We start from the raw sequence: 72,089 nt of genomic DNA on the forward strand, positions 1-72,089 counted from the left end.
AGTGGAAATAAAAATCTTTACCATTTCTGTGACTTTTTATGGGGTGTTTTGGGGTCATTTTTAAAGGAGGTGGTTAGAAATTATCAAATACCTAAAAATGTCTGCAAGGTGGTGTATAATGACAACATAAACTAGTTAGTAGCTGTATGTTCTACAGGATGATATTAAATGGTGAACATGGCTCAGGTGAGGAGACTGCTGGACTAATGAGAATTGGGAAAATCACTGTAAGCAAAGCACTATTGTTACAATTTGAAAATCACTTTCTTTCATGTAAAAAAAATAGTGAAAAATTTTGGAAATGCATTGACGGACAGCATGGTTCACAGAAAAACCTCTATGATCATGGGCAGTGGCATGAATATGATAGTGAAGAGTGTCACAGTTAAGCATGAGGTGACGGGGTTTAGTTTTGGTACTTCCTGCTTAGCTTTTCCCAAGAAAAGCCCCTCAATCATGTATGCGACTGTCTAGATGGACACTATACAAATATTCATTAAATAAATCCATTACAAATAAATAGATTGACTCCCATTTTGCTTCTGTTTTTCTGGTTGTCTCAATACTTTGAAATATCCTGATAGTTCCTAATATTCTTTTTGGGTTTGGCATCAAGGACACATAATCTGGACTCTCTTGCAAGGAGAAATAATTTGTGTATGTCTGTGTGTCTTGGTGTAAGGGTGCATTTGGATTCAAATGCATTATTTAAAAGGAGCTAATATTTTAGTCACATAGTGTAGCTATTGTTTTCCTCTCCCCCATCTGAATTCTCTTTCTTATCCTTGATGTATCTGGTATGGCAACCTAGAAGGATGAGTGTTTTGGTGGACAGTCATTGGGTCTGCAGGTAATAACTTGGTGGAAAGAATGAAAGGTGGGGGCCTGGATCTATGGTCAAGGAATCGCAATGCTTAAGCGCCAAGAGAAGATGGCTGATGTCAGTTTCAGACTTTATGCAGAATTCCAGTTCCCACTCCCCGGTTTATCTTTTCTTTTTCAACTGACATAATAGTACTGTGATTGAGATTATATTACAGAGAAATTAAGGGAAAAAGAGTCCATGGAGATATTTGTATAAGGCTTGAATAGGGATGGTCTTAAATAAAAATGTAAAACAAGCAGAAAATGATAAATATGACTGAATATTATGAAAATATCTCTATGCATCCAGTAACTTTTTAAAAAAAAAGAGTAACCTTGAGACATTGTAAGTTATATTAAGTTATATGATGAATCTGCGCAGGTGAACAATCAGAAGTATACCCCCATACAAAAGCAGTAGCAAGCTCAGAAAGGATGATATCAAAACACATATATATGTAAGTATATAAAACAAAAATGTAAAAGCCCATATACATTAAATGATTCAATATTTCAGCTTTAAAATTCATAAAGGATGAAATATTTTTAATATGGGTAAGAATTGTACAATCATCTCTTCATATAATTGATAGAGTTCTCTCACAGATGAAATGACCCCAAAGGTCCTACATTCTAAAATGGCTCCTGTACCTAAAATGGTTACAATTTGGGGAAATGAGCCACTTGGTGGGGGTGGCATGGGTTGGGGAATGAAACCTACTCCCTCTGGAAAAGCAAAACCTAACTTGTTGCTCCACCCTGCTGCCCGCGTGATCTTCCCTTTCCAATCATCTGGTGTCCTGTTGCCTGACCAACAACCTGACCAATTCTCAACTCTCATGATACTCTCCCCACTGCACCGCCCTATATAAACCTCACCCCAGTTAGTCTCGCTCTCTTGCCATTGTTCCAGACAGTTCAGGAGCTCTTTCCCTGAATAAAGCCCTGCCTCAGGTGCTCCTGTTTCAGCTCAATTTCTTGTAATAATACTGGCCAGAACATAATTAAATTCAAATTTGTGGAGAAAAAGAATAGCCTGATATTACAATTTTTAAAAACATGCACATTTAAAAATATTTTTATAATAAATTTCTTATAATAAATCCAGTTCTGGGCAAAATGTTGCATGTGCTCATGGGTAATTTTAATTAAAATTATACCTTTATGGAATTATATTAAGATATATTTGAGAACATTTGTAAGTTCTCAAATACTAGTAAAGGTGGTAAAACTATGAAAAATATATACACTTTCTTCTTACTTTGATTCACATGAAATTAGCAATTAAATGTTAAACTCTCAAAAAGAAAGCACTTTTTTGCTAATAAAAAATTATGCATAAAATATGGGAAATTTTGTAATTTATTTCCAGATACCTTTCTGTGCTTTATAAAAATCATACTGAATATTAATTTCATATTTAAAATAAATTTTTAAGTGGAATATTCTTCAAAACCAAACCCTGAAAAATGTCAAGAAAATCAACATCCTGAGACTTTAGAAATTTCATTGGGATTGATTTATTATTTATCAAAATCACAGAAATCAGGATTTATTTTCCCATAGATAATTTTGAGAGCAAGTAATTTGTTCACAGTTATATATACCTTTTAGTCACCAAACTGGCTCTGAAACATGTTTTTTCTGTAAGTCATAACTGGAAGATATGTGTGTGTTTTATTTTTGTTAAAAAATTTTGATAAACAAAAGTAAGCTGGGACTCTTCTAATTCTGTTAATTTTGCTATTTATTCATCACATCATCATAAAAAATGCTCAGAGCTAAACATTGTTAAAGTATTTGGCATCCATGAATAAGTCACCTTGTAATATGAGATTCAGTAAGTTGAAAGCCATGTCAGAAATAAACATTGGTACAATTTTTTTGGTATCTTATTCCATGGTCAAATTAGGAATTGCATCACATCCAGAACTCTGCTTGGATTTACCATTTCTGTATTCTTAGGGCAGAATTTAACAGTGTTAACTTTTCAGGGAAGTCAGTATAAACTCCATATAATGCAGACTGTTTCTGTAAGAAAATCTGCAGTAAACTAAGTAGGCTACAAAGATGTCATCTATTTTTCTTTCCTTAAAAGCCAAAGGGACATAAAATTGTTTTTCTTTTTTATCAAAGGTAGGATACAGCAGAATCCTAAATTTTATTTAGAGATCATCTGAACAAAACTAGTTCCTCTGGTAGTCCTGTCAACTCTCTAACCAAAAGTTTAATCTCATGAATTTTAAAGTACCAAAACCAAACCTGATTTATGATATTCTCCAATTGACTCTCAGAGATTATTTGATCAAATCACTACCAGCATCAATATTTTAGCTTTAAGCACAATCTATACTGACATTCCAGATTTCTCACATTTTCTGCTTATGTGCTTTAGAGTCTGAATGACTGGTGTAAAAGAGCAACAGTAGGGCAGCACACGAAGAAAATCATTAAATATCTAGAGATCAGGGCTTTAGCTGTGTGATATACTATCAACAATTTTACATTTATATTAGTTTTTCTTCATTTGTAAACTTGTACACATTGTATGTATTTATTAAATCATACCCACTCTATTATACAATGTCCTGAGAGGCAAATTCAGCTGCACATACACTTAAGAACTCTCAATTTCTTCAGCAAACTTTTGCTTGTTTTGAGATTATTGAACTTCTTAGAGTATAATATTTCTCTGATATAAAGGATATGCTTGAGTCATTTGTAGAAAAATGGATGTACCTGAGACTATCATGTTGCATGGAATAAATCAGATACACAAACTTAAATATACATGGATTTTCTTATATGTGAAAGCCCAAGTATAAGTAAGTTTTAGAGGAAAATAAGATAATAGGATCTATTGCCAGAAAAAAAAAAAAAGTGGACCAAGAGACAGATTGTGTGGGAAGTGAGGGTAGAGAAAGAAGATGTAAAATGATTTAAAATATGTTATGTGCATCTACCAACTCTCCAGAAGGAATGAAATTAATATGTACTCCAAAAATATACTAATAAAAATAAAAATTGAAAATGAAATAACAAACTATTTATCCAAATATGCCTTATTTTTTCACTTTGAAACAGCAAAGAAACGAATGAAGAAATAAAATTTTTAAATTCCACAAAACTTCAGTAGGTAGAAATAAATTTTAATCAGTACATCATCACTTTCATAACAACATAACAATGAAGATGTACATTAACCTCTCCTTTCTTTGAATTACTGTTACTTCTGTTTTCTTTAACTGGAATCTTAATATATTCTCATGTAACACTTCATTTTCTAAAAAAAAAGTCATTATCATGGTGATGAAAATAATAAATGATTAATAAATATATGGACACTGGGCCAGGGATTTAGCTCAGTGGTTCTGGCACCAGCCTCGCAAGTCCCAGGTCCCAAGTTCAATCCCCGGTACTGAAAAAAAAAAAAAAATGGAGACTGACCAAGATATTTTCTAAACACCTAGTATGCAACATTTTCTTTAATTTTCCTAATTATCTTTTGAAATGGATATCTCTTTTTAAAACAATTCCTGAAACATAAAGACATAATAAACTTGCCCAGGTTTGTAAGTCAGATTCTAGTTTTTGCCTCTAATCTTGAAATGTTTTCTAGCGCTGTAGAAATTTCAGAATAGGATATGGAATGTAGAATGTTACTACTGAAGAGAGGCTTGTGAATTATCTAATCCAAAATCTTAGTTTGCAAATGTGATATCTGAGTCACATTCAAAAGATCATCCAACAAGTTCCATGATTTTTATGAGTATCGCTTATGTCCATGTCCAGTTCATAAGACCAAAGAGGGTTGATTGTTTTTCCTTGGGTCCTCATGCTAACTTCCATGCTGTGTAGAGAGTCTTTGAATGTCATTGTTGAATAAGAGGCTCAACGCCCCACAGTAACTTCCATTCAGGACTCACTACTCTCCTTTGAGGTCGGGGGCATCTCCTAAACTGAGCTGCCCCTGCCTCCTATTCTGAGGGAAATCTCATTCACAACCCACTTTTAAAAAGTGTCTGTACCGGATTTTTGCTTTGTGTGAAGGAGGTACATATGTTACAAATTATTTTAGAGCCAATGACATTCATTTCATTCTCTTTTACAAATGGCACTGTGTTTGCCAGGTAAACACATAGAACTTGAGGTTAGGAAAACTTGATTTTAAGTTCAAGTATAAAATCTAAACTTCTAGAAGTCATTGAACTTTTCTATGCCTAAATTGCTTTGTGTGAATAATTCACAAAATAAAGTATCATAAGGTTAAAATGAAGGCAAAACTAACAAATTTCTTATAAAAATTATAAGGCTTATTATATTGTAGATGCATATACATATATTAATTTTATTAACCATAATTATTATCAATGACAATTTTATTATTAAATAATTTAATATTTTAATTTGATATGCTTATATTCTTAGTTGATATTGATAAGAATAAACATGAAACAAGCATATGTATTCTATGCTCTTAAGTTGTGCAGTTTAACTAAAATTAATTAGACTGTTGATTTTCTCAAAGTTCTATAAATTCCTTCTTGTGGTAATAAAGTGAACAACAAATTGCCCCATAATTTTTTTAATAATTGCTATGGATAAAAGCTTATACCACTATCAAGCTTTACCTGCTTTCCAACCCCAAATACCCACACAAATTGGGAAAAACCTCGTGCATTCAGCAAAGATGCATTCTGTCTACAGTAAATCCATTATATTGGTATCATTCACAGCAGACACTTTGCTTGTGCTTTAGGGAATAAATCACTTACTTTTGCACCATCTAGAATTTTGAATTGTAGAACTTATAACACACAAGATGACATGTCTTTCCACGTTGTAGAAATAAGTTTTAGAAGGGATGAATATTTATCTTTTTGTCTTTGACGATTGGGACCTTATCCCAAGATAATCCCAACCCCAGTAGAACCTTATGTAGGTAATTATTCTCTTCGCAGTACTGTAGATGAGTGGATTCCTTCTGAATAAATAAAGATGAAGAATACTAAAACGAGCTGAATATAGTGTAGACATCTACAGCATTACAAGTCTCTATCACTGGGAAAATCTTTTATTATACAATAGCATCAAAGCCTTGATTCTACCAATAAGTGGGAAAAATACAGTTTCTTGGTTTCTATAAGTTGAATTTGATGAATTCAAATATTTCCAGATAGTTTGCAGCATTTTGTCATGTGAAAAAATTCCAAAAAATAGCTCCATATTATTGAGAAGACTCCTCCAGAGCACTCCCTGCTTGTTTATTGGAGACTAGAAGGGGCCGATCTTGAATGTCCAGCTGCAGGTGTAAATGCTGATTCTCAAGCAACCAGAACTTTGCCATTTCACAGTTGTCAGGCCTTGAGCTGCTTACTTAATCTAATTTTTGTTAAGTTTTAAATTGTAAGTAATAATAGCCCTCTTAATCAGATTCCTGTGGGGTCTGAGGTAACATACGTCAGTAATGTTTAACCAATGGTATTCAATTAGTGACCGGTAGCTTCCTTAACATTTACACTGGAGCTTTTGGTAGTATCTCCTAATAATTTAAAATGCAGCTCTACATTTTAACTTCATTAAATATCAACAGTGATGTAATACGTACCTTAGGATGCTAAAGGTGGAAAGATTGGAGAATGGCTGAAACAGGACAAAAACTCACTGCAAACAATTGGTCTTTTCCCAATATTTGTTAGAAAAAAATAACTGAAGTCATTTTTGTGAATTCTTATTTAATAGATGGAAGATCAGTGCATTTAGAGAAAAGATCTATCATCTATCCATCAGAAAATCAATGCATGTCAGAAATTAATTGCTGAAAATTTTCAAAGTGAGAGAAGGTTCCCAAATTAGTTTTCTTTTTTTCAGTTTTCACTTTTCACTTAATAGAACCAGGAGTCTAGCAAAAATATAATAGAGCAATTTCCAGTTTGCATTATTTCAAGTTTAATTATTTTTATACAATAGAATATTATTGCATAAAGAAGGATAAACTTGAGACATTTGCAGGGAAATGGATGCACCTTGAGACCATAATGCTAACTGAAAAGATCATAAAGCAAGCTTAAATATTGCATACATTCTCTGATATGAGAAAAACAAATTTTAAATAAAGAGCAAAATAAAATAGGATATTAGAAAATAGGGAAACATTTTTTTTTCAAAAAAGGAAGGGGATGAAGAGACAGAGGTAGTGGAGAAAAAGAGATAAAAAAAATAAAATGCATTAAGTACATGCACCATTTCCCTGCAACAATTATAACCATTATGTACTGCAGATATGTACTAATAAAAAATTTAAAAAGATATATAAAGAAAACAAAAAAGAGAAAATTTCCCTTTCTATGTGGGATGGATACACTTTTTAATTCATTAAGTTTATTGGTATATTTTAGGTATACAATATGATGACTTTCATCATTGGGAATTTTATTTGTACCCTTACATGATATATCTTGGTTCTTATTTTTTTCCCATTCTCCTCCCTCCCTTCAACCCCTCCACCCTTCCCTGTTTACAAAGACTATGTTTCCATTTTTTCCTTTTGTCATATTTTTTTCTTTTCCTTCTTTCCTTTCCCCTACCACTCCCACTTTCCCTACTCCTTGGACCTTTTCTTCCTATCTCACATTATCTATTATACACTTTTAATCTTTAAGGGCACTATTGTGTTTCACAAAGCAATGTTTGCAAGGACAACAATAAGAGAGTTTTGATCATTTGTGGCAAGCAATAAGTTGGCTGAAAAGACAATGGACAACACATAGAAAGAACAAGGATTTAGCAAACCAAGTGGGAAAACTGTCAAGAACCATAGGAAACCAAACAGGAGCAAGGATTTCAACACAGGAAGAGTTTTCTTCATATTCAACAATATTATTGCTAATAATTGGTCATTTTTGGTAGCCAGGAATGGACTTTCTCATTGTGCAAGAGGAGAGCACACACCCACATCTTCAATTTCAGGGACTTAAAACAGGAAACACCTATGGGGCCAAAGGGCACAGTGCATTCTCTGTTCCCAATGTATGAGGCCACTATTGTGCAGGTTAAGGAAATGTTGTTCTTTTTCTTAGAAAAGCTTCTAACAAAACCAGCATGAGCTGTTTTCCTAGGTCTCTCAGCCATGGGTCAATCAGGACATGTTCAAAAGAGACTTTGTTTACCCCCAGACAGCTTTCCTTACAAAACAGGCTCAAAGTGAGCCTCGGCGCCTGTCATGCTTCAGTGGTTATCTATAAGTAATCAAACTCCTGTGTCCTTTTTCATGTGTGTGGGTGTTGTGTCTCACTGGACTTAGACCTGTCAGTAACCATGACACAGTGAACCTGCTTCATAAAGGAACAGATTGAAATTGAAAGATAAAAGGGTGCTGAGAACAGATGTATGGAAAAAGCAGGCATGAGGTGCCAGCTGTCCTCAGTGGAATCACACAGAAAGCCCTGAGTCAGCCCTGTGGTTTTGTCACACGATGCGGAGGAGGTTTTGTCAACCAGAGAACATCACCAAGACTTGGGTCTGGGTCATAATGGGAGTCACTTATAGAGGCAGACATGTGAGCCCAAATATCTGTCATTGGTTTTTTAATCCCATGCAACTCCACCCCATATTTCTAAATTTCTCATTACTATTCTGGATGTAGTCTCTTAGAGCACAGCCTCTGGAACCCAGCAGGTAGCCACCAATCTGTATGGTGCCTTCTCTGCCTTTCTCCCAGGAAGAAAACAAAGCAAACTTACAGAATCATTTCATTATCGTTTGCCTGCTGCAAAGATTGTTCAGCACATTGCCTCTAAATTTTTAAGTGCCAGACTTCTAAGGAACAAGACTACCTATTATTCTCATGGCTCATGAAAGAATACAGCTGTCCACAGTATTAATGCTCTAAGTAATAAGATCAATCAAATCTGTAGGCCATATGTACCTGGTTTCTCTGGATCCATTGATTTGAAATGAGGGGAGCATGTTGATAGATGGCTAAAATGGAATCACATTTTTCTTCTATCCCCCCAGTAAAAAACAAAGAAACAAAAAAATATTGCAACATATTGATAAGGTGCTTCTAATTTTAGAGATTATGTTCATCTTGTAAATGATTATGATTTTGATTCACTCAGTAGATCCTCTTCAGAGTTAATACCTTTAATTCAAAAACATTCAACTATGTACATCCCAAAACTATACATTTAATAAATCTATTTTTAAATGTTTTTGAACATTATAAATATGATGACTTTAGGGTAAGTCACTATACTGTTAGTGATTTACCATAGTATTGTGTTTTTTCAGTCTCTAATATATATATACATATATACATGCATCCATATACACACACAAGCATATACAGACATGTCTATACTTTCCTGCACTCTCTCAGAATCTGTAGTATTCATTTACCTAAGTGCATAATAGCTTAATTGTCCCTTGACTTCTATCACTACTAATAGTTCTGTTAAAATTTCTTTCCCTGTCACCTATTGCTTATGTAGAAGACTTTACCCAGGTACATCTCCAGATGTGGTATCCATTAGACATAAGGTACACAGATTTTAACATTAAAATATAAGGAATTTTTGCTAACACTTTTTCCATAGGAACATTTAAACTTTTTTGCCAATGTAGTGAGGGGTCAAGTTGTTAAACCTTATTGTATCTGAAACAATTTTTGTGTGTAATATTAAGTATGAATTTAACTTTTTACAGGAATATTTTGGTTTGTTTTCAAATCTTCTCCATGTATCTTCAACAATATCCTATGATATATTAATATTTCAATTAAGAGTGGAGTGATACTGATAAATAAATAGCGTTTTAGTGATATGTACTTTAAAATTATGAGAAAGATAATACTTCTCACTGTCAACAATTGCCAAGGATGTAACAGTCACTGAGGTTGTGGGAAACAGAGATAAACAAAATCAAAATATAAAAAAATTATAAGGAATAGTAACAAAATACACTAATTAAAATGTAAAATTATTTAAGGAAAATTGCAAGGAATACACTAATGAAAAAATGTAAAATGATAAATTATGAGAACTGATAAGGACTCAAAATTTTTTGAGATCTGTGAATACATTTCTAGACTCTATTGCAATCATTAATAAATGTTAAATTTTCTTCATTAAAGAGCTTTTTTTAAAGACAACATCAATGTACTCTAGTATTGTGTTTCTTCACCAAAGTTTTGGCTCTTTTTTGTTCTGGGTTATTCTTCCAAAACCTCACAACAAGTCTATCACTATAATAGAGAGTATTTTTTAAATTTTAGTTAGAATTATGTTGCATTTTCAGAATGATTTTATGTAAATTATATAGTTATGAGAAAAAAAACATACTGTCATTGTGCATTTATATCTTTTAATAATAGTTTACAATTTTCTCCATAAAAGTATGGGGTTTCAGTTGTTAGATCTATTTTCCCAATGATGTTGTTTCTATATGCTTTCCTTTAAATTGTTCTTTGTATACAGGCAAAGTGGTGGTAAATGTCTATAATTCCAGCCCTCCAGGAGGATAAGGCAGGAAGATTAGGAGTTTAGCCCAGCTTGAACAGTTTAGTGACTTATCAAGACATTGTGTCAAATAAACAAACAAACAAAAAACTGGGGACTGTGATTTAGCTCAGCATGAAGTTCTTGGGTTCCTGAATTCAATCCACAGTACCACAAATACTTCCCCACCAAAAGTTACCTGAGTTAACTGTAATTATTTTCTGCAGCAATGACAAATGCCACTCATTTTCTCATTTTGATGCTCTATTTAATATCCTAGTCTTTTAGTAATTACATATATAATATAATATATAATATAATATACATTCTCATTTTTCTGGCTACTGTCTCCAGTGAATTGTGACTCTGTTGCTTAGGTTTGGTGACATTTCAGGTAAATTTAAAGAGAATACCACTGAACTGCTGCTTATCAGCCTTGATCATAAGATGTAAATTTATTGGGAACCCACTTTCACGTCCCCCTTCTGTCTCTCTTAAAACAGAAGCTTTCTTTCTCTCAATAAATTTTTCCTACTCTTAAAAAACTGTAAATTTATTTTTTCTTAACTAAGATTTTGGTTTAACCACTAAATAAAATATATCTAGCTTGCCTTGAGCCATTAGTTACAAAAAGAAAGGCAAATTAAAAAATCTGTTTGCTGTAATAAATCTTTTTGAACAAAAATACAAGGAACTCAGTGATAGACCTTTGACCATTAAATTGCACAAAAACATTAAAGGTGGCTCTCCACTATTTTTGAAAGCATTATCATTACACCTTTTTTCAACTGCAAATTTCTAGTGTTAATGTTGCTACTTCTGAGAGACATTTACCAAAGTTAATACCCAATGGGTCTTGTTAACAATAATAATTAGCATGTTTGTTTTTTTTTTAATTTGAACTCAGATAATATAGAGAACAAGTATTATTGAAGGAATAAGAATAATAAACAATGATTATCCTGAGGGAAATGAATTGATGAACCTATGGTGAAGAAATTCTGCCGTCTCTGGAATTTTTTGTAGTTAGTGTAATGAATTCCTTTGAAAATTATGTATTCCTTTCTGCATTGAGGAAAATATAGGTTCCTAATCAGAATGTTTTCTATGTAATTTATTATTGACCCTCAAGAGAAATCAATTAACTAGAGACATTTAATGAATCAGAACATTGTTTATTGTTATATAAAAAGTCCACAAAATGTCTTAGCAACAGATGACTATAAAAAGTATATATTTTCAAACATTCTTAATTTGTAATTAATTACATATGTTTGTTTTAGCAGCATAAAGTTTATTAGAGAATAATATTAGCATTGTTACATAAATGATATTCATAAAACAGTTTGTCTGTAAAGGGATCTATTCATTTTTAAAATTGACACTAAAACATTACAAACATTTTAAAATATAGTCAAGACATTGTACTCATTTTTAAATGTTTCTTTCCTCAATTATTTTTGAATGAAGGGTTACAAAATTTTTTCCATTTGCCAGGCCAATAATGATAAAACTATTTGTTCTAAAATATTTTATTAGCACAATATTTTTTTAGTTACAATGAGTAACTAGAAATTGTAAATCCCATTATACTATTAATATGTCTTCTAAATAAAAATAAATAGATAATAATTCTGGGCTTCAATGTATCTTTGATCTCAAAGTTCTCTTTTTTATTTTACCAATGGAGACTGCAACAATTTCATGCAATAAAACTATGTATGTGTAAAATACCTAAACACAAGCAAAAATAGACTGTTTAATATGTAATTCAAATGCTATCAGAAGCTTAATTCAAATAAAAAGTGTTTGTTCAAAGTTCTTTATATACAAAGAATTGTACTAGAATAAGTGCCATGAAAATATAAAAAGATAGCCCACATCTCATAACCTGAATGTCCTCTGAAAGATTTCTCAGTTGTGCCCAGTCAAGAGTATAATTTTCAGGACTAGAGTTTATCCTTTCTGAATCTTTCAGGAAAGTCATTATCTACACTATTTCATAAGGTAACCAGAAGAAAAAACTACAAATAAATAAGGAAAAGCAAAGAAAATGTTGCACAGACATGCAAACCTCTTCAGAGATATCACCAAGTTAAATAATAAGGTATTGAATTTTTAAAAAGAGCAAAGATATTGAAGATAAAGTTTTCAGTAATAAAGACATAACAGAGAAACTAGAGACATTTATAGCTAAATGGATGCATATTGAGCCCTTAATCTTAAGTGAAATAAATAGGACACACATATGTAAATACTTAATAGTTTCTCTAGTGCAAGAAACTGAGAGTGTAAATAAGGATTAAAATGATTAATTGATAATTTAAAATAGGAAGAAATGGCCCAAAGGAGTAGGGGAAGTGGGAGGGGAAGGGGAAAGGAAAGAAGGGAAAGGAAAAATTACGAGAAAAGGAAAATATGAAAACAAAATCTATATAAATTGGGAAGGGTGGAGGGGGTGAAGGCCGCACAGGTAATGGGGAAAAAATAAGAACCTATATACATCATGTACAGGCACAAGCATCCAATGACAAATGTAAACATATTGTATACCTAAAATGTACCAACAAAAGAATTTAAGCAAAAAAATGACATAACAGAGAAGGTAGGAGCCTTATCCACTGTCTTGTCTCCACCCAAAGAAATGGGTCCTTGTTCTTTTTTTAGGAAAATATTTGTAACTAATAACATGTCCTTTTCCTCCTTATTATTCCACAGGGTAATAAAATACCACTGGACAGGTATGAGTGTCAGAAAATGAATATCCCCTTCCTTGTTTGTTATGGGTACTGACCCTTTACCCTATTTCTAATAGAGTCATTACTCTGTGTGTGTGTGTGTGTGTGTGTGTGTGCACGTGCATGCAAACGTGCACACACATGCATACGGTCTTTTCATTGGATGACAAAAGTGAAGTCAGAGGCCACAGTCTGCACTAGAATCAGATATTTTGGGAACTGGTGATCAATATTGTTCAGAACAAGAATCTCTGGAACACAGGGAAGATTAAAGCCTCTGATGCAAAACTATGTGGGGAGAAGCAAAAGCCACCAATTCCTTGCAACCAAGAAAGAACTTCCAGGATACATGACAAAAAATGCTCTGTTCAGATATGCTAGTTATTTGAAAGAGGTAGATGATCCTGGGAATAGAAAACAATATAGAGTTCTCTTAACTTCAAAGCCTTTAAAGTTTAGAGCCAATGTATCTATATAATTTAAAAGTCTCATCCAATAGGCAAGCCTGTATTATTTTTAGTAAATATACATAGATGATAATTAGACAGATAGATGATAGGTAGATAGATGCACGGATGCATGGATAGATAGATAGATTATTATTTCTTCAGGTTCAAAAATTACACACTAACACATCTTAAAAATAAAATAAATCTCCAATGAATTAAAAGAGTTCTTTAGAGAAATATATATATTAAATACATATATATATATATATATATATAGTCTGTATACCACATAGATTTTGATCAATGAACATTAAGGCAAAATACTTGGTTTTATTTTTACAGACTTAATGCTGTAGCATATCCAGCTTATCTTCAGTGGTGACATACTTGTACAACGTTGCATACAAATGTCTAACTGATGACCTTCAGGGACATACCAGACACCATCACCAACAACAACAAAACAAATTTATATTTCTCCTTGTGATGTAATTTTGTGGAGCCAGTTCTTGGATGCTGCCTTATAAAAGAGGGCAATCAAAATCTTTTCATTTTTTACTCCTGAGTTCTCCACCACTTTGGTCCAAATTGGAGAGGATAGTTAGGGAACAAAGGAGTCTGAACTCAGCCCCTCTGTGCTTACAGACAGGGTTGTGCAAGATGAGACATGGGGGCCATTGACATAGAATTTTATCCATAACAATTGTAAAAAAGACAAGAGTGTATTCAGGTCAAGGTTCATGGTTAAGGGAGACAATGGGCCAGTTTCCAAGAGAAAAATCAAGCACTGTGTCTTAGTTACTTCTTTCATTGCTGAGACAAAATACTGATTCTCAAAGTTAAAGGGGGAAAGGTTTATTTGGTTCACAGTTCATAGAGGTTTCAGTCCATAATTGGCTGGGCCTGAGGCAGGGTGCCAGAGGGGCAACAGTTCATGGTGGACAGACAGCAAAGCAACAAGACAGGGCATTAGCTTTAGATAATAAGATGATAAGGTGGTCTATAGGTAACCTTGTAGATTGGGAGGAATGAATGGGCCTTACATAAAAAATTTTGCTGCAGTCTTGGGGCCACCTATGGAGAGCAGGGTGGCTATAACTAGAATTCCCAGGTTGGCAGTGTTAACCCTTTTATTGCCACTGCAGATAAGTTCTCAGGTAGGTCTTTCAGTGGAGGGACTGGCTCATTCCCACTAACTTAATCTCTTCAATACCTGGGAATGAGGGTGCTGGAAGACCTGGGCATGTACTGACTCTGTCATTTGGGTAGTCTCTGTGGAGGTCCAGATTCCTTATATCTCAAGACTGTGATTTTAGAGGCTGTCTGGCCAGTTTCTGTGAGATGTATTCACTCTGAGCAGATCTGAAGGGGACGGCACACAGGATCTAAGACTTCGGTGAAACCCAAGATTCAGACTTCCTCCCACTACAGAACCCCAGGCATTGTTGCCTGACACTATATTCAAACCAAACACTATTTCATGCTATCCATTCACTCTATTCAGAATCTCCCAGCCCAGAGTCAGGCCTTCCATGAGCCTGGAGCTGGGGACTTTCTCCCGATCCGGTCCTGTTAAATTTTCCATGGCCCTACACTAACTACTAGGGCTGGTGTCTGCTTCTTCCCTGACTACGGTTGTAGTTCCATCTTGGACTTATAGAGAAGGTAGGAGTCCCCTCCACCTAAAGAGACAGAGACACTTAAAATGGCCTCCTACTCTCATTCTGCTCTACTCCATTTCCTGCTTGCTCCAACTGTGGCTTCCAAGATGGCTTCCCAGTAAGACATTATCTACATCTGGACAGATAAGATGGGACTTTTCATTACTGTCTCTCTTCATGTGGCTGTGCTGTACTGAGATCTCCATTCTGCTTATGCTGTATCTCTGTCCAGGAGCACAGTTAGTGCTCTTGAGGAAATGTTAGTTTTTCTCTTTACAGTTACAGTGCAGAGCAGTTCCCCTCCCTCACTGAGGCAGATTTATCAGTGCCAGAGTGTGTTGCTTCAGTTAATTTAGTTATCTTTCTAGATAACAAGATTTCAGGGTTTCTGTGGCTAGCTGGAGAACCTGCTAGCTCTCTCAAGATACAGCCCTATGATTTTCTATGGTACCCCTGTGTCCCCACAAAGCCTCTTGCTTTGGATAAATATTTCCAAGGAACTCCTGAATGCAAGCTATATCCAGCCCACAGTCATCAGAAATTTGGTATTGCTATTTTGATTTTTTTTGTCTGCGTTCTATTTTTCTTTTTGGCTGTGAAAATTTACATTATTATTTTTTTTGTACCGGGGATCTACTGAGCTAAATCCCAGGCCAACAATTTACATTCTTTTGTTTTGTTTTGTTTTGTTTTGTTTTAACAATTTACATTCTTAATTGCAATACACAAGGGGTCTTTTTCTCTACATCCTCATCGACACTTTGTGTCATTTTATAAAAGATGATATTCCCATGTATTAGATGATGTGGCTCCATTATTTCCCTGAAGATTCTTAATGTTGAATGTTTTTTCATGTAACTGTCAGCCATTTATGTCTTCCTGGAAGAAATATAACTTACATTCTTTATTACTTATAATAGGGCTATTATTATTTTTACTGTAGAGTTGTCATATATATATATATATATATATATAGAGAGAGAGAGAGAGAGAGAGAGAGAGAGAGAGAAAGTGTCTATTCATAAAATCATGCAGAGATAGATGGCGTTGACACCACTGGCCAAGGCAGCTGAGTAAGAAGTGGAATTCCAAGGAGAGATGTTCTGCTAAGATAGAGTGGTGACATCCTCATATACTGTATCCTCTCTTATTTCATCTTCATAAACCACATGGATATGCAAGCTGTTAAACAAGTGAGAAGTATAGCCCAATATTAAAGACATAAATTGGAAAGAAAGAAAAAATGAATCTTTAATGGCTCTCAGTCCCCATAATCAGATTATGCTGCACACGAAAATCACAAGGAGCAAGGTGAATAGTAAAAGATTTGAGGAGTAAAATAACATGATTCAATTACCACAAAGAAAGTTATTGGATTTTAAATAAGAGAGAGGTGAATGATGAACATGGATAGTAATGATGGGAAGAGTGCTGCTCCCTAAATGCAGAGAGGATGAGGAGGAAGCAGGGAGGAGGAGTGGCCAGGAGGCTGGGTGCTCAGACCTCACCCAGAGACAGAAATCACAGAGAAGCCTTGAGCCACTCACAGAAACCCTGATTAATTCTGAAGCTGTCACTTACGGACCAGACATCGAACTTAACAAGGCAACATGTCAGTGAAGCCAAGATGCCCTAGCAAAGGTCTGTTTCCTACAATGCATTGTGGCTGACTAAAAGGTAAAGAACAGAACATGTTTTGCTTTGTCTTGTTTTGTTTTGCTGTAGGAGTATGTTATACATCAATAACATCATATTCCACCTTCAAATCATATTTAAATCTAACTTTTTACCATGAACAATAAAATCATAAATCAGTTTCCTTCTTGTGTCCTGCCATACACATAATTCTTCTAATTTGTTATGTATTTTATCCTACATATAATTTAAACATCACAATGAATTATTATTACATTGCTTTATACAGTCCTTACTTTGAGGAAATTTAAAAAATGAGTTAAAAGTCAGATTTCTGTTTCCATCTATTCACTCATTCAAGTGCTTTTTCTTACTTAGCTGAAATCCAAATTTCTCTCTGATATCATTGTCCATCTGTTCTAAGAAGTTTCCCTTAACATTTCTTGTTGTGCATTTGTGCTGGTAATAATTATGTCACCATTATTAGTTTGAAAGTGTTTTATATTGCTTCAGCATTTCAGATGTGTTTTTACTGATTTAAGAAATGTGTAGTAAAAGCAAAGAATAGCTAAATTTGTCACTTTAATAACATAAATAAAAATTGACCTAAGACCTTATTCTTTCTAAAAGAGGGCACATACAGTGATTTCTCCATAATATATAAAAGGTAAGAAGTACTTCTTATACCCTGCTTATTGTACTGTAGTGCATTTTTTTCTGATGGATGAAAAACTTTAAATGAAAATACTTTCTCACACTCAAATTCAGTGTTCCCCTGCCAGGTGCTTCACACTTGTCAGGATATGTACACAATAATAATTAAACCATGGTAATAAAATTTTGATCTTACCAAACAGTAATCAATTTATTTCTTAAAAATGTTGTACTCTTTAGTCATCGTGGAATATGTCACAAATTTTCTGATCAAGTATTAAACACATAGCAGAGAACAAACCATATAAATCCTCTTTGGGGGAAGTTCCGAAGGGTAAATGATTGGGCTGAGCTGAGAAGCCTAAAATCTTATATTTGAAGGAGAACGTTAATCACTGAGATGCACTGGAGCTGTAGCTAATTCAGGGAATGTCGCAGGCCATGTCAGTGATAAACTAGGGCTCCTGAGTGCTGAAATTGTCAGGGCAGTGTGTGCCCCATGGAAGTCTGTTCTCCTGGAGCACAATGTAACAATGCCAACTCTGAGAGCTCTTGGGTCCTTTCAGTCTATCTGGATCAATTTCCCAGGAAAGTTGACAGTGTGTATTCATAGATGGGAGCATTGGGCCACAAAGTGCTTAGAGGACAACAGAAAGGCCTGATGAAGGAGACCCAGCAGGTTTCTGCCCTCCATGTAAATGTGTCCCTTTGTGGGGATGCCCTTTTGATTTGGTGAGGTTCTTCCTCAGTGTACAATGGATCAACACACAATGTGAAACAGCTTATGGAAAACCATTTCAGAGGCCTCAGGCAGAACTTGTGGCTTTTTTTAACATTCAATACACAAATGCAGCTGTCATAAAACAGAAAAAACTGGGTTATTTGTTATCCTTTGAATCAAACACATATGTTTTATCTAGCTCAGCAGCTGTCACCACCAGCAATGCTCTGCTTTAGTAGTTATGGCTCAGATTCCCTTGGTTGGGCTTTGTTCTTTACTCCTGTCCTTCTGATCCTAGATCTTTCTCACTCTCTCTTTCCCTTTTCCCAGATAAATTAAGAGTAATTATGGAGTCAACTCCTAGGGCCCCCTAATTCATGAAAATGTCTATTCTAATCCATCCTACATTTATACATATATGTATATAATTTTCATATATATCACCTAATGTGAATATATATAAAAATATATATATGTAAATATATAAATATATATAAATATATAAATATATATAAATGTTTTTCTCTCAGAGGTAAGCAGTGATGGTATTATTTTCATGGATTGAAAATAAAATATTAAAAAACTGACTTCTTAAAGCTCTAGATTTATGCTAAAAAATTTGATATTTTAAAATGACCTCCACATTGTATTTTGTTAGAGTACCTCAGACGAACGAAGCTGGTGGTACAAATATACATCTAGAGTTTGAAGCATTTGAAGTGTTTTCAAAATTAAAATTTGAACTGATGCAATTAAAAATTAATATTTTAATTTTTAAAATTTGGAATGGAAACAGCTTTGATCTCAGCCTTTGATCTGCTCCTCACCCTCCCATCCCCCTCTGTCCACACTGCTCTCCAAATGGACTCCCACCCATCTGATCCAACTCTTCTTCCCACTCCTCTTTGGAAGCCATTTTTTCAGTGTGATTTCCCCTATTCACATACTCTCCCCAGGACATCTTGTGCGTGATTATCATTACATACAGTGTGACAAGCTGCTTCTTCTATTGCTCACTATCTGTCTTCAGTAGTGTGTACAAAAATACCACAAGGGGTAGGAAATTTCCCTGCCACCCAGTGTGCACAACTGAGGACCATGCCGAGAGCCCTCCCATCTCTGCTGCACTAATACACAATTGTTAGTGTATACACAATTTCACACATATCACATCGACCTGTGCGCCTGTCTTCCTGAGGATGAGCATATGGTGATAGCATCACAGATGGCTTTCTGAAGCAACCAGAATGCAAGTCAATCCCATTCCCATCTGGAACAGGACATTGAGGCTACACATACCAGGTTCAGTGTGCAGATCAAGAGAACAACCGGAAGGAAAGGCTCATCCAAGACTGAACATTGCCTCCTACATCATGCTGGCTAAGAATATCTATCTGGGTAATTTTCCCTGTGTCTCTAAGGTCCAGGTTGTATTGTTTTGTCACATGGTATAGACCTAAATATGGCCCAAAATTTACATGCTTAAAAAATTATAGCTACATCCCCCACAAATGGAGACTTTCTTTAGTCAGGGTCAAAATGTTGCAGGAAATAATTCTGTTTGAAACAAGTCTGCTGTAACATTGATAGCTTTAGTAATCTACTGTGGCCAGATGTGTGCGATCTCCAGTGCTCAATGTTGAGGCAGAAGAATGTGAAGAAAGGTTTTCAGCTGAGTTAGGAAGAATACGAACAGGAAGGCAGTGCATTTATACACAGTAAACACACCTGGAGAATAGCAATCCTCTGCAGTCCTAAGTTCTAAAATGTCCCTGAGAGGAGTTCTGCATTCAGATGGACGATGCATCATTTCAGGTCATCATGGATCACTGTGGGCAGGAAACAGCGACATTTCTTTTGATTGCTGTGGCTGTTGCTGCACCAGCAGCTGAAAGGAGAAATGCAGGAGAAGGTTCCCCAAGACAGGGCATCTTCACATACTGCTTTCTCTGCCATCTCATTGTAACATAGCAACTCGGGCAGGCATTCAGGCTGTAAGAGGGATGGGAAACACAATCCAGCATTATAGAGATGAACAGAAATGAAAAATAACTAAATTCCTTTAATGATTATCTGTCTTCAGCCTCATATTATACTGCACAACATAATTATGATACCAAGGTGAGCCAGTGAACAAAATAAGAAAAAAACAGCATGATTAGTGTGCATCATAGGAAAAGACCTCTTTGAAATAAGACAGATTTATGAACATTAGATAGTAAAGAAAATAGTGAATCATTTTTAGAAAATGTTTCTGATTTAGGAGAAATATTACAAAGACATTTGCTCACTTGGTTAATATTTAGAGAATAGGATCTACATGATTTGATGAACAAATACAGAAGATTGTTAAAAAGAAATATAATCAGATTACTATGTCAGAGTTCCTAAACAACTGATTTTATATGTGGTAAAGTTGACATTCAAACAGAAGAATGTTTGGGAACAAGCTCTGTGTAAATCTTTTGGCTCCTTTTACAATGTTTACACTACTCAATCCTACTTCTAGCCACTGTCTTCCCCTACAGTGATGATTGCAGTCTCATTCGAACCAGTCTCTCTGGTTCCAAACTTGATCACAGAAAACTATATTTTTATTAATATGGCTATTCACTACATTTTACCACTAATAATGGAAGCAAACAGTATAAACCTTTAGAGTTTTGTAGATTTAGAATACGGATATAATTTGCCAAAGAGACCAAGAAAACCTCATGGGCATGGCTTGGTACCTGGAAGTGAGCATTCACCAGATACCAGAACACATTGGCAGGACTCAAGGACTGCACATCAAGGAGAAAGGTTTCAATTGTTGAATAAAAGTAAAATCATGTGTTATGGGTCAATTGGAAGTTGAATTGGCGAGAGGAAAGCAAACATTAAAAATATTTAATGTTGCCTGCAGGAATAATGCATTGCTTTTCATAGGATGTCACTAAAAGGTGACCTCAGCATAGGGCACATGTTCTGTGACCAATCCATGTGGACAAAAAGATTCTGTGACTTCTGAACAGTTTAACACAATGACTTACAAAGTTGTCCATTTGAGTGTCAAATAAATAAGTTAAAAAAAATCTGAAAGCATGAATTGCTTACTTATATTTTGCATAATCTTAACAAAGCCTAATAATAGCAAAATAAAAGTTGATTCAATCTTCTCTCTTCTATTACTTATAAATACATAATGATGCCATTTTCCACTTTTACCTATAAAAAATGGAGTTATGGTATATTTATTCTTTTCCAAACTTAATTTTTATTCTTATGCCAATAGAGATCAAAATATTCAGTGAACTTTAATTAGAATTACTAGAAATTATACCCCTCGAAGAGATTATTTTAAAGTTATTAAACAAAAAAGACCAGAGCCTCAAAGAGAGTTGGAAGTCTAATGTTTTGAAATAAACATGATTTGTTTTCATCACATTCACCCCAGAAACACAAACATCTTCTACTTCAAAGCAATAGTGAAAAATGTGAGAAAATAAAGGAAATGTAAGGCAATGGGCTGAGCATGTGTCTAATGATGGTACCAAGAAAAAAAATTTGTTGAAAAGTTAAATTCAAGAGAATTCTATAAAGTAAGACAGGTAAGATACTAAAAAGTGGAAGAGTAATTGAGATAACTGAGAATTATTTTTCAAGGAGATTCATGTGCTGGGATAGTATTCAGAAAAAGAAAATTGCTTGAAATTATATTCCATGGAGTGACTGTAGGAAGCTGTCCTTTGTTTTGGAGGAATTGTTTGCTAAAACATAAAAGTTAATTGCAAACTCAGGGAGTTAGCATGCTATTTAGAAGTGACAAGGGAGAAGGCATCCCCATCCGAAAAAAATTATATTTCCTTTATAAAGAGCACTAGTGCTTTCAAGAGTAAGCAGAGTGCTTGATGAAAGTTGCTCTAGATGTTATCCTATTTAAATATTTAAAAATGCAAAACTTCAAGGTGGAATATGTAAGGTTAGGAAAAGCAAAAAGGTAAACTGCTGACACTGTATGTGGGTATTCTATCTCTTAGGATTATTATTTTAAGAATAATGATTCAAAATTATATCAAACATCTGAAGTGATAAAATATATATTGGTCTTAAATGTATTTGATATATAATTATCTGCAGTTTTATTATATTGAGTTACAAAGTTAAATTAATATGTTTCAAGTATCTGAAATATATAAATTTCTCATTTATACATTGTTGATAATAAGGTTAAACATTTCTATTTGAAAATATGAGTAAAAATATTATATTTTAATTTAATATATTTTATATTATTAATATAGTAAATGTTGCCATCATAAGTGAAATCAATCCTGTAAGAAGGAATAGATAGTACCTTCTGGTGGAGAAATAGGAAGCAATTATTTTATTTTCAAATTATCACCTCTGTAACTAATAGACAAACTTAGTTTAACTTAATTGGCTCATGTTCTATTACTTCTTATGTGACCCAAATCATATGAGACCATAAACATGTTAAAAGTTTCACACAATATCTCACTATATTTACTAAATATTTTCTTATTATTTTGATTTTTTCAGGCAAATATTTATTTTAGTCTTTAAAAAATATCAAAATATTATGAAGATTGAAAAGAGTGAAATGCTACATGGTTACAGTTTTTAGCAATATCTATTTGATTCCTACAAATACAATTAATGCAATCACTTGTTTTACTCTTTTCTTTAAACCTAAAGACTTGTGCATGTGGGGCAAACTCTCTACCCCTGAGCTACATGCTTGACATTTTATATTTCTGGTTTTATCTTGAGATAGGTTCTCTCTAAGTTGCTCAGGCTGTAATGTAATATTTGACATTGGAAATTCAAGCTTTTCTTTCTCCATTTTTACTGTACTGTAGAGAATAACTACTTCTAATGTTAATTTCTCCTTTTAGTTCAAAACCACATGTGGAGTCACATAGTAGGATAGAGACCTATCTATAGTCATTACCAAATGAGTCATGTGATAATGTTAAAGCAGAAAAGAAATGTCTATACTCTCATAGCAGCCACGAGGGCCAATTTGTGATTTAAACTTGTAGATTAGTAACAAGCAGACATATTTATCACTATGGAGGACACAGCAATAGGACAAGAATGCCTGGACCAGTGATTGACACATGCAGTGGAAGACACAAGACAACCCCATAATATGGGGCTGGAAGCCAAACCTCATTCCACCAGCCACAAGTGAGGGAAAACTAAGTCTTTATTTAATACCATGATGTCAGAGATTAAAATTCTATATGTAATTGAAAATAAAAAGCCCCTTCTCAAAGAAAAATACAACTTTGAAACTTAACAGGTAAATAACATTTAGAAAGAGAAGCCAAGTATGGAAGTTACTCACAGTCTAGAGATTAAGAAAAGGGGAGAGAGGAAGCTGGGACATTTATGATTTCCCTGTAGGACAAAGCTTATATCTTTTCTGGTTTTGCAAGTCTGAATACAATGCATAACTATGAATTTATTGATATGAATAGAATGTAAATCTAGCATGAGTTCATTGTCAGGCTGTTTAGTCATCAAAGTGGTTTTATTTTTATTCAGATAATTTTAATAGTGATTATATCACATCAAATCTCCCTGAATCACAGAAAATAAGGTTCAGTAACAAAGTAACAAAATTTATGAAAATTGAAACTCATGTCCTAATCCAGTTTTCAAGGAGGAAAGCAATGCAGTCAAGAAATACAAATTTACAGAGAGAAAGCAAATTGAAAATCACTGAAACCAATCTCACTACCGTGAGAGAATTTGTTCTCTTGGGTTTTTCTAATAGTCCCAACTTGCACTGGTTGCTCTTGGAATATTCTTAGTCATCTATTTGATTAGCCTGCTGGGGAATGGAGTTATCATCCTAATAACAAGACTAGAGCCCACACTTCACACCCCCATGTACTTTTTATCAGTAATTTTTCTTTACTAGAACTCTGCTATGTGTCTTTCACTCTTCCTAGAATGCTTGTGGATCTTTGCACCCAGAAAGGAACTATTCCTTTTTACTCCTGTGCCACACAGATGGGCTTCTTCCTTGTCCCAGAGGCCATGGAGTACTTCATTCTGGTGTGGTAATGGCCTATGACTGCTACGTGGCCATCTGTAACCCTCTGCAGTACCCGTTGATCATGAACCACAAGGTCTATATACAGCTGGTCACCAGCATCTAGATCTTCAGCTTCCCAGTCCAGATGGGGCAGACAGTGCAGATTTTCACTCTGTCCTTCTGTGAGTCTAACATCATCAACCACTTCTTCTGTGACATCCCTCCTGTGCTCAAGTTGGCCTGCAGGAAGAACTTCATGAATGAGTTGATGGTCTACACACTGGCTTTCTTGATTGTCATTGTGCCCTTTATGTTGATCTTTGTGTCCTAAAGCAGAATAATCTCAACCATCCTGAGGTTGCCCTCAAACACAGGAAGGGCCAAAGCCTTCTCCACCTCCTCTTCCCACCTCATAGGTGTGATTTTATTCTATGAATCTGCCAGTATCACTTATTTATATTCCATGTCCAGTCAGTATGAAAGCGTAGACAAGCTGCTTGCTCTTTTCTACACTATTTTGACCCCGATGTTCAATCCCATGATATACAGCCTGCAGAACAAAGATGTCATCAGGGCGCTGCAAAAATTCCTTCCCAAACTGTTCAAAGCCTGAGACAATGAAAATGACAGTATTGTGTTATGTATAATTTGTATACATAAATAATTACAAACTAATTTGGTCTTATACTCTTGTGTAAATAAGCTAATGATGTAATTTAAACTTAAAAGACTTCATGTTCTCCCAGTTATGAGAATTGTGTTGATTAATTAACAATGTTCTATTCAAAGTAAGTCTTTCTCTTCACTGTAACTGGTAGAGGTTTGTAACTAAAGATGTGATACATAGTACGTTCTAAGTCGTTACCTGTTTCAAATTCTATTTACATTAACATTCACTATTGAAGAGACCTCACACATTAAATTTTGCAGTTATTATTAAATAATTACTTTCTACAGATAAAAGTATGAACCCAGAGAAATACTTTTATAGCAATAAATAATACATATAATTAGTGTATAATATATATAAGTATATTGCAAAACATTGTGTATTGCAGTTCTATTTTTCTAAACAAAAATTGAAAAAGTGGATGCTAACATTGAGAAATATTTTAATAAATATAGTATGTATATGCAAAACATTTATTCCATTATATAGTCAATAAAAATTATGTTATACATACATAATAATGTCCCCAATAAACCATTCCTTCTTGTACTCATGCCTTTTGTTTTTCCTTTCAGCACTGACTCTGAGTTAGATAAATTATTAGCTTTGGCCAATGGAGCAATAGCAAACATGAATAGTAATTGGGCATTAGAACTTATCTTCTCTAGCAATAGAAACTTTCCTTTACTATATTCAAAAGTCCATATTAGCCTCCCAGAGAGTGAGAAATTATACAGGAAGAGGCCACAGGTAATATTTAAACCATACACTGATGGATTTGAACCACGCTTATGATATGCTATTATAAAAGTTTGAAAACTATTTTTATCATTGTGTAGTAATTCTTTAAACTATATATTATTCTTATCATTTAAACTTGGTTATCAGGTATGGTGTCTCACACATGTAATCCCAGACTCGAGGCTGAGGCAGGAGGTTCACTTTGAGTTTGAGACCAACCTGAGCTACACAGTGAGTTCAAGGCCAGCCTGAACTACACATTAAACCCCTGTCTCAAAAACAAACAAACACACAAAGAAAACGAAAAACCAAAAACAAACCAGAAAACCAAAACAATAACAACAACAACAACAACAACAAAAACAAAAACCCTTTGTCAATCTTTTCCTATAATGCAGTGTTTAATTGGTTATTTTGGAGGATAATTACCATTGGAAGTTTGCTGACTCCTTGTCTACCTGAACTTTTCTTTCATAAAATAAAACATTTTCTTTGAAAGAAATGACTGTATGCTATTTATAAGACATCAAAGATGTTGGCAAGGCTATTAAGAAAAAAGGATTTTGTACATATTTATGGGAATGTGAATTGGTGCATATCTTGTGGAAAACAGTGGGAGTTTTCCTCAAAAAAAGAAAAATGGAGCTACCATATAATCCAGTAGTCCCCCTGATGAGTATGTGTTAAGAGGAAATGAAATCAGGATCTCAGAGAGACCTTCTCTCCTACTCATGTTTATTGTCCCATTCTACACTACAGTCCATCCTATAGTGTGGATCCTAAAGTCCACCACAAAACAGTGCTTTAAAGGCTTAGTGTCCAGCTCAGCACAAGAAGGAGGCCATGGAAACTTAAGGTAGGGCTTCGAGGGAGGTCTCTGATCATAGACAGACTCTGCATTCTGGAAAAGAAAACCAGGCTGATTTGCAAAAGATATTTAAGTCGGGAGGCTGAGGCAGGGGGATCGCTGTGAGTTTGAAGTCAGCCTAGGCTACATAGTGAGTTCAAGGCCAACGTGAACTACATAGTGAGATCCTCTCTCTCTCAGATATTTATGTATTTTTCATATCTTCACTTTGTTCTTCAACTTCTCTGAGATAATCAACTAATCAGTAGAAAAGGCTTAATTTTGCTCACAGTTAGGAAGTCTCAGTTCATGGTGTGTTGATCTCATGGCTTTTTTACATGTATCAAGGTAGCACAGCACATGGTATAGCAAAATCATTCGGGTCATGGCTGGAACACACAAAAAGAAAATAAGGAAAGGAGGATGCACAAGGCCCATTGAGATCAGCCCACCCAGTGATCAGAAGACCTCCCTGGAAACCTGTCCTAAGTCTACCTGCTTTCATAGTGCTGAACTTGAGATGAAGCCTTAAAGCACTGTCCTGAGGGGGAAATTTAAGATCCAAACTGGATATTGACTGTTGTCTATAATACCACAATAGACAAGGCCCTACAATCAGCTTCTAGAATACAAGCCCAGTCCCTTCCTATGTTCCTCTAACTTTGACCAACCTCAATCCCTGATTTCCTCTGACTACTAGATAAAAGCTTAGAAGACCCCTGTGATTCAATCAGAACCACATGGAAAATTGAGGGAATTGAGTAGAAAACTGGTTGTATTTGTATGATCTCATCATACTCACATGTAGATCAGAATTCCATTGGATAATGGGGAGAAGATGTACATATACCAGGAACTATAAACCTGGGGAACATCTTACAATTCTGTCTACCACACTGACAAATAAGAGCAGGAGACAATGATAAGAAAAACAGAAGAAAAAAAATAACAGCATATTAAAAATAGAATCAGTAAGGGCCAGGGATTTATCTCAGTTGCACCATGCCTGCCTTGCAAGCACAAGTCATAGGTTCAATCCCCAGTCCAAACAAAAAAAGAATCCATAAGATTTAATGGAGCAATTTTATGAAAAATTGAGCTAAGCAATCTGTTGTAAATTCTGGTGAAAGTAATAAATTAGAGACACACATGATTAAATATAGAATGATTGGACCTTTTCTTCCTATTCTTATCTATTATATACTTTGATCCTTATTTACACTTTCAGGTTCTCACACCAGAGAAACTATTCAGTATTTACACATGTGTGTCCAATTTATTTCACATAAGAGTATGGCCTCAATATGCATCCATTTAGCTACAAACATCTCTAGTTTCTCATTTTTATGGCTGAGTAATACTACATTATATATAAAAAATAAATACAGGATGATTTGTTTTATATAAGAAACCCAAAATATACATAAATTATGGGAAGAAAATGTTCAAACGAGAAGAGGAACAAGGGAGAGGGATAGGGAATGAAAGAAGGGACAAAGGACAAAGAATAAAAGGAAAAAAATGGAAACAAAGCTTTTGTCAATAAGGTGGGGAACAGGAGTTGAAGGGAAGAGATGGGAATGGGGGAAAAAAGGAAAGTAAATAAATCCTATACAGGTACAATTTCCCTATGATGAATGGGATCATTATGCAGATCTAAAATGTACCAATAAAATAAATGAAGAACAGAATAGAACATAAGGGCTAAGAGGCAGCAGAGTGAGAGATCTTTAGCAGCAGGGAAGGAGGCCAAGAAATGGACAGGGAGGGTGGAGGGATGGCACAGGGACAGGGAAAGGTGTGTGATGGTGAAGCACACAGGGGGCTCCGTGGGTGAGCGTAACCATGCACTGCGATGTGTATAACACAAAGGAAATTTTAAAAGCCGATCTGGTGAAGGACAGAGCCCATGTATAACTACTAGAAATAAGAGACAAAATTGGCCCCAGCAGCGGAAGTTATTGAATTAAATTAGGAGAGATTTATTGCTAGCACAAGTAAGTAGCAGAAAAATATACCTAGTATTCAAAGGCAATATGGATTCTACACTTACATATATATCCACAATACACACATTCATGACTAGTAGAAAGCCCCCATGTGTAACCTGGACTAAGCCTAGTTTGTGTTGTCCATTACTTTAAAATATATTAATCAATTCAATTTTGAATGGTCTTGCTGATCCCAATATCACTGGAGTGAAATAATATAATTTATCACAATAATAATTCAAATTCAATGGGCAGTTTGGTCATAATGTATACCTAAAATGTATCAATAATGTTAATAAAAAAGGCAATTTGGTTTTTGGAAAATTCTAAATGTAATTAGAAAATTTGTTTTATATTCATTTAAAATCTTATAAACTGAAGCAAATATGAGAATTTTGTCTTGTGACCAAATAAGAAGATAGAGAAAGAGAGAGAGAAGGATGGGGGAGTCTGGATCAAACAAACTGGGTTAAAATTGGAATGCGACCGTGGAGTGAGTGCTGAAATCGCTCAGCAGTTCAGTGACCCTGAAGAAACTGCTTGCAAAAGATGAAGGTGGTAGCCTGGAAATGAGAACAGGCTCTGTGGAGATGTCAGCGCCTTTCCCATGTTCCAAATCAGGAGTGTTTGTATTTAGCCCACACTGCAGAGCAATGGCAGGCATGGTGTTCATGATAAAAATCATTAGTACTTTAGCTAGAATACTGTTAGGTTAAAAACTAAATATCAGGGCTGCAGATTTAGTTCAGTAGTTCCGGTGCCTGCCTTGTCAGCACAAGGTCCTGAGTTCAATCCCTGGCAATAAGTAAATAAAAAAAAAATACATATATATATATATATATCAGTACATGAAGCATGCATGTGAAATAACTACCAAGTCCTTCCAATGCTATATTCCAAGGACTGGTTAGGTGGATGCAGGCAGAAACATTGAGAAAGGGCCTCAAAAGCTCCATGTAGAATGAGTTCCCCGGGTGAATACTGGTAGCTTGAAGCGGAAGTGAGGTGTCAATAATACTCTTGCCTCCTGCTAAGATCCCACTGGTTAGCTGAGTGAGGGGTCAAGGGACCCGGATTCCACAGGCGGACTGGGGGAGCCCAGACTTGGGCAAGAGAGATGATCCAAATTAGAAGGATGGAATCACAGAAACACTGGGTGAAGTATTAAGATGACTTACATGAAAGCAATTAAAGCAGAAAAATTTGAAACTGTTATTTAAAGGGAAGTTGGTGTTTTAAAACCTCATGGTGGTTGTGCAGACTAGTGCAACCACTGTGGAAATCAGTATGGAGATACCTCAGAGAACCAGGACTGAAAGTCCCATTTGACCCAGCTATTCCCCTGCTGGGTATCATCCCCAAAGAATTAAAAGAGTCATAGCACAGCGATATATGTGCATCCATGTTTATAGCAGCACAGTTTGTAATAGCTAAAGCTTGGAAACAGCCCAAGTGCCCATCAACTGGAAACTGGATAAAGAAGATGTGGTTTTTTTAATAAAATGGTGTACTACTCAGCCATAAAGAAAGAGAAACGAGAGACATTTATAGCTAAATTGATGCATATTGAGGTCGTACTCAAGTGAAACAAATAGGACACACATGTGTAAATACTGAAAAGTTTCTCTAGTGTGAGAAACTGAAAGTGTAATTAAGGATTAAAATGATTAAAATGAATAATTGATAATTTGAAATTGGAAAAGGTCCAAAGGTGTAGGGGTGGTAGGAGGGGAAGGGGAAAGGAAAGGGAAAGGAAAAATTATGAGAAAAGAAAAAAAATGGAAACAAAATCTATGTAAATACAGAAGGGTGGAGGGGATGAAGGGAGCACAGGGAATGGGGAAAAAAATAAGAACCAAGATGCATCATGTACAGGTATAAGCACCCAAAGATAACTGTAAACATATTGTATACCTAAAATGTACCAACAAAAGAATTTTTTAAAATCCTTATGGCTTGTTATGAATTTATATACTTCAATGGTTCAGGTTGAAGGGAAAAAAGGAATTTTATCTAAATCCAAGAGAGTAGTATGGATTATTTTATGCTGCTATGATTTCTGTGTTGATATTCTCTATAAATGTTAGCGTGTTATAAAACTGACCATCAATATTTGACAAATAACCAAAATGTAAATATTAAGCTCAAAATTAATACTCACACTTTGTAAATTTGGTTTTCTCACTTTCACATGGTGGGAATAAACTAAAATAAAATTGATGAATTCTGAAGGACACATAAACCTACATATATATCTCACATTTATTGTTAACAATCTTCCAAGTAAACAACTACAATTTTTATTTGCAGTAAATCCTCTTTAATGATAATTTTTTTCTTTCTTTTTATTAGCTTCTAGAGTTTATTATAAACAATGATACATGTTACTTTAAAGGAAGCTAAATATGTGATTTTTGTCTATATAATTTTTTGGGGGGAGTACTGGGGATCGAACTTGGGACCTTACGTTTGTGAGGCAGGTGGCGGAACCACTGAGCTAAATCCCTGGGCCTTGTCTATATAATTTTGAAGAAGACACTTTGTTACTAAGACTGGTAGAGGTAATTACAATAATAATTCTCAAAAAAGTTTGAATTTCATAGTCATTTTTCAATTTCTTCTCTCACGGATTGTCTACTTAATTTAAAAAAGCAAGAGTATGAATTTAAATAATGACTATAAAGAAGCTATAAAAATCTAAATTTTCTTAACATTTGGAATATTTGAATTAGTATTAATATTTGTTCCAGCATATTGTAATTGTTCATGTTTTTTGAAAAATGTTGCATCAATTTTTAAATGTATCCTAATAACACCCTGGCAGCAGGTCATGTACAAACGTGATTTTATTTTTTAATTTACTTTTAATGCCTTTTTTTTAGATAGAGTCTCATATTTTTCCAGCCTGGCCTTGACCCGCTCTATAGCCCACACTGGCCTTGAACTTGCAGCAATCGTATGGGCTCCCAAGTGGTGGCTGCAAACATACATTTACAGAAAATGCAGAGTCACACTTCTTTTTTCTCTGACATTCAGTACTTATACATAGTTTGTGTTCTAAAAATCACCCTTCTATTTGGTGTGTTCTTAGATTTTATCCTAAGGAAATATATTTCATGCTTGAAAGACTTTTATTAAATACTGTTTGTATTTTCAAAATAAGTTTACATTGAAATTATTTAAATTTTTAAAAATGGGGTGCTAAAATTTTAAGACAATACTTCATGAGAAATATTGACAAATTATTACACATAAAGAAAAAATGATAGTACATAATAAATTAGTACTCAACATGTTTTATTTGTCTTATGTCAATAGGTATCTTTGTGCACTTTATAATGTAACAGTCAGTTATATCAGGATATTTTTTGTGTTTGAGCATAGTGCTTATAGAAGGTGACAGCATTTTTTATGGTGCTTGCCTTAAACCCAAAAACGTATTTTCAAGACTCATTGTCAAATGTAATAAAGATGGAGGTGATGTTTAGTGTAAAGACAAAAGGACCAGGGTTGGCACTGAATAAACTCAATCAGCAGTGACTGTTGGCTTATGGGGCTCAATTTGGAGGACTCTTCCTCAAATAGGAATGATCACTAGAGAGTGTTTCAACCCCATATAATAAACTAAAAGTGAATAAATGATAAATGAGCTCTTTAGAACTCATCAACTTGCACAAAAATTCTTTACAGTAAACTCTGAATGTTCATATAATTGTGCAATGCAGCAAATAAAAAAGGGTGGGATGATAATTAAAACCCAGGTCTAGGCAGCAAATATGACTACTGAGTTGAAATCTCCGGTATATATGAAATTTTTAAAAGTTATGTAAGCTTTTTGAAACTATTTTATCATCTATAAAATAGCATATGGGCAAACTATCACATGGGTACTAACAACACTTAATTTAGGAAGGTACTTTCAGAAATAAGACAGAAATTATTACAGTAAATACTTGATGTACATAACAATAACTCTGACATAACCTCACATCTCAATAATTAGACAGAAGTTTACTGAATGAAGGAGTGCGATGTATCATGTACAGGTACAAATTCCCTATGATGAGTGTTATCATTATGCATACCTAAAATGTACCAATCAGTGCTTTGCTATTTAGAAATAAATTACATACTATGAAACATGTTCAGATATTCTCTACCAAAAATAGATATTCTCTGTTTTTGGTCTTTTGGAGAACTGTCTAGTAATCATGTATTATAATAAAATTTTGACATTTACACATACTTTTGTTAAATATATTATCCAAATTGAGGGGTTTTTATTTTATCACATTAAAATGAAATATATTTAGTACTGTAAAGGACAGATTTTGTTTCCCCTTTCCCAAAATGCTAAAGTAGCACACAGCATAGTAATTTAACAGACAAAATTAAGTGATATATGAAATCATTCCCAACATGACTGTTTTAAGTTACACTTCTAGAGTCCTCAAAACTTACACTTTTTTTTTTTTGGTACCGGGGATCAAACTCAGTAACCTTGTGCTTGTGAGGTAGGCGGCAGAACCACTGAGCTAAATCCCCGGCCCAAATCTTACACTTTTAAGTGAACTTTATTAAAGTTATCATCAAACAAGTTACTACAGAAAAATCTTAGAGTAAAAGAGACCTCAACTGTGTGGACTTGGGAACTTTTGTAAGGGAAAACACTTGATTTGCCTCAATATAGCCGAGTTAAAGCAGACTCAAGCTCCTTTTTACTAAGGGTAACTCTGGTAAGATTCCTAATATGAGAAGGTTATTCTAAATTTCATATTGCAACATTAACCACCGGGTCTCCACTGAAAATGCATTTCAGGTGGAAGGAAAGCAGTGAGAGAAATTAAATTCTGCTACAGACCAAAATTATTCTACAAAATGCAGAAATGGCAACAGCTCAGAGTGAACTCAGCAAGGGTTTATAAAAGCAGTGCAGGAAAACTTTACAAATATCCAGTTCCATGTGGGAACAGGGACAGATGCGAAGACAATGTGTGCAACAGCAGCACTTCAGAGAGGGAGCCAGAGACACACAAAGAACTTCCTGGTCAGCCACTATGTTCTCAGCTGACGTTGTACTGGATACATCAATGATCTCCTGAATCAGTTTCCCCATTCTTGGTTGGCTTCCAAGCACAATTTAAAACATGTTCACAAATTTCCTGATGTGTAACCCAGGTTTTAGGGACTTTAAACAGACTTAATATAGGGGAAATAAATGTATCTCTCAGCCTGCTAGATGTCAGATACCCTGAGCTCATGTTTTCTAAAGACTGACTTCTAAGGAACAATGAAAGATAAGAGCAGGAAAAATTTAACTGCTTAGGTAACATTGATCCAGTGGGAAAGCGGGTGGTCACGTAGCAAGTGTGCATAGAAAGAACAAGGACATTTTCAGGACAGGATGGATCCAGAGGTGCTGGTGACCCACTGGGTGACTGATGTCTCTCTGGACTTTATTGGACCAGGTGATTCCAATTACAGCCTAATCTTCAATTTATTGCTTATCCCTCAGGAGGGACATAGGCCTGATAATTCTGTTTTATATGAGGCCTGGCCTCTGACAGATGTGCCTCCATCCACAGTTGGTATCAGTTCTCACCCTCTGCACTGACTCGCTGGAGGGCCCAGTCCTGTCTGACCACCTAAACTATTTCCACCTAACCTAGCTGTCTACAGTAGACTTACCTTAATTTGGCCCTACAACTCACAGCAGGAGCTGAATGGCAGCACTTTTTGATTGCACATACTTAATTCCAAAGAAATCATTCTAAGACAACTTTTAAAAGTAAGCTTCTATTTTTATTGTTCTGCTGGCACCTTCTTTATGGTTTAAGGGATTCCCTAATTTCAAAGGTCAGAAAGCCCATGACTCCAGTGTTCTCTGCAGGCCATTTGAAGTTCATTTCACACCTGAAAGCATGTTCTTGTGTTCTATCATTGGCTCTGAAAACACAGGCTTTAACTCAGAGTCGAAGGGATCCCATTCTGGAAAAGGCCCAAAGGAATCAGGCTTGGAAACACACCTGTCCCACAGTGTGAGTGTCCGGGCATCCTGACACCGGGCTCTCTGGAGTGCTGTGCCTTGTGCTGTCTGGGCTCTGAGTCCTCATCCTGGCCAGCTCCCCTCCAGAGCCTGCCTGATGTCTCAACATCACAGCAAAGGACTCTCCTGAGGGGCCACAAGACAGGCCCAAAGCCTTTCCAGGAACCTTGGCCAGGGCTGGATTTCCACTATCCAGTGCTTCCTTCCCATACAAAAGCATCCTGTTGCAAGGAGGAGGAGAGAGGCCAGGCTGCTCAGACTGTTTCCATCTCCCAGGATAACTTTGCTCTGAGCAATTCCATCTGTGTTAGCACCAGTCCTATTCTTCCAGGAAGGGGAAATGGTCCCCTCTTTGCTCCTCTTGATGCTGCAGGACAGAATGTCCCAGGCCTCTCCTCCCTCTCCCGTGGGCTTGGCTAGGAACGTGCCCAGGGTCCCAGACCTCCATCCAGGAGCCACCCAGGGCCTGGGATGTTAGGTTCTGGGTGAGGGGCTTTGAGTTTATGAGACCTGAGACATGGGTAAGGGTGACCCAAGGGAGGGAATGAAGCAGGGCTGCCTGATATGTTGAGCTCAGTTCTGTTTTTCAGAGTTGAGTTTCTGTTTCCCCAAAATGGCAGAATGAGATCAGGATTAAATTTTACTTTTCCAAATTAAGTTTTTACATCTCAGAAGTGACTTGAGCAGTCTGCCTGGATGGTTGTTGCCTCCCTCCTCACCTGGTCCCTCATGCTCTGTGTGCTTGGCAGTGTGAGCCATGGGTGACTCTATGCCTGGTGGGCTTGGCAGTCAGTGGACATCACCATGAACCTGCAGGGTCACATGGAACATCAAGGAAGCCAGGTGGAAGGAGGGGAGAAGACCCCCCAGGAGCAGGCAGGGCTGGGCAGAGAGACAAAGCCAGGCCAGACAGAGCTGTGCCCGAAAGCTGCCCTCTACGCCCATCCTCTCCCAGCCTCCCAAGGCCTCTGCTCAGTGCTGTGAGCCCAGGGATGTGGAGAGGCTGTGCCAGAGATGCCCCTGATTGATAAAAGCAGAATAGCTCATGGCAGATGGCAAAACCCATGGACATAGATCAACTAAGCAGAGTTGCTGAAATCAGGTCAACCAGTGCCGACCTTTTGACATGTTGGTTTTATTGTCCAGCTGATAGGTAAAAGAAAAAAACTATCGAATATCCACTGCCTGACAGAACGTAATAATTAAAAGTGTTGGGAGTGGAATGCATGATTACAATATTGCTTGTGTTTTTCTGGTACATAAATAAATGGGAAATCCAGTTTCAACTCGATGCCAAAGTGGGGATGGTAGAGCTATAGCTGTGTTACAGGGTTCTTACTTGTAAATGATGCTTGTAAAAAGCCTGTGGAGCAGTAAATCATTATCAGAATGACACCTACATATTTGAAAGTGGACATAGTGCTGGGAAAATATGATGTAAATGATTCTGCCTCAAAATTCTATCACTATGGAATGCAGAGCTGCGGGTCCGTCGCATGCCTGCTCTTGTGCAACCACTGCTGAGGTGCTGTCAAAGCTGGGCACTGAGCTCCACGGTTCAGCAGCCCCTGGTGTCATGTCGCAGAGTGGGGTCCCCGGGTTGCAGGGCTCCTGGGTAGAATTGCACTTCAGCAATTATGCGAATGGGAGCAATGTTTCAGCCTCAGTTTCTATTTATAATGGTGACATGGAAAAAATACTGCTAGATGCCCAGCATGAGTCTGGATGGAGTAGCTCAAAGAGTTCTCACTGTGACAGCCCACCTTGCTCACAGATACCACAAGATACTAATAGAACTTCTGAAATAGATACACATAGCATTGGAGAAAAAAACCTCTCAGTCCGAGGGGGATTATATTGAGAGAAGGAAAGAAGTTGAAAGCATCTTGAAGAAAAACTCAGACTGGATATGGGATTGGTCGAGTTGGCCAGAAAATATACTCCCTAAGGAGTTCCTCTTTAAACTCCTGAAGCACACAGCTACTCTCAGCATGAGAAATACAAGTGTTATGAAGAAAGGGGGCATTTTCTCAGCAGAATTTCTGAAGGTTTTTCTTCCGTCTCTGCTGCTGTCTCATCTACTACCCATTGGATTGGGGATTTACATTGGAAGGCATCTGACAACCTCCACCAGCACTTTTTGATGAAGAATTGGATCCAGCTTTGTTCACGTGGTGGGGATTTGTATCTGAGCTTGTGACAGCTGACGTGAAGAGCTATCATGATCCTTGGGTGGCTGCACCACTTGTTTATTCTGTACACGCTGCATTCCTGATTAGTAAAGTGAATAGACACTAAAATCATGCTGATCTATAATTATACCTAGGGGATCAATTAATAAGCATGGCAGACTAATATCTACTGTATGAATTTGGTAGTAAATTTTCTTTGGCTATTAGATATAAATAATATAAATAATTTTAATATACTAGTCATGATGTATGTAGTACTTAAAAATATGTAACTTTAATTCAGTTAAAACACTTTAATATTTCAAAGAATGAATAACATTGATATTAAAATCACTACATTAAGGGGTTTGCCCAAAAGAAATATTGTGGCCTTATAATTACACTATTGTAGAATATGTTTAATTTAGATGGATGCAGATTGTCTATAAAGACCACTTAATTATATAAATTGTTTTTAATAGAGAATAAGGTAGTTAGAAATTACACTGTGAGTTGGTACACTAAGCAATTGTTCCTTTCTGGTGTCAGAAATCCAGGTAGTCCCCTTAGGGGTCAGTTTTCTGACAAAGGCAATTATTCAGTCTCTTACCCTTCATTACTCTGGATTGCTGGATTTAATTTTACTGTTTGTGCTCAACTTTTGTGTGCTCTTAAAATTAGCTTTATTGTAAGCAAATCTGACTACTTGGGAAGTCTGGAAGTAGAAAAAATAAATTATTGCCAAATACTTTGGAGATTATTGTACTTACATAAGTTTAAGAATCAAATATGAAAATTTCTTGATTAAGTCAGGCCTGTTCCCCATTATGTCATTCTTTTATCTTTTCTACAGTATGATTTTCAGAAAGGCTGCATCTTTGATACAATGCTGTGTTTATTATACTGTATTGGTTTCACCTTTCCACCCTTAATTCAGGTGTGTTAAAATAAATGTAACATTTTAACTTTAAAAAAAAATTCTATCACTATGAGTAGAAAAGAGAAGTTTGGTTCCATGTTCAAACAGAAAAAAAGGAAATGGTATAATTATGTCATATAACTATCATTCAAATTAAACCTTGCAATAGATATAAATGTTATATTTTTAGAAATTGAAGACATTCCTCAGTATGCCTCAGTTGTGCATTTTGAATCTCTACTATAAAAAACTGGAATTTAAATGTAGATTAGAAAACCAATATTCTAATTGTCCAAGCATCACTGAGTCCAGCAGAATTCAAAAATTGGTCAAAGAGTATAAGTGACATATCTTTCTACTTTCACAGGTGAAAAGCTAAAGAATGCCACAAGAAGTAAATTGCACTTCAATGATAGTTTGTTTTTAGGGGGTTTTCTAATATTCCCGGTCTACAAAAGTTTCCTTTTGTGATACTTTATCTATGTGATCGTCCTTTCAGGAAATGGGATCATCATTCTCATAACCAAAGTGGACCCAGCCCTTCACACTCCCACGTGATTTTTTTTTCTCAGATTTTTTTCTTTCTTATAAATCTGCTATGTGTCTAACTCCCTGCCTAGAATGCTGACTGACCTGTGGACACTGAAAGGAAATATTTCTTGTTTGCCTGTGCTACACAGATGTACTTTATCCTTGTGCTTGGAGGAACTGAGTACCTCTTCCTGATTGTGATGGCCTATGACCACTATGTGGCCATCTGCCACCCTCTGCAGTACCCCCTCATCATGAACCCCAAGCTGTAGGAAGCTGGTGGCCGCCTCCTGGCTCATGGGAATCCTGGTCCACATAGGATAGACATTTCTGATTTTCTTCCTGCTGTTTTGTGGATCCAAGCAAATCAATCACTTCTTCTGCTACATCCCTTACTCAAGCTGGCCTGTGGAGACATTTCATAAAGGAGACATTGCTCTTTTCAGTTGCTGTGGTGTTTATCATGGCCCCTTTTCTGTTCATACTGGGTTCCTACAGTAAAATCATCTCCACCATCCTGAAGTTGCCCTCAGCCACAGGGCAAGTCAAAACCTTCTCCACCTGCTCCTCTCACATCATAGTTGTGGCTTTGTTCTTTGGATCTGGAATTATCACCTATTTCTGACCCAGACATGAACAGTTCTTCAGTACAGATAAACTTCTTTCTCTTTTCTACATTATTCTCATCCCAATGTTCAAGCCTATGATCTACATGCTGAGGAATAAAGATGTCATGATGGCCTTGAGGAAACTGCTAACTAAAGTTTAATACATGTGCTGAGGATTTGATCTTACTTACTGGTTTCTTATTTAATTCTGCAATTGTATATAAGAAACTTTCCTGTGGTTTACTTTCCTGGCCTACTAATGATTCCTTTTCCTCTTTTCTGAGGTTATTCTCTTATGCTGGGCTTCTCATGCTAAGGTTGTATTTACCAGAATTTTGCCAATAAAAGACAAGTTTGGAACAAATCTCATATTTTGTGGTCTAGTCTACTCGCAAATTAATTAGTGATTTGAGAATGTGTGAAAAACTGTGCAATTGCTTACCTCCTAGTTGTTGTCTCCTACATTTTTCTCTACAAACAAAAATGTATGCTTTGTTGTTTTCATTATATGGCTATTACTTTCCTAAAGTTATCACTGCAGTCAAAAGCACTAGATATGGTACTTGGAAAACATTGGTTGAAAAACTATATAACTATTTCTTATATTTTTAGATGTTTTACCTTTTTAAAGAAAGAAAATTCCTCTTCATTACTTAGTTAGAGAATACCTAGGAAAAGTTTAAAAATTTAGACTCCACAGATGACACTGTGTGGATTGGAAAGTATGGTAATGAATCTTCAAAGTGTTTCCATTCCCTAAAATGTGACAGTCAGCAGGGATAAAGACAAACCTTAAAAGCAACTATAGCTGAATGCCTGAGCAAACTCAGGATGCTTTGCACATTTCTCCCATCTATTTTCTGTACATATCATCCTGTTTCTCTCTTTGTAGACATTGTTCCTGACAAAATCATTAATAGCGACACTGCAGAAATGTGTTTATCTTGTTCTTCACTAAAGAAAAGAATGGGTGCATCTTTGCTCTATGCAGTCTGCACTGGATTACAGCATTTTTTACACCATATGTAAATATTCACCGTGCTCTAAAATTGACTTTTTATTTTTTGGGTGAGAATATCAATGGAAATTAAAACTGAAATATTGGTGAATTCACTGCAATTCAATTCATTTGTAATATAGTCCTGCTTGCAAAGTCTAAATAACCCAGGAAACATAACTGAAATCATTAAACTGTCCAAAGAAACAAAAAATATTCATAAGGAACAAATGTCTTAAAGCCTATCATCCAATTTGCACTATTTGTCAATCAACCTAAGAAAGGATTAATCTGAGTTTTTGGCTCTTTGTCAGTTTTTAAAATCTGCTTTGTTTTAAAGTCTGTTTCTCCATCAGCACAACATTGATTTAAACAGCTTATTTTATGCATAGTCATAATGTACCACTCTGCTAGTTTTCTAATGGGCACTGGGGAAAAATTTAATGGTCTTAAAAACATGAACAGGGTGGGTGAGTCATTGCTGAGAAGAGAATATTCAGAAAAATAGCTAAATTCTATAATAGACACAGGGACAGTGACATATAACAGGGAGTCCCACAAATGGACATACTGAACATGTGAACACAGTTGAACATGAGAAAAATTAGAACCACAGAATAGAGTTAGTTTTTAATAAATTTTTCCATTTAATAAAATACCCTACCCTAAAGTTGATGTAAATATGTGACAAGAAAGAAAAGTAGATTCTTGTTTACCTAATTTATCTACAAAATAATTCTAGGTAATTTGGAAACCTGAATATTAAGTTCAACATAATAAATCTTCACAAATATAATGTGTGTTATCTTCATGACTCTACCATGAGAACAGTAGGCTTTCACCACTGCAAATATGGTTGACACTTGGATCTGCATGAATTGTGAGAATAAAAGTAAATGAGGCAACTACATATAACTTATTAAAGGTCCTGAATGCAATAGCGAGAAATTTCAAATTTTCCTTGAAATGTAATCAAGTGCTTTTTCACTCCCAGCAAACTCTCCGTACATTGGGGGAGCTTGACAGCAAAGAGAGGAAGAAAGCAATGAAGGTTCTATTAAAAAAAATAGCTCTCAATAATGAACCAGAACAATTACCAAATAGAAATTGGCTTCCAGAAGTTACACTTATGCACAAGAGTAGATGGTCCCCAGGGTAAGAGGGACTATTCCTATTTAAGGGTATTAGGAATAGGAATAGTTCTTAAAATAAGCACAAGTATTGTAGCCTACACGCGATTTCCTGAGAAAAAGCATGCAAATTTATAGGTAAAATATTACTTAAACCTTCTTAGACTGCTCAATGCAAATTTGTGAAGGTGAACTGTGGTAGAAATACGAGACTGTTTTTGTTAAGGATGGTTTCAAATTAATAAAACAAAAAAGCACGAAAATTTGAATTCTGTATCTGAAAATATGTTATTTTATATAATCATGAATCTATAAAATTTCTTATTTATAAAGTTAAATAAAATTAGGTGTGTGTCAAATATTGTTTATATTAATAATTGAAATAATTTATATGAGACAAGCTTGATGGAGTCAAATGGACAGACAGGTATAGTGGATTTGAGAAGAAAGGAAAATACAGAGTTTTGCAAATTTGGAGAAGAAACATTAAGAAAATGGATTAATTAAGAAATGTTAAAGCAGTGTAGAATGCCTCATATTGAGTAATGTTAATATAAAACAGCAAGACTTAACTTTGCTTAGATTTTTACTTGATTTTTAATTTTTAATTAGCACGTGTTTGAAGTACACACATTTTACAACCTTCTTGAGAGTGTGTACATGTATACAATACAGCTGGATTCATTTTTTAATCCCCTTCTTCTATCCCACCTCCCTTTCTCCTTCTATAAATTCTCTCCCTCATTTATTCATATTGATATTATTAATTTACAGCATCTCTCTCTTGCAAAGCACAAATGAGTAGCACAATAAAGTATGCATATTGCAAGCCAAAGACATAGTTATCTTGCAAATGGGAAGGGATCGAAGAGAACTTGGATGAGAGGATTTGGACAGAGGAAAGGGAAAGAGTACAATGAAGACATGCTTTGATTTCTAGTTCCATTTCTGTACTTTGGAACTACTATGGCCAGGGTATGTCACTATTTATAATCAAATTTAATCAAACTTACATTGTAAGAGGACGATATTAGCAAAAGAATATAGAGAAAAGAAGTTGCATTTGATTAAAAGGAAAGTATATAATAATGGAAACAATAAAAGAAGACAGGACATAGAAGAATATGATAGAGAATTAGTCATATTTTTCATTAAGTTCAAGTTTAGTTAATATTTATAATTTAGGGGAAAGTAGGTGTTAATAAGTTATTATTATTCTGACTTTAATAGATTTAATATTTTGTATATTGGATGAGAGAGGTACACATAGAAAAACAGTAATCATGCACTTATTTGCCTTGTAATGAAGAACAGATTTAGGGAAATTGCTTCCACTGCACTGCTAAAGGAGGATGTAAAACCCAATTTTTACTAAGAATTGAAAGCTTCCAGAGAATGGCCTTGAAAGTAAAGAAGATGTAATACAATTATCAATAAAGAGAAAAACAATAACCTTGGCAAACAAGAGAAAAAAACCTGTAAACTAATTCTAATTAAAGGAAGAAGAAGGAGATGATAATGCTCTACGTGCTCTCAAGATCAGTAATAATGTACATTTCTCAATACTCTTGAGTATCATTACAGCCAAGTGTAATAAAGTGTTAGAGTTTATCTATTGAATGAAAGTTAACTGCATGCCACTTCACCTTTGAAGTTTCAAATCTCATGTCATAGAAGAAGCAGTGAAAATTAGAAATAGCATAAGAGATCAAGTATGTATATCTACAGACCCAAGTAAGGTAACACGACAAGGCATGTCCTTTCAAATACAAATGAATTGACCAGCCTGAATACACCATATCTACAGATGATATGCAAATGGGAACAGAAATATCAAATAGCACTACACTGGTGGAATTTGTTCCCTTGGGGTTTTCTGATATTCCCAACCTTCAGTGGATCCTCTTTGGAACATTTTTACTCATGTATCTGACAATTCTGATCTGCAACAGCCTTATAATACTAATAACAATAGTTGACCCTGCTCTTCAGATGCCTGTGTATTTTTTCCTTAGCAATTTTTCCTTTTTGGAAATCTGTTATGTAACAGTCACGATCCCGCGAATGCTCATGGACATCTCTACCCAAAAAGGAAATATTTCCATGGTTGCCTGTGCTACGCAAATGTGCTTTGTCCTCATGCTGGGAGGCACAGAGTGCCTCCTGCTGACTGCAACGGCCTATGACCGGTACATAGCCATCTGCCATCCTCTGCATTACGCCCTGATTATGAACCGCAAGTTCTGCTTGCAGCTCGTGGCCGCCTCCTGGATCAGTACAGTTCCCGTTGTGATTGGGCAAATATGCTGGATTTTCTCTTTGCCCTTTTGTGGGTCTAACAAAATTGATCACTTCTTCTGTGACCTCCCCCCATTACTCAAGCTGGCTTGTGGGGACACATTTGCAAATGAGACAGAAGTCTATGTGGTAGTGGTGGTGTTTGTCACTTTTCCCTTTCTGCTGATCATCATCTCCTATGGCAGAATTGTCTCCAGAATTCTGAGAATACCCTTGGCGGGTGGGAGGGCCAAAGCCTTCTCCACCTGCTCCTCTCACCTGACAGTTGTGGTCTTATTCTATGGAACAGCCAACATCACTTATTTACAGCCCAAACCAAGGCAGATTGAAGACATGGGAAAGCTCCTCTCTCTTTTCTACACCATTTTGATCCCAAGTCTGAATCCCATCATCTACTCGCTGAGGAACAAGGACATCATGTTGGCTCTGAGAAAGCTACTAAGTCATCAGCATGGGGAAAAGACTTGAAAACGCAGAAATAATTTGCTGATTGTGCAGCATTCCAAATGTATTCAGAAATATTCAGATGTTTCCTAAATAACTCTAAATTGCTAATTTATAACATGATTATCAAATAATATTATGTAAAATGATCTTGGTTTTAGATATTTTTCTTAAAACCTTGATAAGGTCAGTGTAAAATTGTAACACTTTTGACGATCATTGATCTCGTTTTGCAGGTCAATCCTTTTTCTCTTATCTGAGTATTGATCTACAAGCTGAAACAGCAAGGTCCTCTGTTTTATCTCCTGGTACAGGAAAAAAATACATACATATATATATATATAGTTTTATATATTATCTTATATCTCTAAAGTGTATAATAATACAAAAAGGCTTTAATATTTCACTGTTACAATTATTTTAATATGTTCAAAATTCATCACTTATTCACTGCTAGACTTCCAGTGTACTATTTGACCTAGAATTCAAAATGGTAGAATACCAATGCAGAGAATAAATTTTATATGCTAATTACTCAAACATCTCTAGTTGATAGAAAATAAGCCAAAAGGAATAAATGCCTATTTTTCTCTTTTTATACATCAAATCTGAGAAGAAATAAAACTCACTTCAATAAAGAAATTTATTCTTTGGTGATTTCCTGATATTTTCAATCTCTGATGTTTAAAAATATTTTCTAATCTACATCAGAATCCTGGGAAGAACAGGACTTACTGTAAATGTTTTCATACCCAGGTTCAGCTGGGCAGTTCATACTCCATGCATTTTTCTCATTGAGTGTCTTTTATATTTCATATTCTTAGAAATTCATGACCTGATGGACTCAGCAAGCAAGTGTTTTGCTTCCTTGTCTGTGCTGTGCACTCGTACTCTGTCCTTATCCTTGAAAGACGAGGGTTTCCTCTGGACAGTGAAGCCTGTGACAGCCAGGGCACCACTGGTATCCATGCCCAGTGCCTTCCGTTAGGGACCTCAAGATTTGTGTCCAGCTAACTATGGACCCTGGGGTCAGCAGAGTTTGACATCAGATAAGGAATAAATTGCGGATTTTGCCCATGTTGTTTGATGGATCTATGAAAATCAATGCCTTCCTGTGCGACATTCTCTGACTAGTAAGGCTATGCTGGCAAGGTACTTTTGTGAGCAAGACACTGGTCAGCACAAGTGTCATGCTGTTTTTGCTGATGCCTTCTGTGATGATGCTTGACACCCACAGGAAAAAAAATCCCATCATCCTCAAGTTATCCTCAACAGTGGGACAAGTCAGAACCTCCTCCATGGGTGTATCTCAGTGGTGACTTTTTAAATTACGTTTATGAAGCAAACCCAAATGTGCTCCTGGAAGAAACACATTTGTCCAATTTTTCTATAACTTTGTTTCCCTAACCTTTGACATGGAGTTATATATTCTTAGAAATAAAAATCTAGGTGTAGGGGTGGTGGGAGGGGAAGGGGAAAGGAAAGAAGGGAAAGGAAAAATTATGAGAAAGAAAAAAAAATGGAAACAAAATAGGAAAAAAGGTCCAAAGATGAAGGAGTGAAGGGAGGGGAAGGGGAAAGGAAAAGAGGGAAAGGAAAAACTATGAGAAAAGAAAAAAATGGAAATGAAATCTATGTAAATAGGGAAGGGTGGAGGGGGTGAAGGGCACACAGGTAATGGGGAAAAATAAGAACCAAGATATATCATGTACAGGTGCAAACACCCAATGATAAATGTAAATGAATTGTATACCTAAAATGTACCAATGAAAGAACTAAAAAATATAATAGGAAAGGGTGGAGGGGGGTGAAGGGCACACAGGTAATGGGGAAAAAAAATAAGAACTAAGATACATCAAGTACAGGTACAAGCACCCAGTGATAAATGTAAACATATTGTATACCTAAAATGTACCAATAAAATAATTTTTAAAAAAGAAATAAAGATCTCATTATGGTCTTGAAAAAAAATGCTATTGCACAACATATAATGATTTATTTTCTCAATCAAATCTTGCCATTACTTAGTCAGAAATACAGCTACTAGTTTAATTTCTATCTTAATTGAAATTGACTGTACTTATATACTTTTTAACTTTATACTAGATTTTTTGAAATCAGAGTGATACTAGGAGAGGTTCCATTCAAAATAAGGAATTAACTTTTTAGCAAATCTTGTGTATATCAGATTACTCTAATTACTCCAATAGTCACTAATGGCATTTGAGTCTTTACTAAAAAAATGCAGGATACGTGGTCTAGTAAGTTATGTCATTATATTTCCCCTAAATATCACAGGATATTATTATTCTTTTCTTATTATCATTTTAAAAATAAGACACCAGATATTAAAGAGTAATCCATGTGTCTGGTGGGATTGCTGGCACACTGCTCTAATCTTAGCTACTTAGATCTGAGGAAGGAGGACCTTATCTTTCATGCCAGCTTGGGTATCATAGAGAGCCCATTTTAAACTCAGAAAGAGTGAGGGCTGGCTGTGGATGGAGTTCAGTGGTAAGTACGTCAGGGTTGGATAACTTCTCCTGGGAAAAATAGAGTAATAAGCATGACCAGGTCTTGGGCCATATTCATTGAATAACTATAGAACTTTTATATGTTGAAGGCATCTGTACATGGATTTTGCTTCCTTATGATTTAAATCTTAACTTTTTTATCTATTTTTTAATCTGAAGAAAAATTACACATGGAGCCTCCACAGAAGGGTCTCTGTACAAAGGCACAGTATGTGTCAGTGGCAATAAGGAAGAAATGTATTTAAATTTGGGTCTGGAAACAAACTGAAGTGATGCAATGCTATAATATGCTGCAAAGGGATTTATAATATAAATTTTCCTGACTACTAAAAAGCCTCCAAGTGTAACTAGAACTAAGAAAGTAGGCTGGAAATGAGAGCCTACTCTGTAGAAGTGTCATTACCATTCTATATTTCAAATTTGAAGTTTTTATAATTAGCAAAACTAGAGATGTATATTGAAATATCATGCCTGTTGTTCATGATAAAAGTTTGTTACTTTAGCTAGTATAAGAGGCTAAAAAAGAGATGTGTCAATACGTGAAGCATGCACGTGTTACTGTGAGCAAAACCTTGCTTCTCTAATTCCAAAGCCCGGGTAGAGGACAAGAGGGAGGAACATTAAGAAAGGTAATGGGCATCAAATACACAGCTTGGGATCTGGCTGTTTGTTCCCCAGTGACTATTGTTAGAGTGAAATGGTAACGTGCTATGCACAGCATCTTTGCCTTTGGCCAAGATCTGGTGGGGTCACTGGGTGAGTGGTCAGGGGACCTGAGTGCCAGCCCTAGGGTGACTATTGGCAAGAGAGTATTTGGAACAATAAATGGAAATGCTGTTTTGCAGGAGCCTAGAGTTAAATATTAAGATGCCATGTGTGAAAGTAACAGAAACAGAAGGAAAAGTGAGATATTCTTACTTAAAGAGAAACTAATGTTTTGAGAAGACCTATCTTGCTATGGACTTGTCTACTTCAATTGTTCTGGTTGAGAGGAAAAAGGAACTATATCCAAGAGAGTAAGTATGAATTGTTTTATGCTGCTAGGATTTTTGTGTTGATATTTTCTATAATTTCTAGCATGCTGCAAATCTCAGAATCAATAATTGACAAATGCTGAAATGGAAAGCTTTAAGCTTAAAATTTATACACTCAGTGTGCAAATTTATATTTTACTTTCCTATAATGGGTTAAACTGAAACAAATATGATATAATTTTTAAAAATTCCTTTATTGATACATTTTAGGTATACAGTATGTTTATATTTATCATTGGGTGCTTGTACCTGTACATAATGTATCGTAGTTCTTATTTTCCCCCATTACCTGTGCACCCTTCATCCTCAATATGATATAATTTTAAGATTATGAAAAGCTACATATGTATAACATATTTAGTGTTAACAATCTGCCAAGCAGATAACTATAGCTTTTATTTGTAATAAATCCTCCTGAATGATAAAATATTGTTTTGTCTCTGTTTTTAATAACTTCTGTGTCCCATTATGTACAATGTTGCATGCTATTTAAAGGGAAGCTAAGTCGCAATTTTTTCTCTATCATAATTTTATTTTATTTTATTTTATTTTATTTATTTCTTTATTTGGTACCAGGGATTGAACTCAGGTCCTTGTGCTTACAAGGCAGGTGGCAGAAGCACTGAGCTAAATCCCTGGCCCTCAATCATAATTTTAGAAAAGATATTTGATTACTAAGAATGAAAGTTAATGATAATAACGATAAAAAATTTCAAGCACTGAAATTTACCTACTTTAGTTATCTTTTTTTCCTCAGATTCCCAAGTTAACTTTAAAATGAAACAAAGAAGTATAAAATAAAATGCTGATCAAAAGAAGCTATAACAATCTGCATTTTTGATCTTTGCTTTAAAATTTACATTTTAATCTAGCATATTGTAATTATTTATTTTCAATAAAAGGTGTTGCATCCCTTTTTAAAACTATACTATAGCAGGCCGGGGATTTAGCTCAGTGGCTTCAAAGCCTGCTGCGCAAGCTCAAGGACCTGAGTTCGATCCCCAGTACCAAAAAAAAAAAAAAAAAACAACAAAAAAACTAAACTATACTGTAGAATATCAATACCACAACAGCTTGTTATCTGTAAACATGCACTTATAAATTATAAGATTGCCTTTTTTTAGCATTCAATAATTTTACATAATTTCTGTTGTTTCAAAAAGCATATTGCTATTCAAAATATTCTATAGATTTTATCTTCAGTATATGTCATGCATGAAACTCTTTTATTAAGTAATCTTATCTTCAAAACATTTACATATTAAAAGGATTTACATTTTTAGAAAAGAAGTTCTAAAAACTTTAACACACTTTATATTTTTGAGAAGTATTCACAAAATATTACACTTCATGAAAAAATGGTAACAAATAAATGATTGTCTAACTTCCTTTTGTGTAATAACTATCATTTCAAACTTCTTTTACTCTATATGAATAGATATTGAAGATTTTGTAAAATTATTGCATCTTATAAAATTTTATAATTATATCATGATGTGATTTTTCATGTTTTTTCTTCAAATTTGAACATAGATAATGCTGTAATAGCATTTTCTAATGCTCGCCTTAAAGTGTGTTTTCTAGAGTCAATGTCTAATGTAGTAAAGATGGAGGTGATATTTAATGTAAAGTTACAAGGAGTAATTTCTATTCTTTATAAACCTAGTCAACAAAACTATGTGGTGACTGTGGAGCTATGATACTGAATTTTGAAAGACTGTTAACCCCAAATGAAGATGATAAGTATAGAATATAACAATCCCATACAATAAACTAAATAAGAGAATAAAAAATGAGTATATTATTTTCACAAGAACTCTTTAAAGTAAACTCTGGATATTTAAATAGTTTTTTTTAAGTCAAACACATATGAAATACTGGTTATAAAATTCAAATATACATCTAGGAAAATAATATAAACCGTAAGTTGAAATCCTGACATATATGCGAGATAGTAAAAAATTATATAAACTCTTTCATGTTTTCTTCTTTATCCATCACACATCATATGGGGAAAATAAGATATGGGCATTAAAACTCAATAGAATAATTTCAGAAATGAAAAGGACATATTATAATAGATACTTGATATTCATAACAATAGCTCAGAGAAAACTTCAGTTAAAACTCATTACCTAGGAAAAAGTTACTGAGAATCTATTGTGTTATCTGTACACTACCAATATACAAGCTCATATATTCTCTAGCTAAAATACTTACTCTTTGATTTTGATATTTTTAGAAACTGTCGAGTCATCCTGTATTATTTTAAATTGTCTTTGTTTATTTTGTCTTACACGTAGTTCATCTCAGACATATTAATAATAGTGAGAATTTTTTTTAAAAGTGAGAATAAGCAAAGGCAGAAAGCAAAACACTTGAGGATAGATTTACTAAGCAGTTTCCAGAATCATATCACCAGTCCAAAATATTAGTATTTTCATTGTTTATTAACCACCCAACAGGCCAAGATATTATCAAACACTTGCTGCATTATGAGATGTGATAAATAAATGATCTTGAATTATAATGTATGATTACAATGGTGATTAAGTTATTATGATAGGTCAGTGAAAGCCAAATACAGTTTCAAATTTCTGTGTACACAGGGATGGTACAGCTATAGCTGGATTACAGGTAAGGGAAGCACACAATGTACCTGAAAAGGCCTGCATGGTATAGTTTATTCATTACCAAAAGTTACACTTAAAATTTTGATGGTGGACATACTATTGAGAAAATATGATAAAAATATCGCTGCATCAGGATTCTGTTGATATTCATAAAAAAACTTATTTGGTTCTGTAGCCAACTGGGGGTCGCCTCCTGGGTCAGGGCAATTTCAATTGAGATAGGGCAGATTGTCAGATTTTCTCCCTGCCGTTTTGTAGATCCAAGCAAATCAATCACTTCTTCTGCGACATCCCACCCTTACTCAAGCTGGCCTGTGGAGAAACTTTCATAAATGAGATGTTAGTCTTTTCAGTTGTCCTGGTGTTTATCATGGTCCCTTTTCTACTCATACTTGGTTCCTACAGTAAAATCATCTCCTCCATCCTAAAGTTGTCCTCAGCCACACGGCAAGTCAAAGCCTTCACCACCTGCCCCTCTCATGTCATAGTTGTAGCTTTGTTCTTTGGATCTGGAATCATTACCTATTTCAGAGCCAAATCCAAAAATTTTTGAAGCACTGATAAATTTCTCCTTTCTACACCATCACCCCCCTGATCTTCAACCCTATGATCTATGATCTATGCTCTGAGGAATAAAGATCTCATGAAGGCCTTGAGAAAATTAGTAACTGATGCTTAATGTATTTGCTAAGAATTTGAACTATCTGCTTTCTAGTTTAATTCTGCTATTTTTTAATGAGAAACTTGCCTTTAGCTTGCTTACCTGCACTACTATAGATCATGTTTACTCATTCCTGAGCTTTTTCTTTATGCAACACTTCTGATATCAAGATTGTAAACGTGTAAATACCGAATAGTATCTCTAGTGTGAGAAATTGAAAGTGTAAATAAGGATGAAAATGATTAAAACAAATAATTGATAATTTGAAATAGGAAAAGGCCCAAAGGGGTAGGGGTGGCAGGAGGGGAAGGGGAAAGGGAAGAAGGGAAAGGAAAAATTATGAGAAAGAAAAAAAAATGGAAACAAAGTCTATGTAAATAGGGAAGGGTGTTGGGGGTGAAGGGTGCATTGGTAATGGAGGAAAAAATGAGAACTAAGATACATCATGTTCAGGTACAAACACCCAATGATAAATGTAAATGTATTGTATACATAAAATATACCAATTAATATATAAATAATAAAAAAAATTTAAAAAGATTGTATCAACATTCATTTTTCTAATAAAATAATTTGCAAAAAGTCTCATTTAGTGTACTAGAGTACTTCGTCAAAATTTATTGATGATTTGAAGATAGGAGAAAAACTGCAATTTCTTACCTAGCAGTTGATGTCTTATACATTTTTTTCTCTAAAAAAAGTCAAACTTTTCATGATTGTCTTCCTCAGATAATTATTATTTTCATAAAATTATCTGTCAATAAAAAAGACTAAATGTGCAAGTGTTTGTTGAGTGGCTGTTTAAAATTGCTTACGTTTTTAGGGTTTTACCCTTATTAACAAAGGGAATTTTCTGCTTTATGATGTAGAAAACACCTAAGGATAGTTTAAAATTTTAATGTCTACATATGATGCTGTACAGCAAGTATGATACTTGCCAGAACCCTAAATATTGATTATGCTGTAAGCAGTGCAGGCTGCAAAGAGTTAAATCCTTCAGTTGGCTTACTTTATGAAGCAAGTCTGACTGAAGCTACATGACTCACAGAAGCACCTCATGAGCACTGTGGAAGCTCACAGGTTAACATGATCTCCCTGCTAATGGCCACAACGGAGACCAGAGTAATGACCTATGAAGCTGTGGGGTTGATATGAGATAACATCCATAGCTGAGGTCAGAGTAATCACCCAAACTCCATTCCCACAATCAGTGTCTTCATAGCTTGAACGGCAGTGCTCTAATTACAACCATATATTTTGTCTATCTTTCTTGTAATTCGAAAATGAGTCAACTTCTATTTAAAGCCTTGCCTGCATTGGTTTCCATGCTAATTTCATGTACTGCACACCTATACATGCACCTTTAGCCTGATTGATGAATAATGAAATTTGGTGGAAAAGACAAACCAGGGCCTTTTGTCAAAGAGCATTGGCCGTCCCAGTTCATAATTTTTCTTAATTCTGTCTTAAATTTTTCTTCAACCTTGCATTGAGCATAGGACAAGTGGGGACTAGAGATTAATGCAGGAGTCTCTGGCAGATACTAATGCTTCGAAGTATTCCCATTGACTAAAATTGTAAAGTCACGAGGGATAGAGACAAATCTTAAGAGAAAATGGAGCTGGGTGTTGGGAAAATGGAGAACATTTTTGAAATCTTTCCCCTCTGCCTCACTCCAGCAGCAATATTCACCATATTTTTGATCATATCTCATAAAACCATAAAGAGCAGGGACTTTCAGAATTTATTCAGAAAGTGCTAAGCAAAATGAGATAATATGTTCAAAGCAAGGGGGGTGGTAGTTTGAGAGGAATTAATGCAATGTGCATTTCCTCAAATATTTCTTATTTAAACATTCATTGTATGAGGTCCTCACCCCTTGTAGTATTAAAAAAGAGATAACTGAGAAGAAAGAAAATTAAATGGGAGAGGAACGATTTCCACATTCCTAATCCATACAGGTGCACATTAGTGTCAGTTGTAAGAGATGTTTTGTAATATAGGCTGGCATATATTACAGTTAAGAACACAATATTAACATACATTTGTGTCTTCTTGCAACTGTGAAAAATATATTCTTACTTGCTGATTTTATCTACAGTGTTATAGGAGATCCGAGATTCTCTATATAAAAACTTCAACAAAATACAAGGATTGGAGAGAAAATAATCTAATTTTGGCTGTGAATGACTATATAGAAAAAATGGAATATATAGTATAAATGGTAAAATCAAAAAGAGAAACTATTTTATTTGACATATGCATTTGAAAAATCACTTTTATTTCTATAGAAAAAAGCTAACCAAACATGACATCACATGCTATGTGGAATATGACAAAAATGTCAAATACTTAAGAGTAATTTCGGTATGTGTGCAGGATGTCTGCTAAGTAATGTATGAAATAGTATGAGTGGAATTGTAAAGGAGCAAATAAATGGATTTCTATCCATAGATGCAAAACACAACTACAAATGGATTTCATTTCCTTAGGATTTAAACTTACTGTATTTACCTATTTTTAATCTAAAGAAAGATTACCAATGGAATTACAATGGAAGGGTTTTTATATCAGGATTTTATAGAGAACACACCATGTACAGGACTCAATAAAGAAGAGAAATATTACCTTTTTGAGCTGTACACAAACTTTAGTGATGAAATATTATGTCTTTCTGCAATTGAGATCAAGAAATGGGTGTTTTCTTATGTTTTTATTCAAAATTTTAATAGATATACTTTATTTTGTGTTTAAAAAAGAAAATGCATTTGTCATGGACAGAAGAAAATAAACTTTTCATTTATCTATTTATTGAGATAAAATATCAAAAGTATTAAAGTTGCTACAGAGAAAATAATGAATGAAATATCTATGATGAGTACAGAATTCATAAAAGTCATTTAATTTCCATATAAAAGAATGCCACAGAAAATGATAGTGAAATAACTCTCCAAGTCCAAGAGTTCTGCCCTCCATAGAATCAATTAACTGCAAATCAAAATCATTTCTAATAGTAAAGAATTGCACTATACTGAACAAATACTGACATTTTTGTCATTTTCTCCAAACTATTTAGTACAATAACTCTTACATAACATTTACACTACACTAGGTATTAGAACTAATGTAGCCATGACATAAAGTATACCAAAGGAGTACATGGGTTTTGTAGAAATATGCAGGGTTTGCCTAACTTTTTTTTGCCTAATTTTTTTTCCACATTTTAGATTTTATTGGTTGTGTTGAGGATCAGTACAGACACTTCACATTGTACACAATTTTTAACACACGTACCGAAAATCTAAAAAACTACGTATTGTTTCTTTTTCAGTTATTCCAGTGACTTTCCAGCTTCAAATTTGGAGGCAAATTTTCCATCAAAGGATTAAGTACCAGTATCTTTGAACGCTGATGAAGTGTTACTTAAGTCTCATCAATTCACAATTTCTTATCATATACACTACATACTCAAATTTTTGATCTTTCACAGCACATTAGCAAAATTAGGCAAACTGGACAGGCAACTGGAGTTGTGCATGTCTAATGTGCCTTTGGTATCTAAAGTGTCTTTGAAACAATGACACATATATGTACAGGAACTACTGCATGATTATATAGAACAGGATAAAAAATCATAAGTATTTAAAATACTTGTCAAAGAATTTTCAAAAATCTAGCTTGTAAATTATGAAATTATTTAGGGAAATTTAAGAAGTTAGTAAACTGGTATATAATATCCGTGTACTAATATATTAGAAAATCTAACATTGAAGTCTTTTCAGTTTTATTTCATATGATCCCTAAATTCTGTGTGTGTGTAGGTGTATGGGTGTATGTGTGTGTGTGTGTGTGTGTGTGTGAGAGAGAGAGAGAGAGAGAGAGTTTAATTAATTCATCAGACTTAGTCTAAACTTGTTGTCAGGAAGCTGAATGATAATTGCCCAGGTATTGTGTGAGAAATAAGGTACTAGGATGAGTCTACTGGACACTATACCTTATTTTAATCCTGCAGATAGTTTGACATTAATATTACACAAGTGATAAAAAGAGCCTAACATCAACCTAGAACACAAGGCAAATGCCAAACTAAAACATTGCAGAAGAATGCAAAAACATGATCATTCCACCTTCTTCTCATTTAATAGACTACAAATATGGAATACAAACAAAAAACGGAACTGGGAGACAACTTGATAGTTACTTCCTATCTTTTATAAAATAAAAACTCCCAAGTAATCCTGAAACCTAAACATCAAAAACAACACTAGGACATATTCATATTTGGGTATATTATGTTTGTGGATTTGGCATGAGGAAAATAATTTTAATACAATTATTAGTATTGGTGGAAAGCATTGCTATGACAAACTGCATTCATTAAAATGTGCTCTTTGACCAAAAAAGGCATTTACAGTGAAATTTTGCAACTCAAAGGCTTAAATTCATCTTACATAAAGAAGAGCTTTAAATCCCCAACACAGGAAACTCAAGACAAAACATGATGAGGAAGGTGAAAGAATGCTTCACAGGGGTCCAAGAGGAAAAAAGTAATACATTAGTAACAAACAGATTAAAAATTAACACCGCGTAAACTAGATCAAAATAGAGGACCAGCCCAATATATGTTTGTAGTAAATAAACCCTTCACTATAGCAAATTTACCCTTTGGGCTGAGGATGTATGAGTTTGGAGGAAGTGATAGAGATATAGAAACAGAGGGAAGAGAGGGAGAGGTTAGAAGTGAGGCTAGAGGACACAGAAAGATCATGAAAACTTTGGAAAACTGTTGAAGACAAGAGGAAAAGACAGAGTGAAGGAACAAAGATAAGAACAGAACAAACTGATAGCAATAGGGAAGCTGAAGCTGTATTCACCTTAATGACAATCAAGAGAAGGAAAGAGAAAAAATAAAAATCTGAAATAGGACAGGAACAAGAACAAAAAGTGAAAGAAGTGAAGAACAAGAAGGGAGAATGAAAAAAAGAAAAAAAAGGCCTCCTTCATGGTATGTGTCTGTTGCCATTATAGACAACATGGGCAGCAGTGTGTAGATCTAAGTCAATCATTCTCAGCAAGCCAACAGCAATCCCCTGAGATTAGGGCTGATCGTGGAAAGGTACAAATTCCCAACGATGAATGTCATTGCATTGTATACCTAAAACTTACCAGTGAACTTAATAACAAAAAAATGTTTATACTGGATGAGATCCATAACTTCCATCAGAATGACAAAAATATTTTTGAAAGACTAAGAAAAGTAAGGGGTAGGAAAAAGAAGAGGAAGAGGAGGAGAACAGGTTGAAAAAGGAGGACTCCCACACTCACTGCATGTATATAGGATATGAGCTGGTGTCAAAGGTCACCTGGTGCTGCCCGTGAACCAGCACGGCGCATGGCAAGCACCTGCCTACATGTAGGGAAGCTACCTGTCCCAGGACGTTTCTGAGGCAAACAAGCTATAGTCAGTAATTTCTATTAGATGAGAATAAATGCCCATCAACTGGAGACTGGATAAAGAAAATGTGGGGTTATTTTTTATAAAATGGAGTACTACTCAGCCATAAAAAATTAGGAATTAGAGACATTTACAGCTAAGTGGATGCACATTGAGGGAATACTCTTAAGTGAAATAAATAGGACACACATGTGTAAATACCAAATAGTTTCTCTGCTGTGAGAAACTGAAAGTGTAAATAAGGACTAAAATGTATAATAAGTAATGCAAAATAGGAAGAAAAGGGGCAAAAGAGAAGGAAGTGGGAGGGCTAGGGGAAAGGATAGAAGGGAATGGGATTAATATGAGAAAATGGAAAAATAGGAACAAAATCTTTGTAAATATGGAGGAATGGAGGGGTTGAAGGGAGAGCTGGGCAAGGGTGAAAACTAAGAACCAAGAGAGATTATGTAAAGTTGCAAATTTCCAATGATGAATGTCATTATATTGTATACCTGAAATGCATCAATGATTAGAATGAATAATCGATAATGTAAAATAGGAAGAAAAGGTCCAAAGGGGCAGGGGTAGTGGGAGGGGCAGGGGAAAGGAAAGAAGGGAAAGGAAAAATACTGAGAAATGGAAAAAATGGAAATAAAGTCTTTGTAAATAGGGGAGGGTGGAGGGGGTGAAGGGAGAGCTAGGAATGGTGAAAAAATAAGAACCAAGATGCATTATGTAAAGGTACAATTCCCAGTGAGAAATGTAATTGTGTTGTATACCTACAATGTACCAATAAAATAATTTAACAAACAAACAAAAAGAATAAATCATTGTGTAGAAATATCTGCTTTAGAAAATATATACATAAGTTTTTATATTTTCTTCTAAGGCTATATTTTCTTTAATAAACATGTGATTACAATTTTAAAAGACCTAATGCATTGTATCATTTTTGTCATGTGGTAATTTTTGCGTGAACCAACTAAAACTTATGAATTCTCTATTGCCTTTAAAAATAAATAAAAATTGCCAACCTAAATATTATCAAGGGTTAGTAAAATTCTTTAAATGTATGAAAAAGATTTTACTTTTTAATAGTGGAAATACAGACAACAAGGCTTGTATAATTTGTAATATTTTAAAAAAATAAATAAACTTTTGTTTTCAGTGAAGATGTACAGAAGAACCTGTAGAAATTATTAAATTCATAATCACAGGTATCTGAAAGCTATCTATTAAAAAAGCAGTTGACTATTAAAAATAAGTAACAGAAGGGCTAAGTAACAGAAAGAAAATGCACTTGATGCAACATTTTGTTTACTCTCTTGCAGGTTAAACAACATTAGTTTCATTTCACTGCAAAAATCCACAATAATGCACAATTTATTGGTTGCTTCAAGAGATAAGTAAAATATGGCATTAGTCAAGAAACCCAGATCTCTATTCATATGCAAAAATGCATATATGCCCATGAAAGTCTGAGACTTTAAAGATCTAAGTCAATGGTCTTGTTATAAAGACTATTGTTATGTATGATGGAAGTTGCATAACCCCCTCCTATTGAAGTGATGACTTTCCTTCCTTCTCCATGAACTGTTTCTTTTTTATTTTTTTGCATTAAATTATTTTATTGGTACATTGTAGGTATACAACACAATTATATTTCTCATTGGGAATTGTACCTTTACATAATGCATCTTGGTTCTTATTTTTTCCCCATTCCTAGCCCTCCCTTCATGCCCTCCACCCTTCCCTCTTTACAAAGACTTTATTTCCATTTTTTCCATTTCTCATCATTTTTTCCTTTCCTTTCTTTCCTTTCCCCACCCCCTCCACTACCTCTACCCCTTTGGACCTTTTCTTCCTATTTTACATTATCGATTATTCATTCTAATCATTGGTACATTTCAGGTGTACAACATAATGACATTCATCATGGAAATTTGCACCTTTACATAGTCTCTCTTGGTTCTTATTTTTCACCCTTGCCCAGCCCTCCCTTCAACCCCTCCAGTCCTCCATATTTACAAAGATTTTGTTAATATTTTTCCATTTTCTCATATTAATCCCATTCCCTTCTATCCTTTCCCCTAGCCCTCACACTTCCTTCCCCTTTGCCCCTTTTCTTCCTATTTCACATTACCTATTATACATTTAGTCCTTATTTACACTTCCAGTTTCTCACAGCAGAGAAACTATTTGGTATTTACACGTGTGTCCTATTTATTTCACTTAAGAGTATTCCCTCAATGTGCATCCACTTAGCTATAAATGTCTCTAATTCCTCATTTTTTATGGCTGAGTAGTACTCCATTTTATAAAAAAAACCACATTTTCTTTATCCAGTCTCTAGTTGATGGGCATTTCAGCTGTTTCCAAGTTTTAGCTATTACAAACTGCACTGCTATGAACATGGGTGCACATACATCACTGTGGTATGATTCTTTTAATACTTTGGGGAAAATCCCCAGCAGTGGAATAGCTGGGTCAAATGGGACTTCCAGTCCTAGTTCTTTGAGGTATCTCCGTACTGATTTCCACAGTGGTTGCACCAGTCTACACTCCCAGCAGCCAAACACTCTCACTGGAGGAAAGATAGTGTCTTTAATAAATAGTGCTGGAAAAATTGGGCTTCAACTTGCCAAAGATTCAAACTAGACCTATATCTCTCACCATGCACTAAACTAAAATCAAATGGATTAAAGATCTAAATATTAAAATAGAAACTCTGAACCAGTTGGAACAGAGGTTAGGTAGAACCCTTGAAGACATCAGTGTAGGAAAAGATTTTATGAACAAAACCTCAGTTGCCCGTGAACTAGCACAATCAACAAATGGGATCTCTTCTTATTAAAAAGCTTCTGCACAGCAAGAGAAACCACCAGCAGTGTGAAGAGACCACCCACAATGTGGGAAAAAATCTTCACCTGCTCTTCCTCAGACAAAGCTCTACTATCTCAAATCTATAAAGAACTTAAAAAGATCAGACCGCCCAAATTTAAAGACCCAATCCAAAAATGGGCATCTGAAATGAACAGACATTTCTCCCACAAAGAACTAGAAATAGCAAATTAAATACATGAAAAAATGCTCAACATCACTGGTCATTCCAGAGATGCAAATGAAAACAACGCTGAGATTCCACTTCACTCCAGAAAGAATGGCTGCTATCATGAAATCAACCAATAACAAATGCTGGTGGGGCTGTGGGGAAAGAGGAAGTTTCTTAATTTGCTTGCTCTATTTTATTATTTGTATTTAATTTCTCTTGATATGTAAAACACCACTCATGAGATCAAATAACACTTTAAGATGGAATTTGTATTTTAAAATTTATCAATTTTTAAATTTTACTTTGGAGGAACTATTTCTTTTAACCATGCTGGATTATCTAATTTTAAATAGCTCTCTGTGTGTATGTGCATGTGCTTGTGTGTGTGTCCACATGTGTGTGCTTGTGTGTATTTGTACTTTCCAGCCTAAATGTTCAGTCTGTGATTAACTTTTGTTTCACCAAAAGTCTAAAATTTCATCTTTAGAAGAGTTTCGTTATTTTCCTCTCTAAACTATTGTCTCATTGAATGTTCTTCCTTTATTATTAACTCTTGAAAAAATTTGTTCTTTCTTTGAAGTGTGCAGTTTTTATAGTCAAATTTCATGAATTGGGTATACTCTCTTTATAACACAATACACAACTGTTTGAGTCTTTTCCAGGTATTACATTCTACATGACCAGAACATCTTCCTACCATGTCAACACCACACTCACAGTGAGTTTCAGATGCTTCCTCAGCCCAGCTGCCTCTCCTGTATGCACCTGTAGTCACTCCTGGTGGCATCTCACTACCCTTTGTTCCCATGGCAGGCCCCTCCACCTGCTTCTTTTTCCATTCCACCGACTATGGGTCATGACCCTTAAACTTTCCTTGTTGCTCTGTACAGTCACAGTGGATGGGGTTTCATCTCATGGAAATAGTTTCCATTCGTAATCCAAACCATTAGAAGTCACTAGCTAATTAAATGTGAGAAACATTATTCAATGAATGGCAGGGGAAATTTAGCTTCAAGCAAACATTTTTAAACTGCCTAAGTGATGGCAAAGTTGCTATTCACAGATTTGAAGTCTGGAACGGACAGAGTCTTTTCCAGTTGTCTTTCCCAAGATCTGGGCTGGACTTACTCCAGATTCTGTTTTCCTTAGTGCACTTCACTGTTGCAGTTTAAAACAGCTACAACACAGGCTTGCCATGAGTATGTATCAGGGAACACTGCATAGAGAACTAAATGTTTAAAGAGACCTGTTTAAATGCCCAGTCCAATAGAAATGGAAGCTCCGCGCAGACCATTCATAGTAGTTACAGTACTAACTGGTTATCTGTCCATTTGGAACCATCTTACACTGAATTGGTGTCTAAGAAAGAAAGTATAGAAAAAGTAAGTATAGAAAAATTAATTGCCCAAAGTGCAACACAATAATATTACTAAGTAAATTTTTTCTAAACAATAAATCACAATCCCGGGGACTAATGACTTACTTTCCTATACAGTACACATAATTAAAATATAAAATCATCATTAGTAAATAATCACTTCCACATTGATCAATGACATTTTCATAAAAAATGTCATTTAATTGTGACAAGAAAAATAAGAAAGGTAAAATATTTGTTTCTTTTCTTACAAATAAAGAGTTAAATTTCATACTCAAATAAAAAAAGAATATTTTGTCTTATTTTTAATCATAAACCTATGAGCAGTTGTCAAATTATTCATTTTTATCATCAATGTCTTTATTTCTAACAAAAAGTGAGTTTATAATTGTTTACCTGGAGAGATGGCGATGGGGGAGAAACAGAGATTGTGGTATACACAGCACAGAGTTTAACATGACAGCCAGTATCTTTCTCTCTACTTGCCCATGCTCACACCTACATAACCACCTGCCTAAGTGGGCCTCTTGGTTCTTTCTGGTCACCCTCCTCATTGTTTCCATCTGGATCCATGTTTCCAGGCTCTTCTTACTGAAAGTGCCCTATTATATGTCCTACTTATTATGAGACCAAAGACTTAATTTTGTCAAAAAATATTTTTTAATTTTTTAATATTTCTGAATTATCTGTGATTATGAATTGTATGATAAAGAAAATTATCCTCATATCAACTAGTGAGAGGAAATGAAGAGTTGAAAGAAGCAAAGAAAATGTTTTTTCACAAAACTAAAAGGATTTTGAAAGTTTGCATCATGACTAAATAGTAAAAGTTTTAGGAAATAAATATGTCTACATTTACAATCATGCAACATATGCAGGTACTAAAATATGACAACATTCTTATTTAGTATATACAATTTTATATTGCTTTATGTGAATTTTAAGAAAAGTGAAAATGTACAGGAGAAAACATCCCATGACATAGTGCTAATAAAGCACAGTAATTAGAATTCATGGAGAATTAAAATATGATTTCAAAAAGTACAATAAGTTAAAATTGATATTATGTGACAAACCCGTGGACTTATCTTCACTAATTGACTGTTTTCCACTGTCTGTGTTGCGTACACCATGGTTCAGTTTGTCCTGAGTTACTCAGAAGGCAAACTAAATGATTCACAAGAAATTTCAAGAAAATGCACAGAGCAATAATCAGCATTATCTAAATTAGCAAAGTGTGTTGAATGAGAATAGCAAAGTTCTTACAGTGGTAAAAATGATAAAGATCATAAAAATGAGATGAGTGAGCTCATTCATTTAGAGAATAAGCATCTATTTCACTAGTAAAATTAAAAAAAAAAGTACTGAGTTTATCCCCTTCCTAGATGAATAGCCCAGGAAACCCACCAGAAGAAAATCTCACTGAATAGATGGAATTTGTTCTTTTGGGATTCAGAGATGTTCCCCACCTCCAGCAATTTCTGTTTGGATTCTTCTTCATCATCTATGTCACTGTGTTGTTGGGCAATGGCACCATAATACTAATTACAAAAGTGGAGCCTTCTCTCCAGACTCCCATGTACTTTTTGCTTGGCAACTTCTCCTTTTTGGAAATCTGTTACATGTCAGTGACTCTCCCCAGAATGCTTGTGAACCTTGCGACCTAGAGGAGAACCATTTCTCGTTGCCTGTGCTGCACAAATGTGCTGGGTCCTTATATTGGGAGCCACCAAATGTTTCCTGCTGGTCATGATGGCTTATGACCACTATGTGGCCATCTGCAGCCCTCTACACTACCCTCTAGTCATGAACCACAAGGCCTGCACCAAGTTGGTCATTGGATCCTGGTTCAGTGGCATTCCAGTCCAGGTAGGGCAGACATTCCAAGTTTTCTCTCTCTCCTTCAGTGGTTCTAACCATATCAACTACTTCTCCTGTGACATCCTACCACTGCTTCAGCTGGCCTGTGGGGAAACCTTTGTGAATCAGTTGATGGTCTACATAGTTGCTGTGTTGTTTGTCTCTCTTCTGTTTCTGCTAATCCTTATCTCCTACAGCAAAATCATCTCCACAGTCCTGAAGTTGCCATAAGCCACAGGTCGGTCCAAAGCCTTCTCCACCTGCTCCTCTCATCTTGCAGTTGTGGTCTTATTCTTTGGATCAGCCATTATTACATATTTAAGACTGAAGTCCAGCGGATCCTCAGGAACTGACAAAGTGCTTTCTGTTTTATGTACTATTGTGACTCCCTTGTTTAACCTCATGATTTATAGTCTAAGGAATAAGGATGTCATAATGGCACTGAGGAGATTATTGTGTAAAAAATATGTTTGAAGAAAACATGAATTTTCAGGACTTGCTTTTTATGTATATATAATAAAATTTCAAAAATCTATCTTCTGTTCTTTGTCTTATCTATCTTTATAGTGATGAGGTTTTCCATATTAAACTTTATAAGCCCAAGAGATACTTCTCCCTATAAGAATTATGAAAATGTCACCAAATCATGAATCATTCCATTTGTAATTCTATAATTGTTTTGTGTAATAACCACTATCACAAGAACTATTGGCACTGATGATGCAACTGATTCAGTTATATACTAGAGATGGTTATTATGCTATAATGTACATTACAAGTCATATAATTCATTTACATATGCATCTGCAATCTTTCTAAAAGTAATATAGGTAAAAAAAATAGTAAATGAAACACATACAGATATATTTTGATCTAAAAGCAACCAATCTATAAAGTTAATTCTTAGCTAAAGACCAATATTTTGGAGTATCTAGTTTTGAAAGTAGGCTGGTACAACAAGAGCAGTGAATATCATTGATGTTTAATACATACATAAAATTAAGTATTACTATGTGGTGTGTCACAGAATTTCTTAGAATAAATATTTCTAAAAGTATGGATATAGAGCCAGGTATAGTGATATAAGACTATAATCCAAACACTCTGAGAGACTGAGGCAGAAGAATTATAATTTTGAGTCCAGGTTGGGGAACGCAGTGATATAGTAAGATTATACATTGGAAAGGGAGCTAGCTTAGCAGGAAAAGACTATTTTCAGTCACCAGTACCAAATTAAATAGAAAAATGTACTTAAAAAGAACTTATTTCATCTGTATCAAAGTCAATATGGCCAGATCAAAATCACATTTATCTGCAAGTATCTCAGAAAATCACTATGAATCTTGGAGAGTGCAACAATCAGAAGTTACTAAAATCTACTGGAAGTTATTTATAATGGGAGAATGAAAGGGAGAAAAATACAGTAGAAAACCTTCAAACAAATTTCCAGGCAGGTGAGGAAGTTCAATCTATTGCAAGTAGAAAGGGGTGAGGGAAGTTTTATTTATTTGTCTTTCTCCTTGTCCCTCTATTCAAAAGTAGCAAAAGGAAAATTGAGAGAATCAAGTTTGGCGGGAGCCAAACTCTGACTCTAGTAAGAATAGCCTGTTGTTCCAGTGTGGTGCAGCCAAACTGCCAGGAGACAGCTGGCTGACCACCTTAGGAAGCATTGCTGTGGGAAGAATTCTGTGTAGTATTACATATGCTCCTGACAGATGGACTACTCTTCACTGGCTCTACTCAGAGGGTGAAGATTGGAAGTTCACATGCTGAGCCCCTGCCTATCCTCCCATGCACTGTGTCAGTGTGGTCCCTTGGTGCATGAGCTCATTGGACTGTGACCATGGTAGCAGAAGGAGGCTGGATGGCAGCTACAGGATGGTTCACTTCTCCACTGGAACATTACAGACCTCCTCTGCTGAAGTCACATTCACATGGGAATCACTCACATGGGAAACTCATGCCTCCACTTTCTGTGAGCATTCCACAAGACCTAATCACATTTCCCTTTCAGAGACATTTTTTGTGATCAACTTTCCACCATAATCTTTCCAATCCCTGACTGTTTAGTCAGTCCATTAGCTTCTGCCAATGGATGGGTTCACAACCTCATCTCCGGCTATTTCTCCTTCCAAATACACTGCTGAGAGTTCTGCCCCTGGGTGTACACTCTTCTCCAGTCTCCTTTAGGGATAGCCCCAGAAGTGGTGATGTTGTTGCCAGCTTCTGATCTGTGATGATTCGTGCACATCACATAGCACCATGGAAATGACTCTGTAGCAGACATCCCTGCCCAGGATTAGCAGGCTGTAAGTGGCAGAAGCTTCTTGCCTCTCCATAATTCAGCTGTATTATATCCTAACATGTGGCTCAAATGGGCATGTCATATAGCCAAATAGACCCAAGTTTTGGTCCATGAAGCAGCAGAGCCCTGCTGAGTTAACTTCCAGCCAAGGTCAGCTTGACTTCAACTAATTCTTTTCCTCTGAATTACCTGTCTGTTCTCTTCAGCAAGATATGCTAGTGCCTCCCTTTTACAGCCCTGTCTGCAATACTCACTATCACCAAGAAGCATGCCCTGCTCCCCTCCTTCCCATACTTGTAAAGAATAAACACTGGATGTCTTGGTGCCTTTTGTCTTTGCTGCCCAGAGCAGTTTAGATCAGTGCTAGTCTCAGCTTTCTCTTTAATTCTCTGTCTCTCTTTTGTTCTCTCTCTCTCTCTCTCTCTCTCTCCCTCTCTCTCTCTCCCTCTCTCTCTCCCTCTCTCTCTCTTCATACTGTCTCCTGGAAGACCAGAACCCACTGCAGGGGTGTTCAATATTATTTCCAGCTTTTCTCTTCCTCAGGCAGCTGCTCCGAGGATTCTCCCTTTGAAGCCACAGGTAGGGAATTGGAGAGAAGACTGAAGGAGCAGAATCAAGCCTGAATGTCAGGCCCCATTCACGCACAACTAACTAAACATTCAGGGTCTCCTCTAGTTCTGTCAACCACACCAATTCCATGCAATCCCTGGAATTTTGGACTTCATGATGTTGTTTACAAACTCATTTTCTCTAATATGAGCTCTACAAAAATGAACAATTTTATTTTCAGAAAAGATAATAGTTGATGGATTTGAAAGAATCAGTTTTATCTAACCAGAATATCATTGTGTTGTCACAGATACTCTTCAATATTCCCTTCACATGGACTTTGCATTCTGATGTGCATGCTTCCCTTTATTTCTGAGGTATTCTAGTTGTGACTTGTCTCTATTTTCTTTTCAGTCCTCAAAAAATATATAATGTTTTGAAGTTTACATATGACAAGGTTTTTGTCTTTCAGTTTATAAAATCTCAATTATTTCTTCTTTTTAATTTTTTCCTTCTGTTTAATTTGCTTCCTATCATTATGCTCTCTTAAATTATTGAGGTTTAATCTTAAATTATTAAACTTAGGTCTTATTCTAATGTTCTAATAGAAATAGTAAGTGCTGTACAACTTCTACAATGTATTGTTTTAGATTTTATGTGCCCCATTGATATTAAAATACACTACAATAATTCAAAGATCTCCAAATACTTGAACAGAAATAGCATGGTTCTTAATAATCTATGAGTAAAATAAAATCTTTAGTGATTTTTTAAAAAGTAAAACAAAAATACACTGCATTAAATTCTATAGAACATTCTAAAGTATTGCTTAGATGGAAAAGTATAGAGCTAAATAATATTAGTAGAGATTTAAAATGTCTGCCATTAATAAACTAAGTATACAAATTAGGAAAATTGAAAATACAGAAAAAGAAGCAAAATATCAAGAAAAATCTAATGGAGTGCATTTTGTTTTATAATCAAACATCAATGAAATAAAAAAATTGGAATACAAGAATAAAATACGCACTTAAAAGTGAAACCATTTGGCTCACTTGTGTATTTAGAGTATTATTTCAATTTCTTGCTGCAGGTCAATGTAAATATCATATATCATATTTTTGTAAGTCATTTTTGATATGATGTCATTCTAGAAATTTATATATTTTTCTAAGATGCCTAATTGCTTGGTAAAATATTTGTGTCCATTTTACAGCAATTTTAATTCTTTCAGTGTGCCTTGTGATATATGTAAAAGAAAGTGTTAAATCACTGTTTTAAGTTACTGTTTTAGATATTTGCATTTAAGTGATTTAAAAGGAAGTAGGAATAACTATATGCATTATGCTTTATAATTATCTTTGCCAGTGATCTTTTTTGAAATTTTTAGTTTTATTTGTTGTCACCATCTTTCAACTTAAAGTCTGTTTCATATAACTCATAGAGCAGGACTTCCAGCCCCAATCTGCTGAAGTTATTAATTTTGTTTCTCTGCATAGCTCACACTTTCTTAATTTAGTTTCCAAAGACTTTGATTAAAGCTAAATAAACAATTTATCTAAATTACTAAAAGAACTCTGGATTTTATTCATATCTGGGAAAGTTTGTTGTTGTTGCCATTTATTTTTTAGTAACTTGTTGGGAATAAGTTTCAGAGAATTGCTCTGCTTTACAGTGTGAAGTGCCTGATACATTTAAATTGTAATTGTTATTCATATTTAAATGACTGACTTCACATAGTCAGTTCTCACATTGCTCAGCTGTGGTTTGATGGTCACACAATGATACTGTCCTTGAATATTCTAAGCCAGCAAAACTTTTACCATTTACTGATGAATCCATGGTTGATCAGGAAAACAAATTCACATTTCATCAACTGATTGATTACAAACTTGTGGTAGGTTTTGCTTTCTGCATTTAAAAGCTCACATTCAATCCAAGAGTTCTCTGGACTCTTATACGAGTGTGTGCAGCCTTACACTTGCACATGGTCTTCCACATCACAACACATATGACTTTAATAATGTCCACTTTCATTTCCTCATTCCACAAAAATCCCTGCCAAATGTCTTTTCTAATCTGTTCCAAAATTTATGGAGACTCTAGAGTAGAAATAATATTGGCCTTCCCTGATTATTTATACTGATGTTGCCATTATTTGTGACAATAACCTTGGTAATTACAGCCCCCTCCTTCTACTTGAAGTTGCTGTGCCTTCTCCTATCAGCATAACAGAGCTGCCTGCCTTCCAGCATGTGGGGGCCTAGTCAATATCTATTCCATGTGGCTGAGACCATAGGGAAGGGTCCGTTGCAAAAACAGTACACTGATGTTCTTCTTACTGAGGTTGCTTAAAGTGTCTAGAACATTCTGTAATTCCTTGATGCCTATATCTCTCCAGATTTTACAAAAATATCAATCTGTTTGTGATACATACTGGATTGGTTCATTGTGGCGAGTTGACACATACACATACACATATCCCATTTAGCCCTAAGAGTACAGTTGACAGTTGTGTCTTATTTTACTGTTTTCTGCATTGGTCTTTCCAGTCCTTTGGGAAGCTTGTGCTATTGTTTATTGGGAAAGATGCAAAGGTTTTTCAATGAAGAGAATATGTTCTTTTAAAATGCATGACTTTGGAGAGGTTGGATTTTTGAATACAAAGAAAATCAAACCCCAAACCCCAAATTCATACCTTAAGAAATTCAAAGATGCATCAGTGGCTTAATAATAGAATGTTAAAGAATACAGTTGTTACAAGACAATATATGAAAAAGTATTTGTCATGAGTGACAGGGATACTGCATTGATGCATCACCAAAGGCACAATCCACAAAATCAAATATGAATTTGATTTTATCAATGCTGAATCATTTTAGTCTATGTTGATATTAACAGAATGAAAGTACAAGCTCAGAGTCAATAAAATTTTAGCAATTCACATATCCATCACAGTAAATATATGTGACCTATATGGAGAGCTCTCTAAACACAACAGCTTGAGAAGAAATAGACTGAAATATATGAAGGAATTGAATAGATGGCATACTTATTTTAATATATATATATTTATGAGTTAAATAATCACATCAAAGATGCTTGTCATCACTGACAATTATTAAAATGCAAATTACAACAAAAATCAATACTGCATATGCAATTTACTATATAGGATTAAAATAAATTAATCATAGCTTTTCAAAATTGGTAGGTAAATATATAGACCTTATAAATGGTAATTTTCTACATGTATGTGATGAGGTTGTATGCTTCTAAAATATAGTTTTTCATTAGCCTAATCATTAGTCTTTATATTTGTATGCATATCCTAGGCTCCTGCAGCTATATCTAATATTCACCTCAATCACATTTTTTGAGTGTGAGTCTATGTGTGGAGTGCCTGCAGAATACTATTTTACTTACAGAAAACTATTTTATTGTTTTATAATCAGCCTGAAGAGGTCCTTGACCAGGAACTCTAGCAGCAACGAATTGAAATTCTGGGTTACAACAATAGAAGGAAATTAATGGAAAAATGAAATTTAGTTGGATACATAGCAGTCTAGCTAGTCATGATATTTCATAGCACTGTATATGTGACTTTCTATTAGATCATCTTAATTTGCATCATGTGTAATCTGGAGTTACAGATTTTTAATGCTTTCAATGTTTGTATTTCTAAATAATCACAAAAAATGAATAGAAAAATTATAGAGAGTGGTAGATGAAGAATGTTCTGGCTTGTTTTACTAACTACTTGAGTGGCAGGACCAACAGGTTCCTTCAGTTAAGATGTGCCATGGGAAGGGGATGCACCCCAGGGTACAGAAGATTCCTACTTAAAGAACACTGCTCTGATAGTAGACTGTACATCAGAAGGAGGTTACCCTGTACTACAAGTAAAAACACACTCCTAAATTTAATGAAAAATCCAACTTCTTTGTCCTTGTCTACTTTTTGTCAGACAATGAAGGTAAGCATTATAATTAAACTAATTCCAAACATATAAACCTGAACTACTCTTGACAAACATGAAATTTATTGTACATATGCTTTCATTTATTAACATTGGCAAAAAGATTATATTACAGAAAATATTTTAAAAAGAATCATTCATTGATGATTAGTTTTATCTCAAAACTGTTCTAACATTTGATATTATTAGAAAAAATGAGAACAAAACGTGAAATATTTTTAATCTAAAAAGCTAATATAGTAAAGATTATTATTACCATTGCTTGATAGTCTTTTATGGGTTAGAATTTGTTAAGTGATTGTAATGTGTGAAACAAATATTTAAACATTTTATATGCATTAAATGTGAAGATTTTACCTTATGAAACCACAGTTACCCATAACAGAGGAGCAAAAATATTGAACGGACATTATTGAAGAGGTCGACGTCACACCACTGTCAAAGCTACACTTCTTAAGAGGTAATATTTATGACAAATGAATATAAAATCTTAGAGAAATACTAGCATGTTTTCATTTTTCTATTTAGAATCTTCTGCCAGGAGAAATAAATATTTCTGAAATGTATGTACTAATAGCTACTTTTAACTCCTGCCTTCTGTTTAATTTCATAAACTTAATTGGAGTAGAAGCTCTATGTTCACAGTGATGCTTTTGTTATATAAAAATATCTGCACCAAGATAAACCATTGTTTCAAAGGAGATGTAGCTATAATAAACTTGAAGTATTTAAAACAAAGTTTTGAATTTTCCTTAAACATCTACTGCTATTTATTTTATCATGATATAGAAATTTTTAAATTTTTTCAAAAATGAGAGAAACCAGTGAGAATTTTGAAGGATTTGAGGAAATTCTTTTGGCAAGATCATGTTTAGAATATGAGTACAATTTGAATAAATTTCAGTACAACATTTATAATTTTACATAATTTTTACACAGAGAATTTCATTGAACATTCTTAAAATTGCTGTTATGTTTTCAAATAGAAATTTGAGGCAGTTTCATCAAACAGAAAAAACAAAAAGAGATTTCAGTACATGTGCAAGTCTGCTCTGGTGTTTTTTAATTTTTATTATCTGCTTTAGAAATCAATATAATTTCCTTTGTAAATGTATACTCCTGCTTGAATAGTGGATAATAACATATAGCACAGCAAAGAGCCTAATACAAACAGAAGATCAAATCAAAAGAAAAATATATATAAATTTCTGAGGACAATGTTTATATAAATGAATGTGGGATATATAAGCAGGGTAGTCTCCAATAAACTGATGATTCAGTCAAGTTTTCATCATTACCCATTTCTTAATTTTACATTTAATTAAATAGTGGCATATATGTTTGCAATTTTAGGATGTTACATTTAAAAATTACACCATGGTATAGATTGTATAGAAAGCCTTGAAATCGTATTTCATAATGACTCTTGTTACATAATTGTCTCTAACTTGGAGTTGTAGTTAAAACATGTTTACATACTAATATCACAATTTTCATTAACTTTAAGAATCCTCACTACTTTAGTATTTAATATTTTACAAGGAATAACAATTGCTATTTACTATTTCTATTGTCAATTAAAGAAACCTCAGTATGCCCAGGTTGGCATGGACTGTTGCTCCTTCTTCATTTCTCTCTAAACTTTGAGGCTGAAATCCTCTATTCCCTTCTTAACCCATGCTTGGCCTGTGCCTCCTGTGTGCAGTGAGTTAGTCCCTTTGGGTTTAAGTTAGTTACAATGAAAATGGAAATTCATAGTGAGTATTTACTACAAAGGGAGGGGTTGTTTCTCCAGGAGTGAATGAGTTATGCCACCTCCTACCAACTCTGCACTGTGAGCCTGATCACTATGTACTGCAAAACATCTACTAATGAAAATAAAAATAAAAATTCAAAACAAGAACCAACCTCAAAAATATATCCTAAATTCTACACAGCCATTTCTCTCTCTCTCTCTCACACACACACACACACACACACACACACGTACACATACACTTAGCAGACAAGAACAAATTATATGACTCATTTGAAATTTATACTAGGAGTCAGCAGTTCAAATTGTATGGAATAAATATACTATACATTATAAAGAAAGTGTGTATAGCATATATCCAAAGAAACTCTAACAAAAGCACGGAGATAAATAAAACATAAATAAATAATAACATGACAACATGCTTATGTGGGAACTTACACAAACACATGCAATTGAGCAGAGTGACTGAATAAATGAGCTCTGTAGAAAGCAGCGGCATTGATGCTACTACTGAGAATATAAATGATTTAAGTAACAAATTACAGAGATGAATTGTGATTGATGTCTGTATAATAAATAGGCTTTTCTTCAGAAAAAGATCTGCAACTTCTATTTAGAATTGTTTTTTGAATAATGAGACTGCCTCTCTACTCTTGAGGTTCTCTGGATAGGAAACCTATCTTGATTTTTTATACCATTCCAGTTTTTTAGCAACAATCTAAAAATCACTTATACTACAATGTCTAATAGAAATGTACGGCTTTGGATTTCACAGACTTTAGAGTGTGATGAAAACTTTTAAGGGTTAAATATTGTAGTATAATACTTGGAAGTCAGTTGATGATTTAAAAAATAATAAAAGAAACTATAAACTCAGAATGTCAAAGCTAAAACGTGGGATTACTTTACTGTACATCACTTTTAAAAATTATAAGTATATACTTCCTGAAATTATTTTTAAGTATCTCAAAATATTACTACACAGTGGAATTAATCATTAAATTAGAATAACAAAATAAACATTGATAAGAAAGAAAGCAACTAATACAACAGAAACATTGATGTAACTGAACAAAAATCTAACTTTGCATTTGTGAGTGTTCATGTGAAAATTTTAAGAGACACGCTTCCTTCTCAGAAACAAGTGTATGAAAAAAACTTTAACAGAACAGTAATAAAAATTTACTTATGGATATACAAGCTAAGAAAAGGGATGTTTCACTAAAAATTCGTACCTCGTGAAAGTC

At 34.8% G+C, this 72,089-nt stretch overlaps 2 protein-coding genes and 4 pseudogenes across 2 annotated transcripts in view; 5 read left to right on the forward strand and 1 right to left on the reverse strand.

Moving 5' to 3' along the window:
• The window catches only part of LOC101712290 (olfactory receptor 5AS1-like), a 1,062-nt gene extending 1,038 nt beyond the window's left edge, over nt 1–24 (reverse strand). The window contains exon 1 of the mRNA XM_004874078.1: nt 1–24. This exon is cut by the window's left edge and continues 1,038 nt beyond it. Within this exon, the coding sequence (XP_004874135.1) occupies nt 1–24 (24 nt within the window).
• A 23,876-nt stretch (nt 25–23,900) lies between these two features.
• Nucleotides 23,901–24,881, forward strand: LOC106008590 (olfactory receptor 10AG1-like; annotated as a pseudogene).
• An 11,258-nt stretch (nt 24,882–36,139) lies between these two features.
• On the forward strand, nt 36,140–36,883 carry LOC147828867 (BCL2/adenovirus E1B 19 kDa protein-interacting protein 3 pseudogene; annotated as a pseudogene).
• A 180-nt stretch (nt 36,884–37,063) lies between these two features.
• On the forward strand, nt 37,064–38,953 carry LOC147828868 (olfactory receptor 10AG1-like; annotated as a pseudogene).
• A 3,784-nt stretch (nt 38,954–42,737) lies between these two features.
• Nucleotides 42,738–43,685, forward strand: LOC147828869 (olfactory receptor 10AG1-like). Its single transcript, XM_087207870.1, has one exon. It carries the CDS (start codon nt 42,738–42,740, stop codon nt 43,683–43,685), a length of 948 nt encoding a protein of 315 aa, XP_087063996.1.
• An 18,135-nt stretch (nt 43,686–61,820) lies between these two features.
• On the forward strand, nt 61,821–62,724 carry LOC106008591 (olfactory receptor 10AG1-like; annotated as a pseudogene).
• The last annotated feature ends 9,365 nt before the right edge of the window (nt 62,725–72,089 follow it).

This window comes from Heterocephalus glaber, unplaced genomic scaffold, assembly GCF_053883595.1.
Source record: "Heterocephalus glaber isolate CG9 unplaced genomic scaffold, H.glaber_assembly_v1.0 deba00000896, whole genome shotgun sequence".
In the NCBI taxonomy this organism is placed as follows: Eukaryota; Metazoa; Chordata; class Mammalia; order Rodentia; family Bathyergidae; genus Heterocephalus; species Heterocephalus glaber.

What these genes read in the sequence shown, in the direction of transcription:
- LOC147828869 (XM_087207870.1), top strand. Translation starts at nt 42,738, where the DNA reads ATGGGAACAGAAATATCAAATAGCACTACACTGGTGGAATTTGTTCCC.